At 52.8% G+C, this 68527-nt stretch overlaps 4 protein-coding genes across 4 annotated transcripts; 2 read left to right on the top strand and 2 right to left on the bottom strand.

The window, feature by feature from the left end:
• Positions 1 to 20021: 20021 nt before the first annotated feature.
• Positions 20022 to 23333, top strand: VPS37D (VPS37D subunit of ESCRT-I). The gene is made up of 4 exons (XM_049789560.1): positions 20022 to 20193; positions 21608 to 21779; positions 22055 to 22137; positions 22486 to 23333. The coding sequence occupies exons 1-4, from the start codon at positions 20056 to 20058 to the stop codon at positions 22849 to 22851; spliced, it is 759 nt and encodes a 252-aa protein (XP_049645517.1). The 5' UTR covers positions 20022 to 20055; the 3' UTR covers positions 22852 to 23333.
• Positions 23334 to 34566: 11233 nt separating this feature from the next.
• DNAJC30 (DnaJ heat shock protein family (Hsp40) member C30) lies at positions 34567 to 35708 on the bottom strand. Its single transcript, XM_049789565.1, has one exon. The coding sequence runs from the start codon at positions 35699 to 35701 to the stop codon at positions 35030 to 35032; it is 672 nt and encodes a 223-aa protein (XP_049645522.1). The 5' UTR covers positions 35702 to 35708; the 3' UTR covers positions 34567 to 35029.
• Positions 35298 to 48239, top strand: BUD23 (BUD23 rRNA methyltransferase and ribosome maturation factor). The gene is made up of 13 exons (XM_049789552.1): positions 35298 to 35416; positions 35672 to 35958; positions 36058 to 36095; positions 38632 to 38727; positions 38817 to 38899; positions 38975 to 39071; positions 42415 to 42511; positions 43672 to 43722; positions 44887 to 44972; positions 45127 to 45172; positions 45506 to 45576; positions 47768 to 47857; positions 47988 to 48239. The coding sequence occupies exons 2-13, from the start codon at positions 35914 to 35916 to the stop codon at positions 48040 to 48042; spliced, it is 855 nt and encodes a 284-aa protein (XP_049645509.1). The 5' UTR covers positions 35298 to 35416; positions 35672 to 35913; the 3' UTR covers positions 48043 to 48239.
• Positions 48240 to 48836: 597 nt separating this feature from the next.
• On the bottom strand, positions 48837 to 64382 carry STX1A (syntaxin 1A). Its single transcript, XM_049789550.1, has 10 exons — positions 64298 to 64382; positions 56300 to 56377; positions 55955 to 56054; positions 54170 to 54244; positions 53313 to 53386; positions 53112 to 53220; positions 52800 to 52873; positions 51885 to 52022; positions 50063 to 50173; positions 48837 to 49933 (listed from the first exon to the last, which is right to left on the bottom strand). Exons 1-10 carry the CDS (start codon positions 64325 to 64327, stop codon positions 49856 to 49858), a joined length of 867 nt encoding a protein of 288 aa, XP_049645507.1. The 5' UTR covers positions 64328 to 64382; the 3' UTR covers positions 48837 to 49855.
• Positions 64383 to 68527: the final 4145 nt, after the last annotated feature.

Raw genomic sequence — 68527 nt, 5'->3', positions numbered from 1 at the left:
CAGGTGTGATGGCATGGGAGAGGTTTGGTGTTCCCTGGGCTGCTGGCTGCTTGGTATCCCTCCTATTCCTGGTCCCTGTGTCCCTATTTCTGAGGACAGACAAGCTGTGTAATAGGGGCATCCTCTCTGATTCTTCTCTGAAATCCATAACCTTCCTTAGAGGTGGGGAGACTCACCCTCACTTCAGAGGGGGCACCAGAGGCCACAGGGGATAGTGACAAAGCTCCTAGTCTGGAGGGGCAGCTGCTAAGTCTAGGGAAATGGGGAAGGTGAAGGCTTACTGCCTTGGGCTTTTTTGGTGTGTGGGGGCTAGAAGAGATAAAGGGAAATGGGGGTGCTGGAAGGTCCCCACTTAGCAATCCCCTCCGTGGTGGGGTCACATGACCCCACATTCCAAAGGCAGTGTCCAGGGGCTCAGTTCCCTGAGGCACTCACAGGCCTTCCTGCCACCAGGTCCCTGCTGCCACCAGTCAGGTCATGGTCACCTTGTGTTCCTGAAGTCTCTGGGATTGCCCTCCTGTGAGCCCAGCACTCTGGGGGTGCATCCTCTCTGCCACCCCTACCCCATCATGGAACTCTAGTGCTCCCCACAGCCCCCTCTTAAAGGGGGCCAGAGTGACAATACAGGAAGCAATACCCTTGTCTTGCCTACAGTGAAGTCAGATTTGATCCCCAGCCCTTCATTACTGAAATACAGCAATAAATATGGGGCTACTTGACTCCCCACACCTCCTGGTTCTGTGAGGGGACCGTTCTTGCTCTCTGAACACCCACAATGGGCACCCAAGGACTTGGGGAGTGCTTGGAGACAAGGGCTGATGCTAAGGAGACTTGGGGTTAGTGTGGGGATGGTGAGCAGACCCCCTCAGCCATTGCTGGGGGAGGCAGAGTCACAGGTCGCTCTGTGGACACTGAAAGACAGGCTGGTTCCTGAGATTTGGTCTACTGTCATTGTTTTGTTTCTTGTTCTCAGTGGCTCCAGCTCACTCCACCGACCCCTATAGTGCTCTATCCTCAGGAGAAGTGCTTAGAAGTCTATCTTGGGCTTGGCTCTGGAGGGAGATCTGCTGCCTTTATCTTATACTTCAGTCCTTCAATCCCACCATCAGCTGGCCCTTGGATGGCTATGCACCCTTTCCTGAACCCCTCAGGAGGCTTAAGCCCCACAAAGACAATCATTCTCTGTGGCATTCAGAGCTATACCCTTTTATACAAGAGCCAGAAGCCATAAATGTGTCTTTCTCCAGGACGACTAAGTCCAGTTTACCCCACATCAACTATTACAACAATAACAACAACAACAACAACTACTACTACTACTCCTACTACTATCACCACCACCATTCTACTACTACTACAATTATTTTGGCTTTGGGGTCACACCTAGAGCTACTTAGGGCTTACTTCTGACCCTGCAATAAGGACTCACTCCTGGTAGTGCTGGGTGGGGGAAAACAGACCAGATGTGGTTCTAAAGATGGAACCTGAGTCAGCTGTGTGCAAAGCAAGCACCTTCACACTGCACAGTTTCCTCTCCTGTTCCGACCCAATGACTTTTGTCCAGAAAGGTCATCACACCCCAACCTTGCAGGGCCCTGAAAGCAGGATTCAACTTCCTCGTCCAGTTTTTTTTTTTTTTTTTTTTTTTAAGTTTTTGATCCATACCAGGTAGTGCTAAGTGCTTACTTCTGGCTCTTAGCTCAGGGATCATTCCTAGAGGTGCTCAGGGGGCCATATGGTATGCCAGAGATTGAACCCAGGTTGACCTCATGCAAGGCAAAATGCCTAACTCACTATGCTAGCTCTCCGGCACCCAGTTCAGCCTTTTGTCGAAGTAAAGTTGTTCCAGATGCCTGGTCCAGCAGAGATAGAACCTGTGTGCAGGGACCGCCACCTGTGACACAGTATCATCTTATACATCAGGGCCTAGACTCCTGCTGGCAGCCTGGCACATGCCAGGGACCCAGTCAGTGAGGGCATCTCTGGCCCCTGACCATGCAGCACATGGGAATGGCCAGCTCAGGCTCTAAGGTCCGTCTAGCCCCATCTTGTTGAGATTCCCTCTCATTATTGTCCTGAGAGGTGAGTGACCATCTGGCCATCCCAGTGTCCAGTCCTCACCGTCGGAATCTGCATTTTGGCTCATCTTTAGAAGTGTCGCCTCCAGACCGCCCAAGTTCCCCCACCATCCTGGGCCCTGCTCCGAAGGCAGTTGCGCTCTCCACTTTCTCCCACTAGGGGGCTCGTTGCTTGTAAGCACAAATCCCATCTCATCAGACCTCCTTCCTGGAATGAGTTTTTCTCTACTAAATTCATTGTCTTGGACTGTCTGTCTAGCTAGCTATTGCTTATCTATCTCTCTATCATCTCTCTAGAAACTATGTTCATATTACATATATACATAGATGCCAATTTATTGTGTGTAAATCCCAGTAAAATGTATTTTATTTTTGGAAAAGTTAAAAATAGACATTGGGGGCAGGAGTGATACTACAGCAGCAGGATATTTGCTTTGCACGCGGCCAATCTGGGTTCAAACCCTGGCATTCCATAGGGTCCCCTGAGCACTGCCAGGAATGACCCCTAAGTGCAGAGACAGTAGTAACCCCTGAGCACTGCACTGCCAGGTTGGCCCCCAAACAAACAAAAATTGACCTTGCATCCAAGTAGCCCTTTGAGTATTTCTGGGTGGCCCAAAGTCACCTTCCCAGAACCCACTAGAAAAAAATATTCAAAGCTTTTTTTATTTTTTTTATCATACCTGGTGATGCTCAGGGTTGTTGACTCCTGGATCTGCACACAGGGATCAGTCCTGGATGCCAGGATCAAACTCTGTTGCCACATATAAGACAAGTGCCCTATCCATTGTACAATCTTTTTTTTTTTTTTTTTTTTTTTGGTGTTTGGGCCACACCCAGCGGTGCTCAGGGGTTACTACTGGCTATCTGCTCAGAAATAGCCCTTGGCAGGCACCGGGCACCATATGGGACACCGGGATTCAAACCAACCACCTTAGGTCCGGGGTCAGCTGCTTGCAAAGCAAACGCTGCTGTGCTATCTCTCTGGCCCTGTACAATCCTTTCATCTCCAAGATTCAGAACTTTTCATGCCTGGGAGTAGTTGGGTCACTTTGGTGAGAAATGCAAATGGGTACTCGGTGCCCATTATTGGAGGTGCCCGGGACTGAATCCAGGACCTTGGACATGTCAGGTGCTCCTGCTGAACTGTATCCCAGGCACTCGGTGTTTCTTTCTGAAGTGATGGAAATGCTCAAGAATTATATTATCTAGGGCCGGGCGGTGGCGCTGGAGGTAAGGTGCCTGCCTTGCCTGCGCTAGCCTAGGACGGACCGCGGTTCGATCCCCCGGCGTCCCATATGGTCCCCCAAGAAGCCAGGAGCAACTTCTGAGCGCATAGCCAGGAGTAACCCCTGAGCGTCACAGGGTGTGGCCCAAAAAAAAAAAAAAAAGAATTATATTATCTGGGGCTGGAGAGATAGCACAGCGTTAGGGCGTTTGCTTTGCAAGTGACCGACCCAGGACCTATGATGGTTCGAATTCCGGCATCCCATATGGTCCCCCGTGCCTGCCAGGAGTGATTTCTAAGCACAGAGCCAGGAATAGCCCCTGAGCACTTCTGGGTGTGCCCCCCAAAATAATTATATTGTCAGAAAAAATAAAGATAAATTAAAAAAAATTACATTGTCAGGGCCAGAAGTTAGTGCAGCAACTGCCTTACTCATGGCCTGCCCTGTTTCAATCCCAGTATTGCATGTGGTCTCTGGAGCATAAAAATATATAGGCTAGGGGCCGAAGAGATAGCATGGAGGTAGGGTATTTGCCTTGAAAGCAGAAGGTCGGTGGTTCGAATCCCAGCATCCCATATGATCCCCCGAACTGGCCAGGAATGATTTCTGAGCGTAGAGCCAGGAGTAACTCCTGAGCGCTGCCGGGTTTGACCCAAAACCCAATATATAGGCATTGTGTGTATTATTCTATTTATGGTCTTCCTCTTGCAAGGAGAGTGTGTGTGTTTCTCGGACAAATGGTTCCTGGACAACAATTGTAAGATGAACCCAGAGACCATGTCTACACACAGACCTCCTGCCCTACAGAATCTTGTTAATGGATCTGGGATATTAGTTCACTTGTTTGATTTTTGTTTGGGGCGCCACACTCGGTGGTGGTAGAAACCTATCTCCAGCTTGCTCTAGGCTGGAAATTGCTCCTAGTAGATCTCAGGGTGCTAGAGATGGTACCATCGCTCCTTCCACCAATGGGAGCCAAAGTTCACACCCAGCCCTTTGTGGCATCGATCCAGCTCTGAGCCGGAGGTTTTTTTTTTTCTTTTTGGGCCACACCTGATGACGCTCAGGGGTTACTCCTGGCTATGTGCTCAGATATCGCTTTTGGCTTGGGAAACCATGTAGAACTTCAGGGATCAAACTGAGGTTCGTCCTAGGTCAGCTGCGTGCAAGGCAGGTGTCTTACTACTGCTTGCGCCACTGCTCTGACTTCTGAGCTGGGGATTTTATTTTAATTTTTTTTGGGGGGCCATACCTGATGGCACAACTGAGAAGACCCTCACCCCAATTTTGTTTTTGTTTTTGGACCACTCCTGGTGACGCTCAGGGGTTACTCCTGGCTATGCGCTTAGAAATCGCTCCTGGCTTGGGGGACTATATGGGACGCCAGGGGATCAAATCACGGTCCATCCTAGGCTATCTCAGGTAAGGTAGAAGCCTTACTGCTTGCATCACTGCTCCGCCTCCTCACCCTAATTTCTGACCCGTCCCCACTCTGGACCCTCAAATCCCTCTAACTCAGCTGTACCCAGATCCCTCAGATCCTCCTGCCTTCCCAGTCCAGCTTGGGGGAAACCCTTTGCCCCCAAGATCTTCTCCTTAACCAGGCAGATTCCTAGTCCTGTTCTGGTAGGTCCACAGTGAGCCTGAGTGAGAGTCCCCCCTTCATCATGGAGCGCCCCAATGTCTGTCAGTTGGTGAGGCTGAGATCCAGCCCCCCTGGTACTCACTTGGATTCCCTGTGATGTGTGTGTTGTGGGGGTCTCCCCTTGTCTTCCCTGAGATGCTCCTTGTCTCGTGCTCCAGGCGGCAGAGGGCTCTGTTCTCTGCTGGTGTGTGCCCTGAGCAGTGGTGTGGATGGGTGCTGCCCTCTCTGTGCCCTTTGCCCCTTGATCTGCCATCACCCTCCCTCCTCTGCACATGGGTAACAGCCGACTAGCCTGGCAGCTTATGGCACAGCCATGCCCAGACCCTGGGCCCAGCGCCTGCCAATCCTGTGCCAACTCACCTTTAACCCCCTCTCCCAAGCACCCCAATCACCCGATGGGCGGAGCCCAGGAAGAGGCTTCCCTGAACCCCTGGTAACCTTATCTGACCTCAGGCCATCTCATAACCTGCTACCAGCTTCATCCTTCATGTACTCAGTTTCCCCCATTTTTGGAGGATCTATTTCTTAGATTTTGGGCCATCAGAAATCACTGCTGGCAGGCTCAGGGGACCATATGGGATGCCAGGGATGGAACCCAGGTCTTCTGTGTACAAGACAAGCACCATACCTGCTGTATTTGCTAATCTCTTTGGCCCTCTTTTTTTTTTTTTTTTTTGGTTTTTGGGTCACACCCAGCAGCGCTCAGGGGTTATTCCTGACTCTGTACTCGGGAATTCCTATTGGCAGGCTATGGGGACCTTATGAGATGCTGCTGGGGATTGAGCCCAGGTTGGCCGTGTGCAAGGCAAACACCCCATCCACTTTGCTATCATTCCAGCCCCATCTTTTTTTTATTTTATTTTATTATTTTTTTTTTGTGGTTTTTGGGTCACACCCGGCAGTGCTCAGGGGTTATTTCTGGCTCCAGGCTCAGAAATTGCTCCTGGCAGGCACAGGGGACCATATGGGGCGCCGGGATTCGAACCGATGACCTCCTGCATGAAAGGCAAACGCCTTACCTCCATGCTACCTCTCCGGCCCTTTTTTTTTTATTTTTTAATTTGGCCACACCTGGCATATTCACAGCTAAATCCTGGCTTTGTGCTCAGAGGTCACTAGAGGGCTCAAGGGACCATATGGGAAGCCGAGGATTGAACCTGGGTCGGCCATATGCAAGGCAAGTACCTGCTGTCCTTTGTATGGTGCTGGCCATGTAAACTCCCTTCTATTGTGGCCTTCTACCTCCTGGCACTGCTGTCCCCATTCCTTGGTTCACTGCACCAACACTCACATGGACTAGGCTCTGGTGGCCCCATGGCTGACTGATCCTGGCAGTGTACACCCAAGCAGAGGTCACCCCAGATTCCTTCATCATCACCCCAATACTATGTGATGTTTTTAAGTCAGGGCAGCCTCCTCCACCCCCTTTTCAGCTCACTCTGGTCTCTTCAGCCTTGTTAGTGTGGGTACAAATAGCTCTGGGAGAGGAGAGGCTGGGTGTGTGCCTGTGGGTACATGTGCGCGTGCATGTATCTCCAAGCTCATGTGTGTTCACATGCATATATGTGTATAAACTTGCTGTCTTGGGAAACTATCCTGGCACTTTCTACTGCAGGACAATGACACATACCATGGCCCAGTCTCAGAGCATAAGCTTAAGCTCCTCACTTATGTTGTCTATGTGCTTGGAAACAACTGTGCTCTTATTTGTTTATTTATTTATTTGGTTTTTGGGTCACACCTGGCGTCGGTGGCTCTCAGGTTTTATTCCTGGTTCTGCCTCAGAAATCGCCCCTGGCAGGCTTGGTGGACCGTATGAGATGCCGAGGATTGAATCCGGTTTTGTCCTGGGTCAGCTGCTTGCAAGACAAATGCCCTAACCTCTGTACTATCGCTTGACCCTTATTTATTTATTTACTTATTTTTGTTGTTGCTTTTGGGGTCACACCCAGTGATGCTCAGGGGTTACTTCTGATTCTGTGTTTTGAAATTATTCCTGGCAGGGTCTGGGGACCATATGGAATGCAGGGAAGTGAACCTGGGTCAGCCCTGTGCAAAGCAAGAACCCTACCCACTGTGCTATTGCTCTGGCCCCTTATTTATGCATTTTTGTTTTGGGAATCACACTCTGTTCTATAGGGACTGCGATAGCTGGTGCTCAGGGGAGACCCCTAACAGTGTTGGGTGGAACTAGGCCTGTACTCCACATGTAAAGCCTGTGCTTGGACATTCGAACTCTCTCTTATTATTGTTTTATTTTGAGGGGTCACACCATTGGTGCTCAGAGTTTGCACTCCCAAAGGTGCTCAAGGGAACCTGTGATAACGGAGATAAAATCCCGGGGATCCACATGCAAAGTGTGCACCCCAACCCTTTGAACCACCTCTCCTGTCATGGAAATTGGGACTTTAAATGATCTGACATAGAAGGAAAACAGGGTCTGAATTATGTCATTTGTTTTTTCTTTTCTTTTCTATGGTGGGAAGGGCCATACTGGGCAGCTCTAAGGGATTACTCCTAGTAGTGCTCTGGGGTCTATATCCCCAGACTATATGCTGGGGATCAAATCTTGGTTGGAGATATGCAAGACAAGGCAAGGATCCTACTGGCTGCACTATTGCTCTGTACCCACAGTAATTACTTTGTTTTCAATGTTATAAGAAATCAATATTGAATAAAATAAATTGTTTAAGGACCTTCTGTATATAGCATTCCAATGGCTGAATTAAATTTAAACTTCGGGGCCGGTGAGGTGGCACTAGAGGTAAGGCAAGCGCTAGCCAAGGAAGGACTGCGGTTCAATCCCCTGGCATCCCATATGGTCCCCCCAAGCCAGGGGCAATTTCTGAGCGCTTAGCCAGGAGTAACCCCTGAGCATCAAACGGGTGTGGCCCGAAAAACCAAAAAAATTTTTTTTTAAATTTCAGTTAAACAATATATTTTTTGTATAATACCCAGCAGCATTCAGGGGTTACCCCTGGCTCTGTGCTTCGAAATCACTCTTGGCAGGCTCAGGGGACCATATAGGTTGCCAGGGATCGAACCTGGGTTGCTGCATGAAAGACAAATGCCTTATTCACTGTATTATTGCTCTGGCCCCAACAATGAATAAATTTTAGGTCTAAGTATATCTCATGCAGAATTTGGAGCAGACAAGAGTTACTAGTGGGCCCGGAGAGATAGCACAGCGGCGTTTGCCTTGCAAGCAGCTGATCCAGGATCAAAGGTGGTTGGTTCGAATCCCAGTGTCCCATACGGTCCCCCGTGCCTGCCAGGAGCTATTTCTGAGCAGACAGCTAGGAGTAACCCCTGAGCACTGCCGGGTGTGGCCCCAAAAAACAAAAACAAAAACAAAAACAAAAAAAGAGTTACTAGTAATTTTTTTTTTTGCCACATCTAGTGGCTACTCCTGGCTCTATGCTCAGAAATTGCTCCTAGCAGGCTCAGGGAACCATATGGGATGCCAGGGATCAAACCCTGCTCCATCCAGGGTCGTCTGCATGCAAGGCAAACACCCTACTGCTGTGCTATTACTCCAGTCCCCTCATAATTCTTCATTTGTTTTGTTTTGTTTTGTTTTGGGGGGTCACACCTGGCAGCACTCAGGGGTTACTCCTGATTCTATGCTCAGAAATCGCTCCTGGCAGGCTCAGGGGACCATATGGGATGCTGGGATTCCAACCACCCACCTTCTGTATGCAAGGCAAATGCCTTACCTCCATGCTATTTCTCCAGCCCCCTCATAATTCTTATATAAAATTCAAATGAAGGGCTGAAGTGACAGTAACAGATGATGCGGAGCTTACCTTGCATGCCCATCAGACTTGGGTCTGATCCCCAAGACCCCATATGGTGCTCTGAGCCAGCCAGGTCTGATCTCTGTCTCAGTGCAGAGCTAGAATTATTCCTGAGCACCGCTGGGTATGGCAAAAAAAAAAAAGAAAACAAAAAAACAAAGGGGCGTGTCCAGAGTAATAGCAGAGCAGGTAGGACGTTTGCCTTGCATGCAACGAACCTGGGTTCGATCCCTAGGATCCCATATGGTTCCCTGTTACTGACAGGAGTAATTTCTGAGTGCAGAGCCAGGAGAAACCCATGGTGCCACCAAATGTGGCCCCAAAATCAAACAAAAAATAACTGGAATAAAAAAATGGGGGGGCGGAGTGGTGGTGCAAGAGGTAAGGCGTTTGCCTTGCCAGCACTAGCCTAGAACGGACGCAGTTCGATCCCCTGGCATCCCATTTGGTCCCCCAGGCCATTTCTGAGCACATAGAGAGGAGTAACCCCTGAGCATCACTGGTGTGGCCCAAAAACCAAAAACCAAAAAACAGAAACAAAAAGAAACCGGAATCTAGCTGTGTGCAATGAAAGCTCCTGATTTACTAAACTGTCTTTTTCTTTTTTAAACTTTATTTACAAGTACAGCTATGCATTATACTCATGGGATCTGGCACCCTTGCTCTAGTAATCTGATTCATGAACGTGCCCTAACTTTAGCCACATGTTCGAGTAATTAGCTAATCGATATTTAGTTATTTATTGGACCCCACCTGGCAATGTGCAGGGCTTACTCCTGACTCTGCACTCAGCAATCACTCCTTGAGCAGAGCTCAAGGGACTCGATTAGACAGAGATTGAACCCAGTTGGCTGTATGAAACTCAAGTGCCTTGCCCACTGTACTATTTATCTGGCCCCTTGCTATGATTTTATTTCCCATTTTCCCTTCACTCTCTGGATGTTTCTGGTTGTGATGATCATAAATCATGCCATGTTTACTTCTGGTCTTGGATGGTCACACCCTTCTGGTAGCACTGCTGGCACACACCCAGCTATTGTGCGGCTGGGAATGGTTTGTGGCCCACCCAGCAGAGATGCCAACATTGTACACAACACTCAGCACTCAGAACATGGTAAGTAGAGTGGCACCAGGGATCAAACTTATGACCTCCCCTTAGTGGCCTCCCCTAAGGCACTCCACCATACCAGCCCCCAATAACACAACTTTTTCTTTTCTTTTTTTTTTTTTTTTGGTTTTTGGGCCACACCCGTTTGACGCTCAGGGGTTACTCCTGGCTATGTGCTCAGAAATCGCTTCTGGCTTGGGGGGACCATATGGGACGCCGGGGGATCGAACCACGGTCCTTCCTTGGCTAGCGCTTGCAAGGCAGACACCTTACCTCCAGTGCCACCTACCCGGCCCCACACAACTTTTTCTTTTTCTTTTTGGTTTTGGACCACACCTGGAGGTTGGGTGTGGATGATGGGGGGGAGGTTCATTCCTGTCATTGCTCAGGGGACTATATGCAGTGCCAGGGATCCAACTGGGATAGTTGAATGTAAGGCAAGTACCCTGCCCACTGTACTATCTCTCTGCCCCCAAGTTTTGGATTTCTTTTTTCAGTTTTTTGGGAGGTGTTTGGGTCACACCTGGTGATGTTCAGGGGTTACTCCTGGCTCTGTGCTCAGGAATTACTCCTGGCATTGTTCAGGTGCCCAAATGGGATAACAGGGAATCAATCTGGGGATGCTGATTGTAAGGCAAGTGCCCCAGACACTGCACTATCACTCTGTCCACTCCCCTCATGTCCAAGTAAATTTTGTATAATAAAAACAATCTTTTTTTTGGGGGGGGGCCACACCCGGCGATGCTCAGGGGTTACTTCTGGCTGTCTACTCAGAAATAGCTCCTGGCAGGCACGGGGGACCATATGGGACACCGGGATTTGAACCAACCACCTTTGGTCCTGGATCGGCTGCTTGCAAGGCAAACGCCGCTGTGCTATCTCTCCGGGCCCAATAAAAACAATCTTAAGTCACCATGTTCTCACCCAGCCAGCTCCATAGACTCACTCTTTTCTCAAAAGAGATGTAAACTGGGGTCGGAGCAGTGGCATAGGGCGTAAGGCTTCTGCCTTGCGCGCTAGCTTAGGACAGACCACAGTTCGATCCCTGGCATCCCATATGGTCCCCCAAGCCAGGAGTGATTTCTGAGCACAGGAGTAGCCCCTGAGCATCACCGGGTGTGGCCCAAAAACCAATATATATATTTTGAGCACAGGAGTAGCCCCTGAGCACCGCCGGGTGTGACCCCCAAAAAAAAAACAAAAAAAAAACAAAAAAAATTTTTTCTTTCTTCTTTCTTTTTATTATTCATTCATTCATTTATTTATTTATTTATTTATTTATTTATTTATTTATTTATTTATTTATTTATTTATTTATTTATTTATTTATTTATTTATTTTGGTTTTTGGGCCACACCCGGCGTTGCTCAGGGCTTACTCCTGGCTGTCTGCTCAAAAATAGCTCCTGGCAGGCACGGGGGGAACATATGGGACACCGGGATTCGAACCAACCACCTTTGGTCCTGGATCGGCTGCTTGCAAGGCAAACGCCGCTGTGCTATCTCTCCGGGCCCTTTATTTTTATTTTTAAGGCCTTATTCTACAAATTTTTGTTTTGATGAGGCCACAGTGACTGTGTTCATGACTCTAGGCTCTGTGCTTGGAGATCTCTCCAGGGGCCATATGGAGTGCCAGGGGCTGAGCCTGGTCAGCTGCCTGTAAGGCAAGTACCGTAACAAGGTAAGTATTTTTTCTTTTTTTCTTTTTTTCTTTTTTTGGATTTTGGGTCACACCCGACAGCGCTCAGGAGTTACTCGTGGCTCTATGCTCAGAAATCACTCCAGGCAGGCTCAGGGGACCATATGGGATGCTGGAATTTGAACCATTGACATTCTGCATGAAAGGCAAACACCTTACCTCCATGCTATCTCTCCGGCCCCAGTATTTTTTCTTTATTTTAGGGGGTTGGGTCACACCCAGTGGCACTCAGGAGTTACTCCTGGCTCTGCCCTTAGAAATCGCTCCTGGTGAGGGACCCGGAGAGATAGCACAGCGGTGTTTGCCTTGCAAGCAGCCGATCCAGGACCAAAGGTTGTTGGTTCGAATCCCGGTGTCCCATATGGTCCCCCGTGCCTGCCAGGAGCTATTACTGCCAGGAGCAGACAGCCAGGAGTAACCCCTGAGCACCGCTGGGTGTGGCCCAAAAAAAAAAATAGAAATCGCTCCTGGTGGGGCCGGAGAGATAGCATGGAGGTAAGGTGTTTGCCTTACATGCAGAAGGTTGATGGTTCAAATCCTGGCATCCCATATGGTCCCCCGAGCCTGCCAGGAGTGATTTCTCAGTGTAGTGCCAGGAGTAACCCCTGAGCACTGCCGGGTGTGACCCCCCAAAAAAAAATCGCTCCTGGCAGGATTGGGAGACCATATGAGATACTGGGGATCAAACCCAGGTCCATCCCAGGTTGATTGTGTGCAAGGTAAACAAATGCCCATGGCTGTGCTATTACTCTAGCCCCTCTATTATTATTTTTTTGTTTTGTTTTGGGGCCACTCCGGTGGCGCTCAGGGGTTACTCCTGGCTTTGTGTTCAGAAATAACTCCAGGGGGGCGGAGAAATAGCACAGCGGCAGGGCGTTTGCCTTGCACATGGCCTACCAGGGACAGACCTGGGTTTGATTCCCAGCATCCCATGTGGTTCTCTGAGCCTGCCAGTAGAGATTTTTGAACACAGAGCCAGGAGTAACTCCTGACCACCCCTGGATGTATCCTCAAAACAAAGAAAGAGGACCGGAGTGGTGGCACAAGTGGTAAGGTGTCTGCCTTGTGCACTAGCCTAGGGCGAACTATGGTTCCATCCCTGGCATCCCTTATGGTCCTCCAAGCCAGGAGCAATTTCTGAGTGCATAGCCAGGAGTAATATCGGAGCATCACTAGGTGTGACCCCCCACACAAAAAAAAAAAGTATAGAAAGGAAGAAAGGAAGGAAGGAAGGAAGGAAGGAAGGAAGGAAGGAAGGAAGGAAGGAAGGAAGGAAGGAAGGAAGGGAGGGAGGGAGGGAGGGAGGGAGGGAGGGAGGGAGGGAGGGAGGGAGGGAAGGAGGGAAGGAGTGAGGGAAGGAAGGAAGGAAGGAAGGAAGGGAGGGAAGGTAGGAAGGAAGGAAGGAAGGAAGGGAGGGAAGGTAGGAAGGAAGGTAGGAAGGAAGGAAAGAAGGAAGGAAGGAAGAAAGGAAGGAAGGAAGGAAGGAAGGAGGGAGGGAGGGAAGGAAGGAAGGAAGGAAGGAAGGAAGGAAGGAAGGAAGGAAGGAAGGAAGGAAGGAAGGAAGGAAGGAAGGAAGGAAGGAAAATCCCTTTTGACAGGCTCAGGGGAACATATGGAATGTCAGGAATTGAACCTGGGTCCGTCCTGGGTAGGCTGTGTGCAAGGCAAACAGCCTGCTGCTTTGCTATTGCTCTGGGCTCCCGTCTATTATTTTTTTAAATAACGCTGCTTTCACTTATTGGAAACACATGTATTACACTCAACTATGTCAACTATATAATGCATGTTATTTAAATAAAATAAAATAAAAAATTAAAATAATCTTCCTTCACTTAATTAAAAAAAGAAAAATCAGATGAGAAGTTTCCATGGGCTGGATTAGCAGGGAGTGTAGATGGAGGAATAAAGAGGGCCCCAATGGGACTGGAGGCACAAGGATGGATTCCCTGACTGAATTTGAGTCATGGATTCATATCATAGGTACTTAAGCTAAAACACATCAGATTGTAAGTTTGAAATATGTGAGATTTATTACCATCAATTATACAATTATATCTTAGTAATTTTTTTTAGCTTCTGGGTCACACCTTATGGTGGTCTTACTCTGTTTCTGCTGTAGCAGAAGTTACTCCTGGCTCTATGCTTATGAAGTACATTAGCCACCATACTATAGCTGTGGCCCCTTAATAAAACTCTTTTTGAGGGACCAGAGAGATAGCATGAAGGTAGGCCGTTTGCTTTACATCCAGAAGGACGGTGGTTCGAATCCTGGCATTCCATATGGTCCGCTGTGCCTGCCAGGGGCGATTTCTGAGTGCAGAGCCAGGAGTAACCCCTGAGCGCTGCCGGGTGTGACCCAAAAACCAAAAAAAAACCAAACAAACAAAAAAAAAAACACCTCTTTTGGTTTGTTTTTGTTTGTTTGTTTTGGGACCACACCCAGCAGCATTCAGGAGTTACTCCTGGCTCTGTGCTCAGAAATCACTCCTGGTAGACTTGGGGACCTTATGGGATTCTGGGGTCTGAACCCAGGTCAGCTGCATGCAAGGCAAATGCCCTACCCAATGTGCTATCACTATGGGCCCCAATAAAGCTAATTTTTAAAAAGCAGGTGAGGAGGGCCCGGAGAGATAGCACAGTGGCATTTGCCTTGCAAGCAGCCGATCCAGAACCAAAAGTGGTTGGTTCAAATCCCGGTGTCCCATATGGTCCCCCGTGCCTGCCAGGAGCTATTTCTGAGCAGACAGCCAGGAGTCAACACTGAGCACTGCCGGGTGTGGCCCAAAAACCAAAAAAAAAAAAAAAAAAAAAGCAGGTGAGGGGCTGAGAGATAGTACAGTAGGCAGGGTGCTTACCTTGCGTGCCACTCACCTGGTTTCAATCCTGACACCGTATAGGGTTCCGTGAGCTCCACCAGGAATGATGTCTGAGATCAGAGCCAGGAGTAATCCCTGAGCACAGAACCAGGAGTTAGCCCTGTACCCTGAGCTCTGTTGGGTGTGCCTCCTCCGAAAAAAAGGTCAACATACATTACTACATTTCTGATATAAAATAGATCTACATTTCTACATATATAGATCTACAGTTCTGATATAAAACCAAGATAGATAAGAACACATCTTGCTAAAATTTTGTGTGCTTGCTAGTTTTTGGTTTTGTTTGTTTGTTTGGTTTTGGTTTTTGGGTCACACCTGGCAGCGCTCAGGGGTTACTCCTGGCTCTACGCTCAGAAATCGCTCCTGGCAGGCTCGGGGGACCATATGGGATACGGGGATTTAAACCACTGTCCTTCTGCATGCAAGGCAAATGCCTTACCTCCATGCTATCTCTCCGACTCTATGCTTGCTAGTTTTATGGCTGCAGGATTCAAAAGTAGCTGAAAGGGAAAGGCGAGGAGGGGGAAGGGCTGGATGTGGGAGCCCCCTGTGCCATACCATCAGTTAGGAGTGACCTCTACTCCCCCCTTCCAGGAAACATGTCTTGAGTACAGCTGTGTGCCCCAAAAGGGAAACACAAAAGGAAGAAGAATCTCTTTTTGGGGGGGGGCACACCCGGCAGCATTCAGGGGTTACTCCTGGCTATCTGCTCAGAAATAGCTCCTGGCAGGCATGGGGACCATATGGGACACCGGGATTCGAACCAACCACCTTAGGTCCTGGATCGGCTGCTTGCAAGGCAAACACCGCTGTGCTATCTCTCCGGCCCCAAGGAAGAAGAATCTTAATGTTCCTCAGTGAGGCCAGGCAGAGAGCCTGACCGTTGAGGTGTCCCCTGGCTCCTGCCCAGGTCATTGATGCCTGCCAGGCTGTGCCAAGAATTGGTCGAGCTGGCTCTGGGCCTTGCACCCTGTTGCGTCCCCCTGTGGGGCAGCTTGGCTGAGTGTCTGGACATCCCCAAGGGTCGATGAGGCCCACGTGACCTCCCGAGCTGTCCACACCCTCTGCTGCCTGAAAGGTCCCTTGGCTGAAGGACACCGGCTCCTTCTCCACTTTCCTGGCAGAACTTTGGGTTTGTTTCCTGTTGATGATGATGGTGTTGAGCCAGGGAGAGGCTCTGAGCTGGAACCTGTGTGTCCGTCCATCTCTCTCCTCACTCCCTACCTCTCCTCCCTACCTCTCCTCCCTCCCTCCCTCCCTCCCTCCCTCCCTCCCTCCCTCCCTCCCTCCCTCCCTCCCTTCCTTCCTTCCTTCCTTCCTTCCTTCCTTCCTTCCTTCCTTCCTTCCTTCCTTCCTTCCTTCCTTCCTTCCTTCCCTCCCTTCCTCCCTCCCATATGGGATACCAGGGATTAAACCAGGGCAAACCCCCTACTGCCACACTATCATTCTGGCATCTCCAAGTTCACTTTCTTTGTTTTTTGTTTTTTTTTTGGTTTTTGTTTTTTGGTCACACCTGGCACGCTCAGGAGTTACTCCTGGCTCTATGCTCAGAAAAAGCTCCTGGCAGGCACGGGGGACCATATGGGATGCTGGGATTCGAACAATCGACCTTCTGCATGCAAGGCAAACACCTTACCTCCATGCTATCTCTCCGGCCCCCTAAGTTCACTTTCTATACTTTTTGTTTTGGTTTGGTTTTAGGCCACACCTAGTAATGGTTAGGGGTTACTTCTGGCTCTGTGCTCAGAAACTGCTCCTGGCTTGGGGGACCATATGGGATGCCAGGGGATCAAACTAAGGTCTGACCTGGATCTGCTGCATGCAAAGCAAACGCCCTACCGCTATGCTATCATTCCGGCCCACTTTCTTTTTGTTCTTATTTTTGTTTTTTCCAGCCCACTTTCTATACTTTCTAGTGCTGCTGACAGATGACTCAATTGCTGGCTGAGACCTGAACATATTCCTTACCATACACTTCGGGGTGGCTCATGTCCAAACGGGCTCAGAGGGTTGAAATCGAGGAATTGGCCAGGGCCTGCAGCCGCTGGAGTCTCTGGGGGTAAATTCATCTCTGCCTTTTCGGATTCCGATACTGCGGAATTCCCTGGCCTGTGGCTTCTTTGGTCTCAGAGCCAGCAGTGCAGCCCCACATTTCTCTTCTGCTTCCTCTTTGCACTTTCTCCATATTTGGACCCTCCTTCCTCCCTCTGAACCACCTTCCCAACCCACCACAAATGTTTTTTTTTAATTTATTTTTGTTTGTTTGTTTTGGGGCCACACCTGGTAGTGCTCAGGGGTTACTTCTGGCTCTGCTCAGAAATTACTCTTGGCAGGCTTGAGAAACGATATGGGATGCCGGCGATTGCACCCAGGTTGGCCACATGCAAGGCAAATGCCCTCCGTGCTGTGCTATTTATTGTTCAGGCCCAAAGCAAGTTCTTATTGAAACTTATTTAGAAAGTCGTAAGGAAGAAGCGAGTGTTAAAAAGAAAGCAAAGGCTTCTCTGGAGTGAAACTGCAAAGAAACAGAGGCCAGCAAGCGAGATACATGTTCTAGGGAGAATGAGAACACAGTCTCGAAGCTTTCTTGGGCTTCAGTATTTTCTCTTTCAATCTCAGAACTAGTAGGTAACCTTCAAAACCCAATTAAGCGTCATTTCCTCTGGGAAGGCCCCCTGTCCATAATACCCTGGTCCCAACTCAGTGCTTTCTTTTTGGTGGTGCTCAGGGGTTACTGAGCTCAGAAATCATTCCTGGCCAGCACAGGGAACCATATGGGATGCTGGGATTTGAACCAACGTCAGTCCTGGGTTGGCCGCTTGCAAGCCAAACACCCCACCGATGAGCTATCTCTCCAGCCCCAACTTAATGCTTTCTTAAGAGTGTGCTGACAGCGGTAGGGCATTTGCCTTGCAAGCAGTCAATCCAGGATGAATGGTGGTTTGAATCCAGGCATCCCATATGGTCCCCTGAGTCTGCCAGGAGTGATTTCTTAGCGCAGAACCAGGAATAGCCCCCTGAGCACTGCCACAAGTGACCCAAACAAAAACAAAAACAAGGGGCTGAAGAGATAGCATGGAAATAAGGCGTTTGCCTTTCATGTAGAAGGACGGTGGTTTGAATCCCAGCATCCCATATGGTCCCCTGTGGCTGCCAGGGGCGATTTCTGAGCATAGAACCAGAAGTAACCCCTGAGCAGTGCCAGGTGTGACCCAAAAACCCAAACCCAAACCCAAACAAAACAAAAACAAAAAAAGAAAGAAAGAAAGAAAAAGAGTGTGCTGAAAAGACTCCACCTCATTCATGGCTCTTTGGCTATAAATTAGCAATCGAAGGGGCCAGAGCAATAGCACAGCGGTAGGGCATTTGCTTTGCATGCTGCTGACGTAGGACTGACCCGGGTTTGATCCCTGACATCCCATTTGGTTCTCTGACCCTGCCAGGTGTGATTTCTGAGCAGAGCCCGGAGTAACACCTGAGTACCACCAGGTGTGGTCCAAAAACCAAAACAAAAATTTTAATTAAATAAAAAATAAACAAGCAACCACCTTTTCGAATGACTACAGCAATGGGCAGCCCAGAGGGAGGCTAGGGTGCACTGACACTCTCTGTTCTGTTCAGCCTGGTTTGGGGCCACACCCAGCAGTGCTCACAGTTTACTCCTGGCTATGTGCTCAGAAATCACTCCTAGCATGCTTTGGGACCCTATGGGATGCCAAGGAATTGAACCTGGGTCTGATGCATGCAAGGCAAACGACCTCCCTGTTGTGCTATTGCACTGTTTTGTCGTGGAGTTAGTTGATTAAGAAATGGGCTGCGGTCCCGGAGAGATAGCACAGCAGTGTTTGCCTTGCAAGCAGCCGATCCAGGACCAAAGGTGGTTGGTTCGAATCCCGGTGTCCCATATGGTCCCCCATGCCTGCCAGGAGCTATTTCTGAGCAGACAGCCAGGAGTAACCCCTGAGCAACGCTGGGTGTGGCCCCAACCCCCCCCAAATAAAAGAAATGGGCTGTGACATAAAGCTCATCACATAGAGTGATGAGTGCAGTTGGAGAGATGACTACACTGAAAACTATCATAACAATGTGAATGAATGAGGGAAGTAGAAAGCCTGCCTCGAGTACAGGTGTAGGGGGGTGGGGAGAAGGGAGACCTGGGAAATTGGTGGTGGGAATGTTGCACTGGTGAAGGGGGGTGTTCTTTACATGACTGTAATCATACAACTATAATCATGTTTGTAATCACGGTGTTTAAATAAAGATAATTATATATATATATATAAAAAAAAGAAATGGGCTGTGGGCCGGAGAGATGGCATGGAGATAGGGTATTTGCCTTGTATGCAGAAGGACAGTGATTTGAATCCTGGCATCCCATATGGTCCACCAGCCTGCCAGGAGTAACTTCTGAGCACAGAGCCAGGAGTAACCCCTGAGCGAGTCCGCTGGGCTTGGCCCAAAGCCTGAATAAATAAATGATTTTAAAAAAATTAGCCAACCAGTGGCCAGAGAGATAGCATGGAGGTAGGGTGTTTGCCCTGCATGCAGGAGGACAGTGATTTGAATCCTGGCATCCCATATGGTCCCCCGAAATCTGCCAGGAGCAATTTCTTTTTTTTCATTTTTCTTTTTTGGCCACAGCCGGTGATGCTCAGGGGTTACACAGGATGGTTCGAGGTTCGAATCCTGGCATCCCATACGGTCCCCCAGCCTTCCAGGAGTGACCTCTGAGCGCAAAGCGAGGAGTAACTCCTGAGCACTGCCGTGTGTGACCCAAAAATAAGGAAGGAAAGAAGGAAGGAAGGAAGGAAGGAAGGAAGGAAGGAAGGAAGGAAGGAAGGAAGGAAGGAAGGAGGGAGGGAGGGAGGGAGGGAGGGAGGGAGGAAGGAAGGAAGGAAGGAAGGAAGGAAGGAAGGAAGGAAGGAAGGAAGGAAGGAAGGAAGGAAGGAAGGAAGGAAAGAAGGGCGGACAAGAGACTGTGAGCCCAGGACTCCCCCAGGGTAGAGATACTCCCTCCTGGGGTCCCCCAGAAGGCCCAGAACAGACAGACAGACACCTCTATAGACACTCTGGGTCACAGCTGGGACTCAAGACCCCACCCAGTCTACCTGTCCTGGTCGGGACGGTGGCTTTGTCCTCATTATTTTCCCTGTAAACACAGCTCACCTCGGAGATCTGCGGATCACACTCCATAGTCCCCCTTCATCATCCCTATCACAGAGGGGTAAACTGAGGCCTGGGCATCACGCCGCCTGGCTTCTCCCAGTGAGGGCAGCCAAACCCAGGCGGGGAGAACCGAAGTAAGCCGGGGCTCGTGATCTCTGGCCGGGCCGGGAGCCGGGCGCGGTTGCTGCTGCAGCGGCGGCGTCGGCGTCGGGCCTCGAACCAGGGACGCTCCCGGGGTGCGGCCCACCCCGTCCCGGTCCCGGTCCCCGCCCCCAGCCCCGTGCGGGCCGCGGCCCCTTTAAGAGCGCGCGGGGCGCCCCCTGGCGGCGGCGGCGGGGCGCGGCGCGGCGGAGCCGGAGCCGGAGCCGGAGCCGGAGCTGGAGCCGGAGCGGCGCGGCGCGGAGCGGGCCGAGCGCGGGGCCGAGCCAGCAGCCGAGCTGGGGGCGCGGGCGGGCGGCATGTACCGGGCCCGGGCGGCGCGGGCGGGGCCGGAGCCCGGCAGCCCGGGGCGCTTTGGGATCCTCAGCACCGGGCAGCTCCGCGACCTGCTCCAGGACGAGCCCAAGCTGGACCGGATCGTGCGGCTCAGCAGGAAGGTAGTTGGGGGGCTCGGGGGGCCGGGCCGCGGCCTGCCGGACCCGCCGAGCCAGCCGCCAGCCAGCCAGCCAGCCAGCCGGCCAGCGAGGGCCTCGCGGGGCCGGGCCACGTCGCCCTGGGCCCCCTTGCGGAGCCGCCCCCTCCCCAGGGGCTTTCGGGGGACCCCGGGGCGGGCGTTTTGGGGTGCGGGGGGCGAGGGAGGAGCCCTGCACCCTCCGGGGATGGCCGCGAGGCGTGTCCTCTCCGGCGGATGCTCGGGGAGGTGTGTTCCGGGGGCCAGGGGGCGGCTGTGTTGTTGTGGGGGGCCCTGGCTGGCCAGAAAGAGGAGGCGCCTTCCCCGAGCTGGCAACTCGGGGCCTGGCATCTGGGGTGGGGGGGTAACCGCTGGATGGGGGGCATGGGCGTTCTGGGGGTGCCCTGGGGAGGGCCTTTGTGTCTGGGGGGGCTGTGCATGGGATTGGAGCCGAGGCCCCCGTTGGAGAAAGTTGTCTGTTCCACCGAGATAGGCCCAGGCCGGCCCCTGTGTGTGTGGGGGGCGGGTTAGGGGTGCAGAAAAGGGAAGTGTCTATTGGAAGGTGGGGGACAGGGGGGGACAGGTGCACACACACACACACACACACACACACGGGGGGGACAGGTGCACACACACACACACACAGGTGCACACACACACACAGGTACACACACACACACACACACACACACACACACACACACACACACACACACACACACACACACACACACACACACACACACACACACACACACACACACACACCCCAGGGGACAAATGGAGGGGAATGCATTCTCTGGAAGCGGAGGAAAAGAAAAGGCTTCCCCAACCCAGGATGAGCTCCGAGGGGGAGGCTGGCTGGGAGGAAACCCAGGAGGAAAAGGGGGTGTGTATTCCTGGGGGTGCAGGGATTCCACTGGAGGGCAGAGGAGCGGGTGTGGGAGGAATAGCAGGTGCCGGGGAAAAGGGGGGTGCTGGGGAAGGCAGTGCTGGGGAGAGTTGGGCCCCCCGAAACACCTGAGAAGAGAGAGAGAAAGACAAAGGCCTGGAAGGAGCGGACACAGCCTGAGCGTGGAAAATGGGACAGGAGGGCGGGGGACCCCTCGGGGACCTGAGCAGACATATTAATTGAAAAATTAAAAATTAACTAACATTGGTAGAGGCCTTCCGAGTTGGCCTCTGAAGTCTCAGGCTGCCCAGTAGGGTGGCGGGGTGGAAACACACTTGGCCTGCCCGGGAAACAGGCCTTCTGTGCCCACGGTGCCCTCCACCTGTTGGGTGGCCCCGTCCCTGCAGGTCCCAGGGCCTCCCAGCTTGGCAGGGCCTGGGGTGGACACCCCTAGTAGGACAGGAGTCCTGGGGGCAGCCCCACTGAGCCCCACCATCTCTGTCCACAGTTCCAGGGCCTGCAGCTGGAGCGGGAGAACTGCCTGGCCTCCAACTACGCCCTGGCCAAGGAGAACCTGGCGCTGCGGCCCCGCCTGGAGATGGGCCGGGCGGAGCTGGCCATCAAGTACCAAGAACTGCGCGAGGTGGCCGAGAGCTGCGCTGACAAGCTGCAACGACTGGGTAAGAGGGTGCAGCGGGTTCGGGCGCCTGCAAGGAGGCATGGAAGACAGGCTGCATGGGACCCCTGGATTGAGTGAGCAGAGCTAGGCTGGAGAGGCCAGCGGGGGTCTTGGGCAGTTGGAAAAGAGGCGACCAATTACCCCAGGACTTTGGGGCACTCTAGAAGGTGAAGGCCCTACACCTTTTTAGACAGTCGGGAATAGGGGTGTGAGGGAGGCTGCAGGAAGGGAGTACCCTGAGCTGAGCTGTGCCCCTGTCCCCTGTGACTCCCCCAGATGACAGCATGCAGCGCTGGAGCCCTCACTGTGCCCTGGGCTGGCTGCAGGCCGAGCTGGAAGAAGCTGAGCAGGAGGCAGAGGTGAGGGCAGGGGCCTGGGGAGCGGGAGGGACACCCCGATCTCTCAGTTACCCTCCTTCCTTCTTGCCCTGCTGTGAGCCCCTCTGCCAAGGGAGAGCCATCTCCTGCAGCCTGCTAGATCTAGGGGAGCTGGTTGGGTAGAGCGGGCAGCGGGGTGCTCTGGAAGGCAGAAGAACCAGCAGGAACGTGGCTCGGACAGACATCTGGTCGACTTCCAGGCGGTCATCGGGCCCAGGGTGGCCAGGATGAATCAGGAGTCCCAGCTAGCCACTGAGGGGTCAGGGTCTCGGGCTGGAGGGAAAGGGGTCTGGGGTGGGGGGCCCTCCCCACTGGTCCCTCCCCCTGCAGGAGCAGATGGAGCAGCTGCTGCTGGGGGAGCAGAGCCTGGAGGCCTTCCTGCCCGCCTTCCAGCGTGGCCGTGCCCTGGCACACATGCGGCGGACTCAGGCCGAGAAGCTGCAAGAGCTGCTGAGGCGCCGTGAGCGCTCGGGCCCGCCCGTGCCCCCCACCGCCGCCACTGACCCCCCAAAACCCTTACCCGCTGCAGCCGTCCTGCCCACCGGGGCTGCCCGGGGGCCACCGGCCGTACCCCGGAGCCTGCCCCCCTTGGACTCCCGCCCGGTGCCCCCGCTCAAGAGCTCCCCCGGGTGCCCTCTCGGCCCTGCACCGCTGCTGAGCCCCCGGCCCTCGCAGCCTGAACCTCCCCACCGGTAGGATCCAGGGTATGGCCCCCCCGGGGGGCCCAGACAAACTTTGATTTGGAGGGTCCTCCTCCCCCCCCACTGCCCGGGTGGGGGAGGGGCAGGCCCCTTCCCCTGGCCCTGGCGGCTGAGGCAGGAGGAGGGGGTCCTGCCTCTGTTTTCTCCCAGGGGGCCTGCCCGGGGCGGGTGCCCCCTGCCCTTCCACTGGGCTCGCACAATGCCAAGGCCTCAGGAGCGTGTACCCCACGCCTGAGTATACCTTTCCCCCCCAGCCCGGAGCCCGGTGGTCAGGGCCCAGTTGCGGGGGTACCCCAGCTCCCCACTCAGGCCGGGCTCTGCAGGCGAGAGGGGAACCCCCACCCCGGGAAAGACCACGCTGTATTTTTCTGTCCCGTCTCCTGAGAATGGAACCTTTTTGAGAGCAGGTCCTTGTCTTTGTATGTTCTGTCCCCAGCCCCGCCTCCCAGGGGCCGTCAATAAATGTGATGATGAGGATTTGGCTGCCTGCTTCCTTTCTGGGCCGAGCACTGCTGCCACCTCTTGCACGAAGCCTTCTCTGGTTTTCTTCATGCCCACTGAGTCGCTCCTGACTCGTCACTTCTGGCCGAAGCTCTGCACCAGCCTTGCATGGCCCCATCCTGTGCAGGCCCATCCTGGGCCCCAACCCTGTTGGCCTGACCTGGCTTGCCCCTGACTACCTTACCCTGCCCAGGGAAAGGAGCACATGGAGCAGAGCTGAGCACATCTGCCTTCACCTCAAGGAATAGGAGGCCTCAGGCTTCACCAATGTCTTCGGGACACATAGTGGGATGGCCTGAGCAGCTTGTGAAGTCAGACATGGGAAAGCTTGGCAGGAGGAACAAAGAGCCTGTGGGAAGGGGGCAGCCTGAGCACTCGGTTTTGTTTTGGGCTCAAACCTAGCGGTGCTCAGGGGTTACTCCTGGCTCTGCACTCAGAAATCACTCCTGGCAGGCTTGGAGGGAACATATGGGATGCCAGGGATCCAACCAGGTCTGTCCCGGGTTGGCCATGTGCAAGGCAAATGTCCTTTCAAGGTGCTATCGCTCCAGCCCCAGCCAGAGCACTTTGGAGCTAATGGGGCCTGTCAGGGAAGAGGGTGGACACAGGGATGGGAAGTCTGGTGCTTAAGTGTGCTATCAGGGGACAGAATGTACCACACGATGGACACTTCCCACATGGGTGTGTATGTATGTTTATATACTGTTTCCTACAAAGAGATGTGTTTGTGTGTACACTACTTCCCATACATGTATATGTGTGTAGACTACTTCCCACAGGGGTGTGTGTATGTTTACTACAGGAGTTTATGTTTGTGTATACTCTGTCCTTCAAGTGTCTGTGGACAGACACTATTTCCACAGTAGTGTGTGTACGCTCCTCTCAGGAATCCGTGTATGTAAACTATTCCCACAGTGTTGTGTGTGTGACTCCTCCCCCCATGTGTACCCACAGACATTCCAGCTGTGGCTGCCTCTTGAGGAAGAGGGTCCTCATCCTGAAAGAGGACAGACAGCAACCAGCATGATGGCAAACATTCGAGATTTGCAGGTGTTGGAGTGATTGACCCTCTGCCCTGGAGAGCCCCACCACCACCACCACACACAACTGCTGACTGATTTTCTGACTGACTTCCCCCTGGAAGATCCCCCACACTCAGGCAGTGTCTCCAAGTCTCCAACCCCTTCATCCTTTTCCTTGCTTCACTTTTAGTACTTGAGGTGTGTGTGTGTGTGTGTGTGTGTGTGTGTGTGTGTGTGTGTGTACTACTTCTCACAGGGGTGCCACAGGAGGCTGGGAATATCCCAGGATGTTAAGGGGCCGGAAGGCTGAGAAGGATCTGGAACCCTCCTGTTCTCTCAGACCAGCCTCTGCAGTCAGAGCTTCTCCCCAGACCTTCCCTTCCTGCTATATTAAGGGTTTATTCATTCTTGTTTTTGAGCCACACCTGGCTGTGCTCAGGGCTTACTCCTGGCTTCTCTTCTCTCTTCTGTTCTCTTTTCTTGTCTCCTCCCCTCTCCTCTCCTTTCTTCTCCTCCCCTCCTCTCCTCTCTTTTCCACTCATCTCCTCAGAGTCACCCCCTGATGGTGTTTAGGGAATCATATGGGGTGCCAGGAATTGAACCTAGTTAGGCTATGTTCAAGGCAAGTGCTCCCCATGCCGTACTATTGCTCTGGTCTTCATTCTAGGTTTTTATTTCTATTGGGAAGAACTTGCCAAGCAATGCTCAGGATCTGCAGGCCAATTCCAGTGCTGCTCAACCTGGCAGTTCAGGGCTTGGGCCCAAGAAGGGTGCTGCCCTGCTCCTGATGAGCCCTGACACTGACAGTACAAGCCAGATGGGATCTCTGTGACAAGCTTTTCCTGACCACAGGGACATCTCCACCCCCTCACCCCACCTCAAACTTTAAGATTTCTTTGTGTTTTGTTTATTTTTTGGGGTCACACCAGTGGTGCTCAGGACTTATTCTTGGCTCTGTGCTGAGGGATCATTCCTGGTGGATCACTCCTGATCATTGGGGGACTATATGAGATGCTGGGGATTGAATCTAGGGTGGTTCTGTTCTGTTCTCTTTGTATTTGTTTTGTTTTGTTTTGGGGCCACACCTAACAATGCTCAGGGATTACTCCTGGCTCTGCACTCAGCAATCACTCCTGGTAGGTTCTGGGGATCATATGGGGTGCCAGCTATTAACCCCAAGTGTTGTGTATGTAAATATTTTGGGGATTATTATGTTACTAACCCTACCCTGATCGGTGATTGTGCCCTACTCTAGGGTGTGACCTGGCATTCTGCTCCCACCCTAGGGTAGTACCTGATTCTGCTTCCACCATTGGGTGGTATCTGATCCCACCATTGGGTGGTACCTGATTCTGGGGGATAAAAACAAGGGTCTGTGGATGGCCAGGGTGGTTGGCTGGAACTGAGGCTGAGACTTTGGACTTCAGTCTTGTCCACCGAATAAAGCTAATATTTCCACAAGCCTGACTGTCTGAGAGCTGTTTATCCGCCGTTTCACCTCAGAACCGTCGGCTGGACAGGGTGGCAGACGTGTGCTCCGAGCTGGAGGGGAAAGATCTCATCCTCCATCCCTCCATCAGTCAACCTCTTCAGGGGCTGACTTGCAACACTCAAGTAGACTGCATGCAAGGTGAACTATCATTCACCCACTGCACTATTGTTACAGCCCCTTTCCTATTATTATTATTATTATTATTATTATTATTATTATTATTATTATTATTTTGGATGTGAAAAGGAAAATGGACAAAGGTAGAAAATGGTGGGGCATGCCTGAACCTTCCTCAGCTACCACAGGCTTGAAAACAGCCTCTGAGATGTCAGAGAATCAGGCCCTTCTGTTCAGCCCAGTCTGAAAAAAAAACCCTGAAGCAGGTGGTATAGACATCAGCAGACAGGGGAACCTTGTGTTGGGTGATGGGTAAAAGCTTAAATGGTTAATACAGTTCATTCCTCTCCCTGCTTGAAGCTACATAGAATGTTTTGGAATGTTTCTAGCAGCCAGGACTCTCTACCTGCCTTCTGGAGCCCTCTGGGACTGTTCTTGATGACTGTTTTCAGTTTTCATTGAGGATCTCAATCCTCAATGGCTTGAGTGTCACTATCCAGGAATCTAGAGGACTCATACCCCTGTGACAGACCATAAATACTTCAACAAAACTGAACCCAAAATCACTTAAGGGCCAGAGTGATAGCACAGTGGGGAGGGCATTTGCCTTGCCATAGCCCATCCAGGTTTGCTTCCTGGCATCCCATATGGTACCAGGAGCCTGTCAGGAGTAATTTCTAAGAGAAGAGCCAGGAGTAACCCCTGAGCACCTCTGGATGTGTCCTAAAAACAAACAATAAAGGACAAAAACAAAAATGAGGGACTGGAGAAAGAGCACAGTGGTAGGGCATTTGCCTTGCATATGGCTGACTGGGAGAGATCCAATTTGATTCCCGGCATTCCATATGATCACTGAGCCTGCCAGGAGTGGATTTCTGAGCCCAGAGCCCGGAATAACTTCTGAGTGCCACCCAGTGTGGCCCAAAAACCAATAAATAAATTAATAAAAGCAAAAAAAAAAAAAAAGGCTTAAATAGTTAAATCCCCACCCTTTTGTGGAACCCATTGGAAGTTTTTTACAGAGAACCTATTTGCAAATCAGTAGCTTCAGATCATATCCATTGCTTCCACCTAATTCTCATCGTGATGGGGCCTGGAGAGATAGCACAGCGGCGTTTGCCTTGCAAGCAGCCGATCCAGGACCAAAGGTGGTTGGTTTGAATCCCGGTGTCCCATATGGTCCCCCGTGCCTGCCAGGAGCTATTTCTGAGCAGACAGCCAGGAGTAACCTCTGAGCACCACCGGGTGTGGCCCAAAAACCAAAAACCAAGAAAAAAAAATTTCATCGTGATGATGATGATTATTTTGGCTTTTCGGCCACACTCAGTGGCGCTCAGGGGTTACTCCTGGCTCCGAGCTCAGGAGTCACTCCTGGTGGTCGTAGAGGGACCATATGATATACTGAAGATCAAATGCCCTACCCACTGTACTATCACTCTGGACCCAACTGTGATTATTATTGCTTGGGTAATATTACTCTGGTTTATGGGCCACACCCAGTGGTGCTCCAGGCTCACTTTTGGCAATGCTTAGGGGACCCTGCGTTTGTTTTTGAAATTTTTTCCTTCCTCCTACCCATTTTTGAAATTTTTAAAAATAAATGTTTGGGAGTCACACCAGTGGTGCTCGGAGGTTATTACTCCTGGCAGGCTCAGGGAACCATATAGGATTCTGGGGATTGAACCTGGGCAGACAAACGCCCCCCCCCCCCATTTCTTTTAAATATATCACTGCAAGATACAGTTATAATGCTGTTCATGATTTTCAGCTACACATCCTTCACCAATGCACATTTCCTGCCACCAATGCCCCCCAGTTTCCCTCTCACCTCTTCCTTGTTCTCTCTGCTGCCTGCCTTTGTGGCAGACATTTTTCTTCTTTCCTTCACTCTCTCTTCCTTGTACAGTGGATTGCAATATTGTTTTCTTTGTACATTGATTTGCAATATTGTTACTGAAGGAGTATTGTGCATATTGGCACTCAGTTCTTGTCCAGAGTGATCATTTCCAACTATCTTTTTTTTTTTTTTTTTTTTTGGTTTTTGGGCCACACCCGGTGGTGCTCAGAGGTTACTCCTGGCTGTCTGCTCAGAAATAGCTCCTGGCAGGCAGGGGGGACCATATAGGACACCGGGATTCGAACCAAACACCTTAGGTCCTGGATCGGCTGCTTGCAAGGCAAACGCCACTGTGCTATCTCTCCAGGCCTCCCAACTATCATTGTTATAGTGCAAGAACGATATAAAGAATTGAGCCTGGGCGTTGGAAGGTACTGTAACCCCTGTACTATCTCTAAAGACCAAGAAATATATATTTGGGGTCGGGCAGTGGCGCTAAAGGTAAGGTGCCTGCCTTACCTGCGCTAGCCTAGGAAGGACCGCGGTTCGATCCCCCGGCGTCCCATATGGTCCCCCAAGCCAGGAGCGACTTCTGAGCGCATAGCCAGGAATAACCCCTGAGCGTCACTGGGTGTGGCCCAAAAACCAAAAAAAAAAAAAAAAGAAATATACATTAAAAATAATTTTATTTAAAACATTATGATTTACAAAGTTATTCATAGTTGAGTTTTAGACAATGTTTCAGCACCAATCCAACCAGTGCCAAGCTCCTTTCACCAATGTTCCCAGAGTCTATACCATGCCACCACCCCCTGTCCCAGACTGTCATTATAACAAGCACCTTTTTAAGTTTGGTAGTTAGGGGCCGGAGAGATAGCATGGAGGTAGGGCATTTGCCTTGCTTGCAGAAGGGCTGTGGTTCGAGGCATCCCATATGATCCCCTGAGCCTGCCAGGGGCAATTTCTGAGCATAGAGCCAGGAGTAAAACCTGAGCGCTGCCGGGTATGACCCAAAAAACAACAACAAAAAAAAGTTTGGTTGTTAAAGTTGGGGTCTCATGATCTGTTATTGACTCAGTGGCTTGAATAGTTGTCCTTTTTTGTTTGTTTTGTCTTTTTGGGTCACACCGGCAGTGCTCAGGGGTTACTCCTGGCTCTATGCTCAGAAATCACTCCTGGCAGGCACAGGGGACCATATGGGACGCTGGGATTTGAACCACCGTCCTTCCTGGCTTGGGGGACCATATGGAATGCCAGGGGATCAAACCACGGTTTGTCCTAGGCTAGCGCACGCGCAAGGCAGACACCTTATGCCCTGCGCCATGGCTCCGACCCCAACACTCACTCATTTTTAAAAGAACTTTAAGAACCCTACCTGGGGAGCAGAGAGATAGAACAGTAGGGAGGGAATATGCTTTGATTGCAGCTGATCTGGGTCCAATCCCTCAATATCCCATATGGTTCCCTGAACACCGCCAGGAGTAATTCCTGAGTGCAGAGCCAGGAGTAACCCTTGTAAGTCAGGTATAGCCCAAAAACAAGGAAAAAAAAAAAAAAAAAGCACCTCATCTGCCATTGGTGGGAATGTCAACTGGTTCAACCTCTTTGAAAAACAAAATAGGCACATCTCAAAAAAATGAAGAATTGGGGCCAGAGAGATAGCACAGAGGTAGGGCATTTGCCTTGCACACAGCCGATTCAAGACAGATGGTGGTTCGAATCCCAGGATCCCATATGGTCCCGTGCCTGCCAGGAACAATTTCTGAGTGCAGAGCCAGGAGTAACCCTTGAATGCCGCCAGGTGTGAACCCCCTCTCCCCCAAAAAAAATGAATAAGAAGAGTTGAGGGACTGGAGTGACAGTACAGTGGCTATAGCTCTTGCCTTGTACACAGATGACCTAGATTAGATTTCCAATATCCCATATGGTCCTCTGAGCACTGCCAGGAGTGATCCCTGAACACAGAGCCAGTATCAGCCCTGAGTACTGCTGGGTATGACCCCCAAACCCAAACTCTTAAGAATGGAGGTTCCATACAACCCAGCAAGCAATTCTACTTCCTGGCATCTTCACCAAGATCCCCACACATTTGATAAAGATAATGGAACTCATATGTTCATTGCAGCATTATTCCCAAAAGCCCTGATCTAAAATGGCTCAAGATTCCAAAAACAGGGCTGGAGCAGTGGTGCAGGGCATAAGGCATCTGCCTTTTGTGCACTAGCCTAGGACGGATCACGGTTCAATCCCCTGGAGTCCCATATGATCCCCCTAGCCAGGAGCGATTTCTGAGCGCATAGCCAGTAGTAACCCCTGAGCATCACCGGCTGTGGCCAAAAAAAAAAAAAAAAGTCCAAGAACAGAGAGCTGGAAAATAACAGTACACACAGCGGAGCACTGTCTGGCTATAGAGAGATTGCAGCTTGCTAATTCGTGGGTGGATGCGGAATCATAATAAATCAGTCAGGAGAGAGACAGGGCATAGCGAGAGGGTTTTGCCTTGCATGTGGCCAACCTGGGCCTGATCCTCGCCATCCCCCATGTTCCTCAAACTTACCAGGAGTGATCCCTGAGCGCAGAGCTAGGAGTAACTCCTGGGCACCATCAGGTGAGGTGCCCCAAAAAAGACAAGGGCAGCACCTGCCTTCCAACAGTGGTAAGATGGGGTAAGAATTTCAAGGTCCTCACACACACACAGGGCCCCAGGCCCAATCCCTGATACCACTTGAGTACCACCATGTAGCCCTGGTGGCCTCAGGACCATGGATAGGGAAACTCCTATCCCTTCCGTGGTGGAATGTCTTGATCCATAGAGGCACTGACCACAAGGATTAAAAGGGGCTCTAGGAACAAGCCATAGCACAGTGGGGAAGGCACTTACCTTGCACATAGCCAACCTAGGTTCTATCCCTGGCATCTTGGTTCCCCGTACCTGTCCAGAGTGAACTCTGAGCAGAGTCAGAGGTCATCCTTTTGCACCACTGGGTATGGCGAAAGTAAAACCAAAGCCCAACAACAAAAAGGAGCTCTACCCCTGCTTTTAGGGTGCCCTGATTCAGGCCTTAGGCAGACCAACCCAGCTGCTCAGCAACAATGCTCTGAGGGCCCCCTTCAGAGCAAGGCTGCTGAGGTAAGCAAATGGGGAGGGGCCTTTGTCCTGTTCATGGAAAGTAGAGCCCCTTGTATAATGAAATCAAATGAGGAGCACCCCATTTCCCCAATATCTCTGTAGCCACTCTTCATGGGGTCTGGTGAACATTAGAAGCCCTAAATTCAGACCCCCAAGATCCCCCATCATTTCCCTAGTTGGTAACTTGGTAGTTTCTCCCAGATCTATGCTCAGGAGTTGCTCCTGATGGTGCTTGGGGGACCCTTTGTAGGGCCAGGGGTCAAACTAGGGTTGCAAAAAACCTTACTTGTTGTACTGTCTCTGGCCCTTAGCTGTGGCCTGAGTGTCACCAGAATAGGTGAGGGTGAGCTTGGAAGGCAGACAGGAATCCACCCTTAGCACTGGACCTGCAGAGTATCCTGCCACCCAGAGATCTGATAAAGGGTACAGAGGCACCTCTCTGGGTGTCCCCTCCCCATCAGGACTCTGTGACCTTGCTGTGTAGCCTGTCTCACTGGGCCAAGAACCTTCATGCAGAAGTTCGATGGTTTGAATCCCGGCACCCCATATGGTCCCCTGAGCCTGCCAGGAGCAATTTCTGAGCATAGAGCCAGGAGTAACCCCTGAGCGCTGCCAGGTGTGACCCCCCCCCAAAAAAAAGGAAGTAGCCTCTGAGCAGTGCTGGGTATAAACCCCAAAAGCAAAATCAAAGAGCCGCCTCATATCTCCCCTTCCCAAGAAGGGGTGGAGTCTTTCTCAGTTCAGTCTGGCCCTTAAAAATAAAAATAAATTGGAGGTAAGGTGGGTAGGGGCTTCCTTTAGGCCTTAGGTGGGGGACTCAGCACTAAAAGGTTCATCCAGAGTCTAGAGAGGTAACATAGTGGGCAGTATGCTTGCTTTGCACTTAGTAGGCCAGGGTGATTGCCAGCACTGTCTCTTCTTAGCACTGCCAGGAGTGAACCCTGAACCCAGAGCCAGAAGTAACCCTTGAATATTGCTGGGTGTGGTCCAAAGAAAAAACAACAAACAAATCTGATTAGAAGGTTCATCCAATTTCTTGGTTGTGCTGCTTTGTTCTAGGATCATACCTGGTGGTACTTGGGGGCTACTCTGAGACAGTGACTGGGGGACCACATGTATGGGGAAATGGGCTTCTCACAAAGCATGTGCCCAGCCTTGTTGAGCTATTTCCCCAGTCCGAAAGCTTAATAAACATATTTTCCTCTTACTTGAAGTTGTCTGTCATGTCCTACAATGTCTTTTTCTTTTTCTTTTCTTTTGGTTTTTGGGTCACACCCGGTGATGCTTAGTGGTTACTCCTGGCTCTAGAAATCACTCCTGCTGTGGGGGACCATATGGGACACCGTGGGATCGAACTGTGGTCCATCCTAGGCTAGAGTGTGCAAGACAGACAGATACCTTATGGCTTGTGCCACCACCCCACCCCATGTCCTATACTGTCTTAAGAAAGCAGTCCCCTCCACTTTTTTTGGGGGGGTCACACCCGGCGCCGCTCTGGGTTTACTCCTGGCTCTACGCTCAGAAATTTCCCCGGCAGGCTTGGGGACTATATGGAATGCCAGGATTCGAACCACCATCCTTCGGCATGCAAGGCAAACACCTTGCCTCCATGCTATCTCTCCGGCCCCTTCCCCTCCGCTTTCTTAAACTTTGGCTCCATCTCTAGGAAATGTTTGCCACTGAGTCAACTTGTTATATTTCTGACAAGTAGCTCATGAGAAAGATTCCAGCTAGAGATGAGAACTTGGGCCCAACACAGGTCTTAATACTTTCACTGTCTTATCTGTTAATTAGTCTGTGGTTCAGGGTCTCTGAACATTTCGACTCCCTGTACTTTCACTGCACTTCTGTGGAGGAATTTCAACACGACACTGCTCTGTCCCGTCTTTCAAATTATCTTACATGTCCTTTTCAAAAATACACACCTCCAGGCTTATCCAGGCTTCCCAAGCCAAGTAGGACTGACCCTTGTGTTCTCACTGCTGAGGGCATAGTTCAACACACTGAATACAAGCTACAAACTGTAACTATGTGCAACTCATTCTGACTTTTTTTGGGGGCTCACACCCGGCAGTGCTCAGGGGTTACTCCTGGCTCTATGCTCAGAAATCACTCCTGGCAGGCTCAGGGGACCATATGGTATGCTGGGATTTGAACCACCAACCTTGTGCATGCAAGGCAAATGCCTTACCTCCATGCTATCTATCTCTCTGGCCTCCTCATTCTGATTTATACTAGGAATTAATACACATACAAAAAAAAAAAAGAGAGAGAGAGAGCTGGGACAGAGAAATAATACAGTGGGTAAGGCTGTTGCATTGTATGTGCCTGACCCAGGTTTGATCCCTGGCATCCCATGTAGTCCCTCCTGCATCACCAGGAGTAAATTCTGAGTACAGAATCAAGAGTAAGCCCTGATCACTGGCTCTGCCTACCCCTCAAAAACACAAACACAAATAAACCCAAAAATGAATGCAGGAATTGGGATTAATATACCATAGGTTTCTGGTTTTGTTTGACCTTCAATTTGGCCTCTCACCCCAGTGGTACATCTCTGGCAAGAATTTTCCTTGGTTCATTTGCTCCTCAGTCCTAGTGCATCACCCATTCTCTGTCTCCTAGCCAGCCTGTGTCTGCCCACTCACAGAGGCTCAGGGTACAACTCTGGTCTTCCTGACCACCTGCTTAACTTCTTAGCATGACTCAAAACACTGAAAAACAGGCTCAGAGATCTGAGTAAGGGAAGGAGCAGAATTTCCACTGTGCTCCCAACTTTCCACACTCCCACTGCTACCTCCAAATTCCCAACAGCTATAGTAGGGATAGGAAGCAGGTGCTTCAGAACTTGGCTTGGAGGACTGCAATGAGCACTTCAAAGGGGGAGGGTTTGCCTGTGGGTCATTCACAAGCCTCTAATGGCTGGTTGCTGCCATTCTTGTCAGCCTCATGACAGTTTAAAATTTTACCTGGGTGTCACTCCTGGCAGTGCCCAGCGGCTATACCTGGGTTGGTGCCAGGCTGCTCTGGGAGTGGTTGGTGAGCCTTGCAGTTCAGGGATCCCACGGAACCCTACTTCCTGTTCAGAAGGCAGCTAACTGCTAGGGCTTAGTCTTTGATTGGAATCAGAGCTGAACCCGATTAAAAATAGTAATTAACAATTAAGACTAATAAAAGGGAAACAGACCCCCAAGCACTTATCTGAGGTCGCCTCTTAGAAAATGTGAGTGTGGGCCCGGAGAGCTAGCACAGTGGTGTTTGCCTTGCAAGCAGCCGATCCAGGACCTAATGTGGTTGGTTCAAATCCCGGTGTCCCATATGGTCCCCCGTGCCTGCCAGGAGCTATTTCTGAGCAGACAGCCAGGAGTAACCCCTGAGTACCGCCGGGTGTGGCCCAAAAAATCAAAAAAAAAAAAAAAAAAAAAGGAAAAGAAAATGTGAGTGGCAGACTATTCCATGACCTGTGCAATCCCCACAGAGCGGTGGGGGAATCACTCAGGCTGACCACAGACAGCCACAGGCTCTGCATAGAAGCCCCCTGACTCAGCTTGGGGGAGGGGGAATCCCCAATAGGGCCTGGGGGCACTCACAGAAACACAATGTCCGCACATCCTGGGTTTTGGTATCATTATTATTTCTGGCAGCAAACAAATTGGTCACATTGCACGTTATTTTGAGGTTACCCAGGTAGGCCTGTCCTAGCCGCAGAAACAGGGCTGGGGGCTAGAAGCGCCCGAATCTTGCCCAGAACCTGGCCAATACGCAGGAGCTAAGGGTCCAGAAATCCACACCATCAGGAAGGCAACTTCTGGCAGCAGATGCCCCGCGGGGGAGCCTGAAACCCCTTCTTCCTCCACAGGCTTCAGGGGGGGTGGGGATGGGGCCTTTTTTTTTCCGAGGGTCTCTTCGGGGGGCTTGGAGGGGGTATCCGTCTGACCTGGCAGCTGGGGTCGGAGAAGTGAGTGCAATGCCATATGTTCCAGACCCCAGGAGAGGTAGATGCTGGAGAGAGGGGAGGAGAGGAGAGGGCCACGGGTTCTAGGCCAACGGGGGATGGGTGGGAACTCCAAGACGCCCTTAGATGCGGAAGCCGAGGAGGAGGAAGAGGGAGAGCAGGAGGCACAGAAACGCCGCGTCCCGGGTCTCGCTCCAGCCGAAGCCCTTCTGGGCCCGCTCCTCCTGCCGCTTCCTCAGGGCCTCCTTTCGGGCCCGCAGGCGCCGCTCGCGCTCCAGCTGCTCCCCGTAGTGCGCCTGGTAGAAAGCGTCGAAGTTGAACATGGGGCGTCCGCCCGGCGCGGCCGACTGCACCCCGGGGGCGCGATCGGCGGCGCGTGGGGCGCGGGGTGCGGAGGCCTCAGGGGCGGCGGGTGCCGGGGAAGGCCGCACGCCGGCGCCTCGCAAGTCCTCGTCGCTGAGGAGGCCGCGATCGTACTTGCGGCGCAGGCTGACGCTGCCCAGCACCAGGTAGGCCTGCGAGATGCGCGTGAAGCGCTCGGCCGCCTCGGCGCTGCCCGCGTTGCGGTCCGGGTGGTAGAGGAAGCTCTGCCGGTAGTACGCGGCCTTGATCTGGGCCTGCGTGGCGGTGGCGGGGACGCCGAGCAGGTCGTACAGCGCCGTGCGCGACGACGGGGCATTGCTCCGGGCGTAAGTCCGCGCTTCGGGGCTCCGGGTCCATGCCGGGGTCAGCGAAACCCCACAAACCGGCCACAACCTCCATAGGAGCAGCCGCGACCGCCTGGTGGCCGCCATCTTGGGGTCACCCGGAGGTGACGGCAGAACGGACCAATCAGAGGCGCGACGGGGGTGGCGTACGTCAGCGCTGTAGCCAATGGGATGGGAGAGGAGGCGGGAGCTAGAGCGGAGCATGCGCATTCCGACAACGCGTGTACGGGCACGGATATTATTAGAGGAGGGGTCGGAGCACACGCCGGTGCTGGGCTAGCGGCTGAGGTTGGGGGAAGATGTCAGGCCGCGGGCGCCCCGAGCTCGGCGGGCCGCCGGAGTTGGTAAGCCCTTCTCTCTCTCTCTTTTTTTTCCGTTTTGCCCACTTGAGCGACTTTGCATCCTTATTTCTTTCCTTTTTTTCTCTTTCTCTTCCCCCACAGTTCTATGACCAGAATGAAGCACAGAAATACATGCGCAAGTGAGTGCAAGGCGCTGGGCCTGGGGTACTCACTCGGGAATGGGCCTGGAAGGTGGGATGGGAAGGGGTCTGTCTGGTTTGGTTTTTTTTTTTTTTATTTTCTTTTTTGGGGGGGCACATTCGATGTTACCCAGGCGTTACTCCTAGCTCTTGCTACTCAAGAATCACTCCTGACGGTGCTTCCCCTAGGAGTGTGCTTCTAGGGTGCTGGGGTTATTCACTCAGGGAATCTTATAGGGTGCTGGGGGATCGAATCCGGGTTGACTGAGTGCTAGGCAAGCCCCTTCCCCGCTGGACTATCGCTGGGATTGGTCAATTCTTGCTCCAGAGTTTCCTGAAAGCCAAGTAGGATAAGTGAGCAACCCAATTCCGTGCACCCCGATAATAGGAGAGTGGAACTAACAGTGACAGTGAGCGTCTCTGCTTCTTCGAGGGGCCCATTCCATTCCGAGGGGAGGAGGAGATTGGGTGCCTGCCTGGTATGGGGACAGTGCTGCTGGGGGTTATGGAAGGCTGCTTCCGGCAGACCCCCAGATTTACATCATTGCAAACCTTTTTGCCCACTCTTGGTACCTGAATTACATCAGGGTTGTCTGGAGTTACCGAGGCCCAGCCGCAGAGGAAGACAAGAGCCAGGTGGTCCCTCTCCTGCTTTTTCCCAGAGCTCTGGAGAAATTGCCCCAGAGAACTCTACCTGCTGTTTAATTTAGCATCCAAGAGAAGAGGGGGAGCAGGAATCTGTCCTTTTGCAGCAGATTCAAACCGTTGGAGTGCATTGCCTGGCATTTTGAAAAAATCATGCGAATAGGCTTTGATTTGGGAGAATCTGCTTCTGTGTCTGATAAACTGTAACTCATAACCTGTAGCCAGAAGTCCCTCAGGGAAACAAGTTGTTTGATTTTCTGTAGTAGGAAGGAAATAGGAAATTCTAGTTGCTTCTAGAAGTGTGGAAATGTTAACTTTGTTTCTTATCTTTCTGGGCATCTGGTGATGCTCAGGGCTTACTCCTGGCTCTGTGCTCAGGAATCACAGGGGGGCGTGCCAGCAATTAAACTTGACTTGGCTGCTTGCAAGGCAAGTACCCTACCAGCTGTACTCTCTCTGGCCCTGGAAATGTTATTTTGAACTTATTGGCCTGGTGTTTTGAGTTAACTATTGCACTATAATTTTGAAGTTGTTGTTTTTTGTATGTTTTTTTTTTGTTTTGTTTTGTTTTGTTTTGTTTTTGGGCACACTCGTTTGACGCTCAGGGGTTACTCCTGGCTATGCGCTCAGAAGTTGCTCCTGGCTTGGGGGACCATATGGGACACCGGGGGATCGAACCGCGGTCCGTCCTAGGCTAGCACTGGCAAGGCAGACACCTTACCTCTAGCGTCACCGCCCGGCCCCTAAGTTTTTTTTTTGTTTTTTTTTTTTAGCTGTAGCCTTGTGTTATATTCATCCTTCATGGATTACACAGCTGTAGGCTTTATCCATTTGTGTGGTTTATCTGTAAAAGACTATTCATCCAGTGGACCAGATAGAACATTTGCCTTGCATGAATTCCACCAGGTTCAATCCCTGATATCCCATATGGTTCCCCAAACCTGCCAGGAGTGATTTCTGAACAATGAGCCAAGAGTTTACTCCTGAGCTCGAAAACAAACAAATAGCAACTGAGTGCAGCCAGGCATGGCCACAAAACAAAACAAAAAAGCTTAACTCCAGTGACTAATTTCTGGGAAAAATATTTTGCATAATGCAAAATCAAAAGCTAATAAAATACCCATTGGGGAGGCTGGAATGGTAGGGCATTTGCCTTGCATGCAGCTGACCCAGGATGGACCTCAGTTCTATCCCCAGCGTCCCATATGGTCCTCCAAGCCAGGAGCCATTTCTTAGCACATAGCCAGGCGTAACCCCTGAGCGTTACTAGGTGTGGCCTCCCCAAAACAAAACAAAATAAATAAAATATCCTTTGGTTGGTCAAATGAATAAGTGATCTGGGTCCAGGAATGTTCCATGGCAGAGCACTTTCTTTTTTTTTTTTTTTTTTTTTTTTTTTTTTGGTTTTTGGGCCACACCCTGTGACGCTCAGGGGTTACTCCTGGCTATGCGCTCAGAAGTTGCTCCTGGCTTCTTGGGGGACCATATGGGACGCCGGGGGATCGAACCGAGGTCCGTCCTAGGCTAGCGCAGGCAAGGCAGGCACCTTACCTCCAGCGCCACCGCCCGGCCCCGGCAGAGCACTTTCTATGGGAGTTTTTGAGTTCAGTTCCAGGACTGTCCCCTCCATTTTCTATTGCTTAGTGATCAGTTCCTGAGCTTTATAACTGGCATCATTTTTATTTGGCACAGCAAAATAGTGTCACTGTCTTCATGAACCTGGATTATTGGGCTCAATTGTTGAGGGTTTGTTGGGTGTGTTTGTTGAGGGGGAAAGAGGACTTCAAGATGATTGTCCCTTGGTCTCTTTTGCTCTGGGTGTGTGCTTTGGTTTGTGACATCTGGGGACAGTTTGCATTCGTGCTTTTACTACTGTGTTTTTGCCTTCCAGCTCACGCATGATCGATATCCAGACCAGTATGGCTGGGAGAGCTTTGGAGCTCCTTTGCCTGCCCGAGGACCAACCCTGTTACCTCCTGGATGTGGGGTGAGATTGCAGGGCCCCATGGGGGTTGCCTGTGCAGCAGAGGGTCTATGCTAGTCGGCTCCGTGTGAGTTTCTGGTGTGATATTGCAGGTGTGGCACTGGGCTGAGCGGAGATCATCTCACAGAGGAAGGACACTACTGGGTCGGCGTCGACATCAGCTCGGCCATGCTCGGTAAGTCAGGTCTTAGGCCTCTGAGGGTGCAGCAGGGAAGTGCCGGGTCCCTCGCCTTGACTTGCTTCCATACAGATGCAGCTTTGGACAGAGAAGTCGAGGGAGACGTATTTCTGGGGGACATGGGCCAGGGCCTCCCCTTCAGACCTGGTACCTTTGATGGCTGCATCAGGTAAGAGTTTGCACTTCTGGGTCTCTTAGGTCACCATTGTCCAAACATAAAGCATGGTTATGTGGCGATCATACAGGATACTTAATTATATCTTAAGGAGACTTAATTATATCTCAAGAGTTTTAGGTATAACAGGGTCAGAGCAAGCCTCCTAACTACGTGGGTTCTTTAATTTTTTCTTTTGTATTTTGAATTTTGAAGTGACATGATGCCCTACCCTGTTGAGTGGCTCTGTAGTTTTGCATGGAATAACTGGGATTTCTTTTCTTCATTTTTTTTTTTTTTTTTAGGGAGGGGAGGCCACACCCAGCAGCACTCAGGGGTTACTCTTGGCTCTGCGCTCAGAAATTACATCTGGCAGGCTCCAGGGACCATAGGGATTGAGCCCGGGTTGGCCATGTGCAAGGCAAAAAATCCTCTCCGCTGTGCTGTCGTTCTGGCCCCAGTAGCTGGTCTTCTGAGCCACTAGTAGTCCGTTGGTCCCAGCATCCATCTGGAGGGTTCTGCTGCCATCTCGTTATGTTGCCTTTTCGCAGCATCTCTTAATAGAACAGGGTCCAGATTGCTCCAATTTTTTCACTGATTGAGGAGTCTATTCTGGGTTGTTGGGGCCAAATTTTGAGTGTTTATTTTGATAACATTTTAGAACATTGAAAACAGAGAAATCTGGGGAGATGAAATATTCGGGGATGGTGCTTGCTTTGTATACGGCCAACCTGAGTTCAATCCCCAGCACCCTAAGTGTTTCCTAAGCCCTGCCACGCATGATCCCTGAGCACTCAAAGCCAGAAGTAAGCCCTGAACACTCTGGGTATGGCCAAAAATTTAAAAAAAAATTCTTTTATATCTTTCCAGTTTAAACTTGATGGAGAAAGTTACTGAAGAGTGGTGGGGTTGTCTCTGTGGGTGGGTATTTGAGGATTGAAGCCACTTTCAACTTTGGTGCTTTGGGTTATTCCTGGGATTGAAACTTAGTTGGCCGTATGCAAGGCTACATCCTACTTACTGTACTGCACTCCTGCTCTGGAAGTCTGGCTTCCCCCACCCCCCTTTATCCCTATGTGGTACTGCCGAGGGGTCACACATGATTGTGGTGATTGCTAGATGCTGTAGCATGCGTGGAACTACACACTATTGCCAGGAATCATGGCTGTGTCAGGAATTCTGAGCTGTGTGGATGGGTAGAGGCATGAGCGAGGGTCATACTTGGGCCTTGAGACAGGTGATCCTCCACCGAGCACATCTTCCAATTCTGGGTCTAGTTTGGAACAGGATGATTTAGGGGAAGAAAAGAGGTCAATAAGGCTGTCAGGGTGGATAGTGAGACCTGGGGAAGTGGATACCTACGGCAGGATTAAGCATTGGGACGAGGGAGGAATGTTTGGGCCTAGTAGAGATTGGGTGTGCCTAAAAGGACATACAGCTGCTTGAGGTTGGAAATGAGGATTATGCATTCAAGGGAAGACTCATTCCTAGCAGGATCGGGGGATATTTTCGGATGCTAGGATTGAGTTTTTGTCAGTTGCATGCAAGGCAAGCTTCCTCCCCTCCATATAATTGATAATTGTGCTAGTTTTAGAAGAGGGGCTCATGGAGGAGCTGAGATTGATGAGAGTGGCAGGCAGTGATCTGGGAGTAAGGAGAGTGAATGACTTTAAAGGACTGAGAAGTGGGGCCGGGCGGTGGCGCTAAAGGCTTGCCTGCGCTAGCCTCGGACGGACCACGGTTCGATCCCCTGGCGTCCCATATGGTCCCCCAAGCCAGGAGTGACTTCTGAGCGCATAGCCAGGAGTAACCCCTGAGCGTCACCGCGTGTGGCCCAAAAACCAAAAAAAAAAAAAAAAAAAAAAAAGGACTGAGAAGTGTCACCCGGCAGCAGGAAGAGAATCCACATAGGACTCAGAGATGGGCTGAGTAATGGAGGCTGAAAGTGCTCGGAGGAGCGAAGTAGCACAATGTGGACTTGAAAGTATTCGGACATGGGCCCGGAGAGATAGCACAGCGGCGTTTGCCTTGCAAACGGCCGATCCAGGACCAAAGGTGGTTGGTTCAAATCCCGGTGTCCCATATGGTCCCCCGTGCCTGCCAGGAGCTATTTCTGAGCAGACAGCCAGGAGTAACCCCTGAGCAATGCTGGGTGTGACCCAAAAAAAAAAAAAAAAAAAAGAAAGTATTCGGACATGAGTTCGATCCTCAGGTCTCCCCCATGCTCAATGCAGTCCCATCAGCTCCATGTTCTGCTGCGCCCCCCCCCCCCCATGTAGTACAGGGAATTTTGGCTGCAGTGTGCAGCCAGGTATGTGCTCCACAAAACAGATGCAAATGTTGCAGCTAAAAAATAATGTGAAAAGTGGGCCAGAACCATGAGTGTAGTAGGTAAAGCCTTTACCTCGTATGTGACTGACCTGGGTTTATAATCCCTGGCACCCCATATGGTCCCCTGAGTAGCCAGGAGTGATCCCTGAACCAGAACCAAAAGTAAGCCCCCCCCCAAAAAAAAAAAAAATAAGGTAAACCCAAAGTACTTATGGGTGTGGTCCCCAAACAATAAAAACAAAAATCGTGTACAAGAGCTTTCTGCAAAAAGTGTAGCCTGAAGCAGGCATTGCAACTGTGAAGTCAGCTGAGAGTGAGGCCCTCAGTGAGTGAGCACTGAAATTTGAGAGCAAAGCCCTGTGAGAAGTGTGGCCATGTGTATAAGCACCATAGTCTGATGCATGGACACAACCAGGCTTTTGTGGTACACGGTTATTACAGCTATGGCCACAGAGGAAGCTTATCATTAAAGTTGGGACCAAGGGCCAGAGTCATCGTACAGTGGGGAGGGTGTTTTCCTTGCATGCAGCCAATCTGGATCCAATTCCCAGCACCGTCTAGAGTCCTTCAAACCATGCCAGGAGTTAAGCTCATTGGATGTGCACCAAGACACATTGGGTGTCACCCAAGACAAAAACAAAACAAGTTGGAGACAAGAGAGATAGTACAGAGGATAAGATGTTTGCCTCACATGTGACTGATTGGATTTTGGCCCCTGGCACCACCAGGAGTGAGTGCCAAGTACAGTTGGGTGTGGGACCTCCCCTTCCAGTTTTTTGGTTGATTTTTATGGGAATTAATTTCTGGGGACTGGTACTACAGAAGTTGGTTTATGGCCACACAGAGACACTATTGGGTTCTGTCTTGTAAATTAGTGTCACAGAGAGGCCCCTGCAATGAGAGTAAAGGTGTTGTGTCTGGGGAGGCCCCATGCTATCCCATTGACTGAAGCTGTGTCACTTATGCAGTGGGATGGCTTAAGGGAACAGTGTGGGGGCCCCTCTGACTTCAACCCTTGCCCCCTTAGCATCTCCGCCGTGCAGTGGTTGTGCACTGCCAACCGGAAGTCAGAAAACCCCGTCAAGCGCCTGTCCTGCTTTTTCTCTTCTCTGTATTCGGTCCTGGTGAGTGTAAGAACTTCATCTCATGTGACGTCAAGAGGCCATTCTGTGGGGCTGAGTGGGGTGTGGGGAACCCTCCTGTGACTCATTTTTTTCAATTCTCAACTTGGACAGGAAGTTTGGTGGGCAGCACTTGGTAAGGTCAAAGGAACTCTTTGTGAGCCTCCTTACCATCCAGCTAACCATCCCCTCATCCTATGTGCTGTTCTCTCTGTGGCTGCCATTTTTCTTGACTTGCATTAGATAGTTGGGACTCAGGTTCTTTGGAAAGTGAGTTTGGTGGCCTGGAGCGGTGGTGTACCTCGATAGGAGCCTCTTTTTTTTTCTTCCAGTTTTATGGCCACACTTCATGGTGATTGGGAGTTATTTCTGGCTCTGTGCTTAGAAATCACTCCTGGCAGATTCAGGGGCCATATGGGATGCTGGGGAACAAACCAGGAAGGCCATGTGCAAGGCAAACACCCTACCTGCTGTGCTATTGCTTGGGTCCACGAAAGGTGTTTTGCATGCCCTTGATCTGTTTGATTCCTGGCATCCCAGGTAGTCCCCTAAGTCTGCTGAGCCAAGTGCTGAGCACAGCTGGGGTGTGAGGGATTCACTGCTTGGAAGCAGCCATTGTCTTATGTTTGTTAGTTCTACTTGCACCCCACTTTGCCTCCGCTTTCCTGAGGCGTCTTCTTTCTACTGACTAAGGCTGGTCTGATGCCTCACAGGGTTTCCCTCCTGCTCATGGGGTGTGGAAGGCCTGAGAACTTTAGTGTTTTGATTTCTCCCTGAGAAATAGTCCTGTCTTGCTTTCTGCTCAGATGAACTTGAGAGCGGTCTTTCTTGAACCAACAGGACACTCAGAAATCTGCTACTGAGCATTACTGATTCCTTGTTTATTTGGGGGTTTTTGAGGGAAGTAGGCATCCCATACATGGCTTGGTGCAGGGGATCAAATCCAGGACTGCAGAGACATGCCCCAGCCCCCCCCAACCCCCACGCCTTCCGCCCTTACCCCACATCCATTTCGACTCAATGGTCAAGACTGAAGGTGAACCCCGAGGGTGAGAGTTTTGGGATTTACATCTTACCTACCCTAAGAAAATCCCACACATTTGCGTTTTCAGGGATCCTGGGGAAACGGTTAGTGAGGTGCAGCCTACTCCATGTCTTTGCAGGCGCGTGGAGCCCGAGCTGTCCTGCAGCTGTACCCGGAGAACTCAGAGCAGGTAAGCACCTTGCTTCTGGAGGTGCAGGTAAAGGAGGGTGGCCTAGCAGGGGTAATAATACAATGGGAAGGGTACTTGTCACTCACATGGCTGATCCAGTTTTAATCCCCAATGTCTCAGATGGTCCCCCAAACACCATTAGAAGTGATTTTTGAGTGCAGAGCCAGGAGTGATCCAAGAGTACTGCCAGGTGTGGACCAAAAGTGCCCCCAGGTCCCCCAAAATATGCTCCTCTCAGGGAGTAATAAGAATCTGGGACCGGGGCCGGAGAGATTGCACAGTGGTAAGGCGTTTGCCTTGCATGCAGAAGGATGGTGGTTCGAATCCCGGCATCCCACATGGTCCCCCAAGCTTGCTGGGGGCGATTTCTAAGAATCTGGGACTGGAGTGATAGCACAGCAGGGAGGGCTTTTGCCTTGAACGTGGCCAACCCAGATTTGATCCCTGGCATCCATCCTATAAGGTCCCCTGTGCCTGCCAGGAGTGATTCTTGAGAACAGCCAGAAGTAACCCATAACCCCTGAGCACTGCTTGGTGTGGCCCAACCACCAAAAAGAAAAAAAATCTGCATTGTCAGGGGCATAGGAGGGAGAAGCCGTCCCCATGGTCCTTGTTGGTATTTTTCTTTCATTTTTATTTTTGTTTTTTGGGCCACACCTGTTTGACGCTCATGGGTTATTCCTGGCTATGTGCTCAGAAATCGCCCCTGGTTTGGGAAGACCATATAAACACCAGGGGATTGAACCGGTCTGTCCTAGGCTATCGCTTGCAAGGCAGACACCTTACCTCTAGTACCACCTCTCCGGCTCCCCTGTTGGTATTTTTGTATTTGAGGGTTTGGGGATCTTGGCCCAGCTTGGGCAGGGGGAGACCTTCAAACTATGACTGGTTAGATCGATAAAGTGATGGAACATCAAGGACCTGAAGCACCAGAAATGACTGGAGTGTTTGGTGTGGGGGAGGCCACACTCAGCCCTGCACTGTTCTGAGTCCTACCGATGGCTAGGGACATCTTCCTGGGAGTCCCTGGGCAAGGGAGTCTTCCTGCACTTTTCTAGTCTGGCTTCAGACTCCTCTAGTCAGGCCTATCCTTGGGTCAGAGCTGGTTTCCCAGGGGATTGAGGGGAGCTGCCTTCTCCCCACCAACCCCTCATGTTCTTTCAGCTGGAACTGATCACAGCACAGGCCACCCGAGCTGGCTTCACGGGTGGCGTGGTGGTAGACTACCCCAACAGCGCCAGAGCCAAGAAGTAAGTCCCCTCAGGGCAGGGGGGGAGGGAGGACAGAGGCTGAGGTCTTGCCCACAGGCTTCTCTCTTGTTTTGGGGTGGGGACACAGTGCTAAGGTTCAACCTCATGCCAGGCTGCTGCTGACCCAGGTCCCCCTTCTGCCCTCCCTCCTCAGGTTCTACCTCTGTCTCTTTTCCGGACCTTCAACCTTTCTGCCACAGGTGAGGGACCCCCAAAGTGGCAGTGTGTGTAGGATTCCTTTCTGGGATGGATGTCTTTGTGCTGCCCCAGCCGTTTGGGGTGGACCAGAGGGCTTGAGATCCCAAGGGGTTGGAGGAGAGCTCCAAGAACAATATGTAGGGCCTGAGCGATAGCACAGCTGGGAGGGTGTTTGACCTGGGTTCAATCTCTGGCATCCCATATGGTCCCTTGAGCCCTCCAGGAGTGATTCCTGAGTGCAGAATCAGGAGTAATCTCTACTACTCACGGCTGAGTGTGGCTCAACCCTCCCCCACAAAAGAAAACCCCAAACTAAAAGTGCTGGGTTCCTACAGGGACTGAGTGACACCAAGGATGAGGCAATGACTGAGGCTACACCCACAGAATCTTCTTTTGTGACCAGCAGGTAAGTGGTGCCCAAACGGCACAAGCCGCCCTCTTCTGCTGCCCCTTTTCAGGAGAATAATTGCTCCCTGCTCCTTAAAAAAGTGCTTTAGCTGGGGCTTCGTGGGGTGACACCTGGCAGTGAGAGGCAGAAACTGTGAAGCTCCAGCCTGCTGAACTCTTAGCAGCCCCGGAAGTGAGTCCCTAAGAGGACACCTGCAGATGCAATTGGGTACTGCCTATGCCCTTCCTCCAGAGGTTGTTGTTACCCACTTAGGGCCAAACTGGCAGAAGCAAAGTGGGGACAGCAAGAACAATTGTCGCAAAGTTTTTTTCCCTCCACGTAGCAGATTTAATGGTACCCGTGACACAGGTGGATAGCCTGGAGCCCACCAGCACCCTAGAAGTGTGCCTGTCCTTGGCTGGGTCAGCCATGCAACCTGTGTGGGAGCAGCCATGCAACCTGTCCCTTTCTCTGCAATGTCTCTTGGCTCCTTCCCTCACTGTTCACTGTTCCCTGGTCACTCTTGTTCACATAGCTCTGAGCCTCTCTTTGTTCCATGCACTGTTGCACTATGGACCTGGGTGGCATTCAGCTCTTTTTAGTGGGTTTCAGCCTTGCCCTTTGGTTCTCAGCTCAGCCTTGAGTCTCTTTCTGTTCCTCTGGCAAGGCAAGATACTTGATACCTCTGAAAGTGCTCCTTCTTGAAGATTCTTTTTTGTTTGTTTTTTTGAGCCACACCCATTTGATGCTCAGGGGTTACTCCTGGCTAAGAGCTCAGAAATTGCCTCTGGCTTGGGGGACCATATGGGACGCCGGGGGATCAAACCATGGTCCTTCCTTGGCTAGCGCTTGCAAGGCAGACACCTTATGTCTAGCGCCACCTCACCGGCCCCTTCTTGAAGATTCTTTGAGGGGCCGGCGAGATAGTAGTGATAGGGCATTTGCCTTGCACACAGCTGATTTGAACAGACGGTGATTTGAACCCCGGCATCCCATATGGTCCCCATGTTTGCCAGGAGCGACTTCTGAGTGAAGAGCCAGAAGTAACCCGAGGGCCGCCAGGTGTGACCCCCCCCCCAAAAAAAAAAAAAAAAACTTTATCCCTGACCTCCCTCCATCGCAGCCTTCCTGGCTGCTGCTTCTTGGGTATCTCCTAGCCCAGCGTGGCTCTTCTCCCAGCTGCCTACCTTGAACCCCGAATCTCAATACTACCCTTCACTCTGGTTCATAGTCGTGGTCTCCATCTTCCTTCTAAGCTCCGTACTGCCCTGAGGGGTCTTTTCTTTTTTTGGTTTTTTTGGTTTTTGGGTCACACCTGGCAGTGCTCAGGGGTTATCCTGGCTCTATGCTCAGAAATCGCTCCTGGCAGGCTTGGGGGACCATATGGGATGCCGGGATTCGAACCACCGTCCTTCTGCATCTATGGCAAATGCCTTACCGCTATGCTATCTCTCCGTCCCTGCCCTGAGGGGTCTTGACAGTTAACACAGCTCTTGGTTTTCACCCTTTCCTCCAATCCTCTTGGTTTTACCCACTTTCTCAGTTCTGTGCCATTCTCCAGGCTGGTACCTGCCACTCCACCCTTGCTCTTGCCCCCTGCCCTCTGTATTAGAAAGTTGCTTCTCTGGGTTCCCCGAGCTGTGGGTCTCCTTGGCCTTTCCAGCTTATTCTATGGCAGCAGCAGGACTTGACTTCCCTGTGGAAAGGTCGGTGTGTCCTGCCTTCCCTTTGGTCAGCCTTTCCCTTCTCTGCACAGTCACCTGAGTCACAGGTGTGTTTCTTGGTTCCCTGTAACTATTGGGGAACCTGGGTCAGAAAGCAGCCTCCTGCTAGTGGAAACAGTTGGGGTGCCCTCTGCCAGGCAATGACGTGTCTTGGATCCCCAGGAGCCTCTCCTCGGGCCTTTGTCCCATGATGCTGAAGATGCATTTCTTTCCTCAGCCACACCTAGAGTCACAGAAACTCATGGGCATGTGTTGTGGTCTTTGAGGGGACAAAAGGCATCAAGTGGCCCCCTATGGCCACCTGTTAGGACAGGTGCCTGGAAGTGGCTCAGCCCTTGCCTCTGCCCCCCAGTTGAGTAGGCTGCCCTCCACCACCCTCCTCAGCCATGACTTTGGTCCAGTTGGGACTGTCCCAGGAATGTCCTGGAGCGTGTCTGTGCACTTGTCCCACAGGCAGTTCGGGGCTCTGAGCCTTGTCCCCACAGGGTCCCTTTCCGGATGACACGGCGCCAAGCAGTGAGGAACTCTCGCCAGTGGGTGCTGCAGAAGAAGGCACGGCGTAGGCGACAGGGCAAGTGAGTACCTGTTGGGCACGATGGGAGTGTTGGGAGCTGGTCACGGGTGCATCCTTGTATTTGAAGGGGCCTTGGGGGGTCTTGGTTCCTTGGCCTGAGACAGTCTGTTGCTGCCCCTTCTTTGCCACAGGGAAGTCAGACCTGACACACAGTACACTGGCCGCAAACGCAGGCCTCACTTCTGAGCAGCCCAGCCAGCTCCTTGAAGGTGTGAGCTGGTCCCTTCTGAGACGTCTCCAGGTCCAAGTCACTCCCTCGCCGACTGATCCAATACAAGTTTCCAAGTTCTATGAATATTTTTTCCATAAATGTTTTGAGAAAAAAATAGTTCTGAGAGCACTTTTATTTTGTTCTAAAAGCAATAAAACACTTGGTGGTTGAACTCTGGCTATGGCATGTTTTTGCTCTGGGCCTGAGTGCTCCCAGGTCGGACTAAATTTTTTTTTTTTTTTTTTTTTTTTTTTTGGTTTTTGGGTCACACCCTGCAGCGCTCAGGGGTTATTCCTGGCTCCATGCTCAGAAATTGCTCCTGGCAGGCACAGGGGACCATATGGGACACGGGGATTTGAACTGATGACCTTCTGCATGAAAGGCAAACGCCTTACCTCCATGCTATCTCTCCGGCCCCTGGTCGGACTAAATTTAAATGGTTAAACAATCCTTCCTGGGAGACTGAGGGATAATCTTGGGGCCACTCCAGAACTGCTCAGGAGTGAAGAGTGCTAAGTTGGAACCCAGGCCCTTGTGCACACAGCTTCCCCTTGGTGGCCTCAATTAGGGCCTGTTATTTCACAGGATGTGGGAGAGACTGCTGGGACCATGCGCCCGGGGCTTTCCCAGCCCAGCACCCCAGCAGCTCTCTCCCATGCAGGGGCCAGGGGCAGGCATTTAAGGCTACAGAGGCGCTGGGGCTCAGGGCTGAGAAACATGAGGCTGACTACTGAGTCCCTTTCTCTTAAGACATTTCCAGCCAGCCGAAGCCAGGTACAGATACAAATGTTTATTCTACATAAAAATGTCACAAAATGGGCAGCTGGTTGTCCCGAGACCTTTGGTGAGGGGTGGGGGAGGGAGAGAAGTCGCTTTCAAGAAGGCAGCACGGACAGAGGTCACAGTCACTGGCAGGAGCAAAGCAGGGGGGGAAGGTGGGGCCCCGCGGCCCCTCTGCATGCACCCGCATGCATGCTCCCTGCCGGACAGCGGGGCACACTGGTGCGGGAGCCCCAAGATGATGGCTGCCGAATACTGCATCCCAGACACCTGACATCCACGTGGCACATTGGATGGGGGACAGCAGGGGCAGAACAAGGTCGCAGGCCACAGTGACGGTGTCCCCAGCACAACCGTCCTGAACATGCAACACAATGGCTTAAGGGCCCGATGGGCTTGCCTGGGAGGTGTGTGGGCCCGGGCTGCTAGTGGCTCCCCCTGGGCTCCACCACCTAGCTTCTTGGGGGTGCTGGCAGTCACCAGTTTCCTCCAGGCTACCTGGGACCCACTGGGCTGCAGGAATGTGGGAAGGGGGGGTGCAGGCAGCCCAGACAAGCAGGCTCTGCCATCGGCAGGGGAGGAGCCTCCCTGGCAGTGCTGGGCTGATAGAGGCTGTGCTGGGCTGACTCAGGGCCACCCCTGCCCCCAACCTGAAAAGCAGCACCATGTGGCCAGCTGGTCCCCACCCCTCGGGGGGCTCAGCTTAGGGGGACAGCTGGAGAGGACAGGCAGACAGGGCGGGTCAGGAGGAGGCAGGGAGCAGCAGGCTGACCCCCATGTGAGGCCTGTGACCTGGGGTGGCCCCGCCTGGGAAAGGGGCCCTCCGAGCTGTCCTTTGCTGTCCCCCCTTGCCTCTTCTGTACAGACATACACACAGTCACAAAGATCATGCACACGACGGCTTGGGCAGGGCCCAGGGGCAGGGCGGGCGGGCGGGCGGGCAGGGGCGGTGGCAGCAGCCAGACCCGCTTCATGGCGGACCATCAGATGATTGGCAGGTGGCAGGGCCTATCCAAAGATGCCGCCGAAGGTGGAAGCGATGACTATGCCCAGGACCACGCAGCAGATGATGATCATGATCTTCTTCTGCACAGGGATAGGAAGGACCCTCTGTATTAGTCTGGATGGAACACCAGAGGCTTGGGAGTTTGGGGGACTGGGGAGATCAATACGTTTGCACCGGGCAGAGAAGAGGGACAGATTTGGGATACGCACCCGGCGAGCCTTGCTCTGGTACTTGACGGCCTTCTTGGTGTCTGACACGGCCCGCTCCACGTAGTCCACCGAGTGCTCCACATTGTACTCAATCCTATCAATCATCTCCCCCTGCAGGCCGGGGGGCACCAGAGCTCCAGAAGGCTGCCTCTCTCAGGGTAGGACTTCTGGAAAGCACCCTAAGTTGCAGAGAAGAGAGGGTGAGGGCGGGTTCGAGCTTCTCCCCTGCGCCCTCCAGGCAGGCCAGTACCTTCAGATCCCCCAGAGATGCCCATTCTGGGAGGAGAGGGGCTAAATGTAGATGGGAAAGCAGGGTAGCAGCAGCTAATCACAGGGACCTAGGGTGTGCTCACTCCATCTTCCCAAGTCTGAGGGTTCCAGTAACCTCCATTTTTACCTGGAACCCTGCAGCTCCCAGATGACTGCCTGAGGTCACTCAAGCCCAACTGCAATCTTCCCTCCTGGTCCTCAAATGAGCCTGGCCTAGCTGATATCTCTGCCCTACCTGACCTACAGTTGCTGGGAGGGTTTGACTACCTCCTCAGAGATCCTTCCTAAACACCTAATCTAACATAGCTGCCAGGCCCTCGGCCTAGCTATGTTGGCATTACTCTTGAGCTTGTTAGAAATATATATCCAGGGCCCGGAGAAATAGCACAGCGGCGTTTGCCTTGCAAGCAGCCAATCCAGGACCTGAGGTTGGTTCAAATCCTGGTGTCCCATATGGTCCCATGCCTGCCAGGAGCTATTTCTGAGCAGATAGCCAGGAGTAACCTCTGAGCACCGCCAGGTGTGACCCAAAAATCAAAAAATAAATAAATATATATCCAGGGGCCAGAGCATTAGCACAGTAAGTAGGGCATATGCCTTGCATGCAGCAGACCCAGGTTCAATCCTGGCATCCCATATAGTCCCCTGAGCCTGTCAGGAGTGATTTCTGAGCAGAGCCAGGAGTAACCCCTGAGCACTGCAGGGTGTGGACCCCCCAAACAAAAACAAAACAAAATCAAAAAAGTCCAGGGGCCAAGAGGGTACAGGGAGGGTGCTTGCCTTGAATACAGCTGATCCAATCCCTACTCCCTCCATTTGGTCCCAAGCTCTGCCTACAATGAGCTCTGCCAGGAGCAAGCCCAGAGCAGCTCTGTATATGTCCCTTCACCCCAAAAAAAGCAGAAAAGGAAACATAAGTTTAGAGCTGGGGAGAGAGCTCCAGGGTTTTATATGCAGGAGGCCTGAGTTTGCTCCCCAATACTGCATAGAGTCTATAGGGAGTGATCCCTGAGCACAATGCTGGGAGTAGCCTGTGAACACTGCCAGATGTGATTTAAAAAAAAAAAAAAAAGACTGCAAATTCAGTAGTTACCTGCCCATCTGGGAATGGTGGCTGGGGAACTGAGGAGCCCTTTCATGAAATCTGGGGTCACTTTCAAAGTCTGAGAAGCCTACACTGCTGCCTCACTCCCGGCACAAGGGAGAATATCATCGAATATTCTGTCCTTCCCCCACACAGCCCTTTCACCAAACGACATGGGTTCCGGGGAGCAGGACCTCATCTGCCCTGGCCACATCTGTGCCTTCCTTGGGTCCAAAGCACCCACAAGACAAACTGCTGTGACTGAGACAGGGTGAGCTGGGCATGGAAAGCAGCAGGCATGCATGACCATGCAGAGGAGAGATTGGGACGGTTTTGAAAGGGAGACTGGTTACCTGGAGACTCAGGCCCTCCGGGCAGGGCAGCATGTTGGGTAGAAATGGGAGGGGTTAGTGGGGGGCTGGGAATGCTGTGGGGGTGGGGGCAGGACAGGTGCTGTCCCGCACGCACCTGGCTTTCCACCAGCATGGCCATGTCCATGAACATGTCATGCAGCTCTCGAATGCTCGTCTCCAGCTTGATGATCTCACTGTGCCGTGTCTCAATCTCGCTCAGGGCCTGCTTCGAGATGCTGGAGTCCATGATGATCTGGAGAATGGGACAGGGCTCTGTGCTGGGACCCCGGGTCCCCAGAACAGAAGCAAGCCAAGGCAGCTGGGATGGGCTTTGACCTTGGTAGAATGGTCCAGTAGCAGGCCCTGAGCCCTCCCCCACTTTCTACAAACTCCACTTGCTGTATCTCTGAATTTCTCAGGGATGCAATTTCTTACCCATCTGATGGGCATATTAACATGCCTTTCCTAGGCTTGAGACTGCTTAACACCCCTCTACAGAAGCCAAGGGACTACCCAAGGACCCAGGCCTGGGCCAGCCTTTGTCCACACCCTACTGTGTAATGGCCACCTCCTTTAAGAAGCCCTCTACTCCTCAGGGCAGTCCAATTGAGGAATGAAAGTGTCCCTAGGGGGCCGGAGAGATAGCATGGAGGTAAGGCATTTGCCTTGCATGCAGAAGTACAGTGGTTTGAATCCCGGCATCTCATATGGTCCCCTGAGCCTGCCAGGAGTGATTTCTGAGCGTAGAGCCAGGAGTAACCCCTGAGCGCTGCCGGGTGTGATACTTCCCCCCCAAAAAAAGAAAAGAAAAAGAAAAAGAAAGTGTCCCTGCCCAGTGGTAATGGCAGGACAGCAAGGGGTCAGGAGGCAGAAGTCTGTCTCCTTTTGCCACTAGCTTTTATGACTTCAGCGTGCATGGGGCTCTCTCTCCCTGGGACTCAGCCTTCTCCGAAACCCACCTCCCAGGAAGACATCCAAATACAGCACCTATCTGGGGGCTCCCAGTGGAAGGGGCAGCGTCCACTCTCACCCCAGAGGCAAAGATGGCTGGGTTCCCACTCTCCAACATATCCTCCAGCTCCTCACTGGTCGTGGTCCTGCCAGCTGCGGGCAGAGAGCGCACTGAGCCTGGATCCTTGCCAAGAGGGGCGGCAAGAGGGGGCCCTTCCTTCCTTGGTCCCATCCCACTTCATCAGCCCCACCCACCCTAATTTTGGCCCTACTCCCTGAATGACAGATCTCCAGTGAGGTCCCATCCCACCCAAATCCTGTCCAACACAACCTTGGCCTCGCCCTGTCCACCCACCCATGACCCCACCCCTTGACCCTGCTCCTCGGTTACTGATTTCCAGCTGCCTCTGGATGCGGCCCTTGCAGCGCTCTCGGTAGTCGGACTGTGTGGCGTTGTACTCGGACATGACCTCCACAAACTTCCGGGACAGCGTGGAGTGCTGCAGGACCGGGTTGGGGGTCGTAATGTGGGTGTCAGGCCAGGACCATGGCTCCCCACGCCCAGTGTCCAGCACCCACCCTGCCTGCCCACCTGTGTCTTGCGGATCCTCAGGTCGGCAGATGAGCGGTTCAAACCTTCCTCCTGCTCAATGCTCTGCTCTATGCCTGCGGGAACCAGAGGCGGCCGCTGCCCAGGGCTGCTGCCCGGCTCACCACTACCCCCTATTACCATACCCAGGACCCATGTGAGACCTCAGATGCCGAGGTCACCAGAGCAGAGAAAGGGGCGCTCTTCTGGGGTGTAAGTTTGTGCATAAGGCAGACACACGACACTGCGGAGATGCTGACATAATGTGCAGGCATGGATGGTGGCACCTGGCTAGGGGTCGTGACCAGAGAGGGGGAAGACTAGGAAGCCAGCTTCTGGGCACAAAATCCCCTAGCTAGCATTTGTGGGATGTGCACACCTGTGCTCCAGGGGTCATTCTGGTGGGCCCACTTTAGCCCTCTTTAGTAGAGGAGGGGGGGACAAGGTGGTACCCCAACCAGAGCTCCATGAAGCCTCAGGCAGCTCTCCAAGGCCCTGTATGCAGCAGCGCATGTGGGCCAATCTGAGTAAATATTGTGCCACTGCGCATCTACTGACACCCTCCTCAAGACAGCAAACGCCCATGGATCTGCTCAGAACTGGGAAAACTCCATAGGCTTCCTGGAGGAAGAAGCAGGTCTGCCACCCAGACTCACTCTTTTTTTGTTTTTGTTTTTTTTTGGGTGGGGGTCGCACTGACAGCTCTCAGTTTACTCCTGGCTCTGTGCTCAGAAGTTGCTCCTGGCAGGCTTGGGGGACCATATGGGATGCTGGGACTTGAATCAGGGTCCATCCTGTATTGGTCACATACAAGGCAAATGCCTTACCACTGTGCTATCGCTCCAGCCCTCCAGACTCACTCTTTAACTTGGAGCGAACTTTGTTTGCAGTTTTCTTTATGTCGGCCATCAGCTCCTCCAGCTCCTCCTTTGTCTCTGGGGTGGGGGACAGAGAGGAGACACCTTGGGCTTCCCCTCTCCATGGGCTAAGGCGCTCAGCTTCCTGTATGCTCCCCAGAAAGGAAACGGAGTCCCCAATTCCAGAGAGCAGAGCCCCCAATTCTAGGAAGCAGAGCCGCCTTCCTCGAGGTCCCTCCACCCCTTGCCGCTAACAGATGGGTCTAAATTTAAGGCAGAGATAATTGTGGAGCAGCTGGCGATGCTGGAGTTGGCACTGGGGAGCATTTACTTGATACTTGCCTGAGTGGAAGTGGGGATGTGGGCTCATCTAGCATCACCTGAGGGTGGCAGAGGGGAGCCCCCGGCCAGCAGGGGGGTGCTGACTGCAGCCAGATGCCAGATGCCCTCCTTGGGGCCTCATTCAATGGGGTGGGGGAATAGATCTTGTTCTACTGGAAGATGCTATTCACTGGCTACCCAGGGAGTGCAGGAGGGCAGGAGGTATTTGACCTGGGCGAGGGCTAATGGAGAAGAGATTCAAAGGGCTGGTGCCACTAGGACCCAGTGCCCCCAAGAGCTGGCAGGTAATGTGGATCCTCCAGCCCTTGTTCCAATTGGACAAAAGTCCTCAGAGGCTGGGAGCTGCCCTGGCTAGTGCGCCCTTCTTTGCAGAGGGGTTGGCTGTTTCCCTTTGGGGTGTGTCTATGTCTATAGTTCTAGCCATGCCCCAACCTCAGGGTAGCCTTAGGCTGCCACACCCCAAGAACTGAGCTCCGGACTTCTGCACGCCTCCAGCTCCTGGGGGTCCAGGTAAAGGAAGGACACTGGAGGGACCAGCCAGAAGCCCCCTCCATGAACATACCTTCCAAGAGGCATATGCCCAAGGCAGGGGATGGGGTGGGGGGCTCACCGCGGAGGAGGGTGCCTCATTCCACCGAACAAAGGAAAAACTTGGTTCCCAGCTGCTCTGACGTCTTCAGCCTCTTTTCTCAGACCCAAAATAGCCCAGCCCGGATGGCGGCCCCCAGAAGAGACAGGAGGGAGCCTTGGCCCGGGGAGCCCACTCGCTGCTGCCAGCTTTGCCTGACTCTGTGCCCACTGCTCTGTCGTCGCCCAGCACCCAGCCCATAGCTGTGACCGCAGGCCGGCCTTCCCACCCTGGCTGAGCTCTGAACTCCATTCTGAACTGGTCACCACTGGCAGAGGGTTAGCTGGGAGTAGCACGGGGTGCCTTGGCTGGGAGCATGGACTGACACTCTCTCTCTCTCCCCCTCCCGCCCCCCCCGCATAGGGCAGGTGGGTCCTTGGCGACTTCCTGGTGGCCGGTGCCAGGGCTGTCCAGCTCCCTCCGGAAGTATTGCCTGCTTGGCTGCTCTGCCCTCCCACTGCTCTGAGTCCTCACAGCTGCCATCTGCTTTCCTGGGAGTGGGAGAGGCTGGGCCTAACAACACCCAAGCAATCCCTTCTTCCCGCTCCAGGGACTCCTGGGCGTGGCTATCACCAACCACGCCTTCCTGGGAGCATGACCACTAAATAACCACGCCCAATCGGTGGTGGACTCCACCCACATCCCAGAGCCCCAAGCAGTGAGATGGGGCCAAGCCTTGCTCCTAATTTTGGGGTCACACTCGGCTGTGCTGAGGGCTGGCTCTGTGTTCAGGGATTGTTGTCTGAATCCAGGTCAGTCTTATTTCTCAAGGTTTCCCACAGAGGCACCCCCGAAGGAAGCCCTGGCTGGTCACTCACTCTCATCTGGGTTGGGGGAAGCCAGGATGGCGCTGTGCTTCCGCTTCACCTCCTCCACATTCTCCGAGATGGAGTCGATGAAGCCCCGGATCTCTTCCACCTGTGCACCGAGGTCAGGGAGGTCAGCAGGGAGACTCCATGGGCCCCCACGGGGTGGGGTATTTGGAGATGGGTTCAGTGGTAGGAATGGTGGGAGGGAGCACAACTCCCAAGACAGACTTGGTACCCTTCAGCTTTGGGCTCTGCATCCTCAAAGGGCTTATGCAAAGCCAAGGTGGGGCTCAGGGCAGGATCCCCCCCCTCCCCAGTCTGCAAGGGCGGGTGTTGGGTCACTGTGGCTCCCACCTGCTCGAAGAACTCATCCATAAAGCGGTCCCTGTCCACGGTGACAGTGACATCGTCGTCATCATCGCTGTCCTTGGCCTGCATGGGGGTGGGGGCATGTGTGAGCAGGTCAAGGGGGACCCCAGACCCTGTGCCCCACATCCACAGAGCGGAGCGGCTCTGCTCCCAGACACAGAGGTGCTCTGGGGATGCTGCAGGACAGGTCAGGTGACATTACACACAGTCCCCTCCAGACCAGAGACTGGAGTCTAGCCAGCACCTCTATATCTGGGGTCTGCCCTAAATTTTAGGGAGCAGCCTGTAGCTGAGATTGATTTCAGTCCTAGCCAGAGCACCAGGGCCCCAAGGCAGGGCCCATGAACCCATGCACCCTGGCTGGGCCCCGAAGGTAGGTTCACATATCATATAGCCTTAAGCTCAGAGCTGTCTTAGGTCTCACCTTAGGTGCTACTCTGAGCAGGGAGAAGGGTGGGGACACCCCTCTACCCCTGGGATGCCCACCTGACTCTTCCAAGTATATCTGAACTCTTCCAGATATATCTGAAGAAGGCAGGGATGGGAGAGGCTCACAATAGGCAGAGAGAAGACAAGGGGTGGTGTCAAAAAATCCAGCAGGCTGTCCCCCACTCACACCCTGATCCACTGGGGAAGAAATCTGGGCCCAGTTGAGGCTACCTGTCTCCTGACCCCCACTCTGGGGTATTTGCAAAGCTGAGAAAGAGAACAGTGGGGCTGCAGGGGGTGTGAGAAGGGGTAGCAAAGTGTGTTCCGGAAGGGCTGGGGGGGGGCTTCTGGGGTCACACTGTTCCATTGAGGGGCCCAGGAAGAGACGGGACTTGTGGGTCTGCTGGATGGAGGCGGCTAGGAGATCACACCTCCTCCCCCAGCAGCTAAAATAAAAGCGGCTCCCACAAGTGCCTGAGGCAGCTGCCAGGGGGTCCCCTCCCCCCTGAGCCCACCCAGCCTTGGAGTCTCTGGGAGCCATCTGGGAGCCATTTCTACAGGGAGCCCCTTGGGGCACAGAGCTGAACCCTGTGGAGGGGCAGCCATGAGTTCCTGTCCCAGTGCTGCCCGCTCTGCTCTCCAGGAGAAGGAAATTCCAGGTTCCTTCCAGAAGAGGCCACTAACAGAATTAGCCAGGCTTTAGGGGTGCAGAAAGTGCTTCTCCATCAGAAGTCCCTGCACCAACTGGGCCTCCACAGCAACCGCCTCCCACCCCCACCCCCATGTCCAGCAGAGGCTGGACAATCCTTCTGGGGGGGAGAAATGGCTCAAGTCTAGCTCAAAGGGAATGGAGACTGGGTGGGGGTGTCCCCCCTGGGATGTACCATTAAATTCACCCCAGAGACAATGTGAGGTTCAGGGCATGATTTCACAGCCTTGGTCAAACCAGCTGTAGCTCCAAGGAAAATTTTTTTCTGTTTCTGCTTGGAGGCCACACTTGGTTCATGATCAGAGATTACTGGCTCTTGAGTCAGGGGTTACTCCTGGCAGTGCTCAGGGGACTCTATGGAATGCCGGGGATCAAATGTGGGTCAAATTCATGCAAGACCAGAGCCTTGTCTGCTATACTATAGTTCCAGCTTCACTAAGGAAGATCTTTTTATCTGGGGCCTCAATCAGCAGTGCTCGAAGATCACTTCTAGTCTTTGGGGAACCATGAGGGATGTTGGGATTGAACCTGAGTTTGCTGCATGCAAAGAAAATACTCTACCTACTGTACTATTGCTCCGGCCTTACTAAAGCAAATCTTTTTTTTTTTTTTTTTTTTTTTTTGGTTTTTGGGCCACACCCGGTGACGCTCAGGGGCTACTCCTGGCTATATGCGCTCAGAAGTCGCTCCTGGCTTGGGGGACCATATGGGACGCCGGGGGATCGAACCGCGGTCCGTCTCCTAGGCTAGCGCAGGTAAGGCAGGCACCTTACCTCCAGCGCCACCGCCCGGCCCCACTAAAGCAAATCTTGAAGAGGTCCCTCCCTTCCACTACTTCTTCCTGGGGGGTGAATTACATGGTACCTCTTGTCCAGCTAAGCATCCATAATCATCTCCCTTTTCCTGAAATCCACCTGCTTACCACCACACTCCACTATTTCTATGCACTTCCAGCACCCCGGAATACTGATTCCAACAGAGCCGACAATCACAGCACCCTCTGATGCTACCTCCTTCTAGAACCTTCTCCAAGTCACTCCCACACTCTTTGCAACTGAGGCCCCCCCAAACACTATTCCTATTTTCCCCCAGAGTCACAGCCATACACTCTACAGCATCTAAGAATCCCTTGGCTTCCACTTCTAGCTTCTGCGTGCATGCTTCCGGCAACGGGGAGCTCACCCCTTCTCCTAAACACAATTGCAGTGCTTAGAAAATCTTTCCCTTTGTGGTTTATCCCAGGGCCCTAAATGACAGCCCCTCACTTACATCTGTTTTGCTTAGCTTCTACCATGTCTCAAGGCACAAGATTCACATGGAGGTTGTCTGAGTAGACTCGTCTCCTCCATCTTTCTAAGTGGTATCTCTGTTAATATAGCCAGAAATCACCTAGGCGACCAGTCACAGCACTTCCTACTGGAGGGGTTGGCAGGTGGGCTCCACATCCTACAGGATGGGCCCTGCCTCTGTTCCATGATTTCAGTCCCAGCAATACTGAGAACATGCCTGCCTGCTGCTATAAGTGGCCTTGGAGTTGAGGCAGAGAGAAACCGGCTAAACTCAAGGGTCGCTGAGTTGATCCTAGGAGTGAGTTCCAGAGGTGCTGCCCAGAATCAGACAGGCACTCTGCCAGCTAGCCAAGACCAGGTGCTACCCTTTGATTCTTCGGTCCTCCTCTAAATGCCCTGCTCCACAATGTCAGAAACAGGAAGCAACCACATGTTCCTCTTCTTTTTCCTCTCAAATTCAGCCTGAAAGTCTTGGGGTCAGAACAAGAGGGCAGTGGGGAGGGTGCTTGCCTTGCATGCAGCTGACCTGGTTCAAGACCCAGCATTCCATAAGGACCTCCAAATTCTGCCATGAATAATCCCTGAGTATAGGAGTCAATCCAAACATCACTGGGTGTTGTTCCCAAAAAGCAAAAACCCAAACAAAATAAATTCTAGGGACCAGAAGATAAATATAGGACTTTCCTTGCATGAGGCTGGCCTGGTTTCAATCCCTGGCATCCTATATGGTACCCCGAGTCCCACCAGGAGTGATCCCTGAATGCAGAGCCAGGAATAAGTCCTGAGCACTGCCAGATGTGGCCCAAATCTCCATTCTATTTATCCTTTCCCCCAGAAAAGACCCCAACAACCAATTTCTAAAAGAAATCGGAAGGAAGGGATGGGTGAGGGTGTTAGGACTGTAATAGCATTTTTGTTTTATTTTGTTTTTTTGAGCCACACCTAGTGGCACTCAGTGGTTACTCCTGGCTCTGTGCTCAGAAATTACTCCTGGTGGTGCTTGGGGGACCATATGGGATGCCAGGGATCGAACCCAGGTTGGCCACATGCAAGGAAAAAGCCCTCCCCACTGTGCTATCGCTCTGGCCCCTCTAGGGCTGTTCTTATTTCTTCTTCTTTTCTTTCTCCTTTTTCATTTTTTGTTTTCTTTTGGTTATTTTGGGCCATATCCAGCAATGCTCAAGGCTTACTCCTGACAGTGCTCAGGGAACTCTACAGGATCAACTGTGGGCAAGGCAAGTCCCTTCCGCATTTCTATCTCTCTGGCCTTTTATTTTATTCTTGATTTTGGGTCACACCCGACAGTGCTCACTCAGGACTCAAGTCCGGGCAGGCTCAGAGGACCATCTGGGTGCCGAGGATTGAACATAGGTCAACCACATGCAAGGCAAGAACCCAACCTCCTCTGCCCCTACCCCCACTTATATTGGGGGTTTGGGTCACACTGAAGGTTCTTGGGGCTTACTCCCAGCTCATGTGCTCAGGAGTTATTCCTGGTGCTCAGGGGACTATAAGGGATGCTGGACATTGAACTTGTGTTGGCTGCATGCAAGGCAAATACCCTCCCCACTGTACTATTTCTTTTTTTTTCTTTTTGGATTTTTTTTGTTTTTGTTTTTGTTTTTTGTTTTTGTTTTTGGGTCACACCCGGCGGTGCTCAGGGGTTCCTCCTGGCTGTCTACTCAGAAATAGCTCCTGGCAGGCACGGGGGACCATATGGGACACCGGGATTCAAACCAATCACCTTTGGTCCTGGATCCGCTGCTTGCAAGGCAAACACCGCTGTGCTATCTCTCCGGGCCCTCTTTTTGGATTTTTTTGGGTCACACCCGGCAGCGCTCAGGGGTTACTCCTGGCTCTACATTCAGATATCGCTCCTGGCAGGCTTGGGGGGCCATATGGGATGCTGAGATTTGAACCACCATCCTTCTGCATGCAAGGCAAATGCCTTACCTCCATGCTATCTCTCTGGCCCCATTTTTTTATTTCTTTATTTTAGAAATGAAGTGAGAAGAGTAGGGGGGTGAGAGAATGGCTTGCTGCCTTCTTCACTTGGAACCCTCATCCAAGGACAGTAGACCAGGGGCCTTCCTGAGCTTTACTGGGAGTTTGGGGTCACACCTGGCAGTGTTCAGGAGGGTCTGCTCCAGCAGAGAACTCAGGGGGTTGGTCCCTATGGTGCTCATGGGACCATATGCAGTTCTGGAGATCAAATCAAAGTCAGGCCACAAGCAGAGCCAGCATATCTCTCTCTCCCTCCCTCCCTCTTTCTCTCTCTCCCCCCCCCTCTCTCTCTCTCCCTCTCTCTCTTTCTCTCTCTCCCCCTTCTTCCCTCCCTCCATCCATCCGTCTGTCTGTATGTCTCTCATGCTGTGATTTTCAGCCTGAGATACACAAGACCAACACTGGTGCCAACAGCTGGGCTGAGCCAGAGAGGGAAAGTGGGGAGGGCATTTGCCTTGCAGGTGGCTGAGCTGGGTTCAATCTCCAGTATACTAGATGGTCCCCCAAACACCACTAGTAGTGTGATTCTTTTTTTGTTTGTTTGTGTTTGTTTTTGTTTTTGGGTCACACCCAGCGGTGCTCAGGGGTTACTCCTGGCTGTCTGCTCAAAAATAGCTCCTTGCTGGCACAGGGGACCATGTGGGACACCGGGATTCGAACCAACCACCTTTGGTCCTGGATCAGCTGCTTGCAAGGCAAATGCAGCTGTGCTATCTCTCCGGGCCCAGGAGTGTGATTCTTAAGTGCAGAGCCAGAAGTAACCCCTGAGCATCACCGGGTATAGCTTCACCCCTCCCAAATTAAAACCACTGATTAAGGCCTGAACCTGCCTGGTAGGGTCCCCAAACCCTTCCCCATGATGAGGACACAAGAGGGATTGGGGTGAAATCACAGCGGGTAAAGCTTGCACATGGTCGACCTGGGTTTCATTCCCAGCACCCCACAGGGTCCCTGAGCCCTGTCAAGACTGAGCCTTGAGCAAAGAGCAGAAGAAATCCTTGAGCATTGTTGGGTCTGTCTCAAATAAAAAAAAAAAAACAAAAAAAAAAACAAAACAAGAAGAGAGTTGGAGTTTGGGGAAAAGAGATGATGAGAGAAAGGGGAGATGGGGAGTAAAGAGGGTAGGCTTCCCAGCCAAATCTGGCTGCTCAGAGAGCAGGACCTTGAGTCCCAATGTTCCCCACCCTCGGGCTGGGCCCTACATCCCACCCCCTTTGCAGCTGTGCCCCCTCTCTCTGCCAGGGCCAGGCTGTCCCCAAGGCTCCCACATCTGTGCCATCTGTCACCAGCCCCAGAGCCCAGGACCCCCATTCACTCTATTGTGGGCCCAGGGAGGAGTGACAGCTCCAAAGGGCTTAGGGAAGGAGGCCTGGGAATTGGCATGTTCGGGGCCAGGGGTGGAATCACTCAGAACCTGGTCTCTGGCTGGTAGGACTCAGACGGGTGGGTCTCTGCCAGCAGAGGCCCTGTGGATGCCTCCTTGGTTTGCAGACGGAGCGGGAGGTGGCAGGGCTGGGCCGGCCTGCAGAGCCAGGAAAGCCGCCAGCTCCTTCCCAAGTGTGACTTTTATAAATAAGCTCCCTCGCTTCGCTTCCAAATGTGCGAGAGTGGGGGGCCGCGGGGGAGGGGCTGTGTCGGCCCATGCAGCACCTTTGTGCCCAGCCAGGATGGTCTCTCTGATGCTGGGGCTCCAGATCCCAAACTCCTGACTCTGGGAGGTCAAGGTCTTCCCCGACCAGACACTCCCCGCCACACTTTTGCACCCTGAGAAACTGGGTTAGAGATTTTCCCAGCTTCACTTCATAGTGAAGACAGATGGGGGACCGGCAGCATCCCACATGAGCCGGTCACCCCACGTGAACTGGCCACCCCACCCCACCTGGCTCCTACACTGACCGACTAAGGGCCCCCTAAGGGCTGAGCAAGCAGGAGGCTGGCTGAGTCTTACAGTCCACGTGACCCCTGTAGAGAGTGGGGTTTTTTTTTTGGGGGGGGAGGAGGCAGAGGGGTTCAAGCTCTCTTGGGAGGTCTGCCAAGCCCCTCCGGGCCGGGATCTATTTTCAGGGCACAGGTAAACCCATATCTACCAGCCCCAATACCAGCCACTGCTGCTATATCTGCTTCTACTTTGCAGACACCCCCACCCCACAACCTCCGCACCCCACGCCCAAACATCACGCACTGCGGGCTGCAATCAGATCAGATCTGTCAGGAAACAGTGTAAGCACAGACTGGGGAGTTTAGATACCCGAGTCCCCAGGATTATTCCTTTGAAGCTTCCTGGGGTTTGCCTCTGGGCTTGGCCCTCAGCCAGCAGAAGGCAGGAGTGCTAAGTCCCCCCCAAATGACAGAGGTGGGGAGCTGGGGAGCAGGTGGCAACATAGAGGGCTAGGGGCAGAGGACAGACTACCGAAAACTTTCCCTAAGAGGCCACCCAGCTCTCTGGCTCCAAGCCAGGCAGTAGAAGGGGGTCCTGGGGGACCAACCGGGCTAGCATCCCTTATAAACGTGCACTGAAGCTTGGCCAGCCCAGAGCTGCAATAAAGCTCGTCCTGGCTTGCTACTGGGGTGTTCCAGCTTCCCACCTAAGTGTCATTCAAACATCCCCCAGCCCCGGGCCCAGCCTTCCCCAGGCTGAAGGGCCCAGTTTCTTCCCTGCAGAAGAGCAGGTCGCGAGCGGCAGGGCGATTCCGGGGGGCTCTGCCAGCCCCAAGGGTGAATGAGCTCTGACTCAGAAGGCTCTGTGCATCCTCCCCGCTCCCCCAAACCCCGCCCAGGAACCACACCCCAGGGGCCTCGGCGGAGACACAGGTGGAAAAATAGGTCGGATTCGGCCCGGGCTGCTGGGGTAGGTCTGCAAACGCAACTGGAAGCGGGGCTGGGTCCGGGTCCGAGCCCTTCTAGACCCGATGGCACCATGGCCCAAATAGGCACCGGGCGGGGAGCCACAGGTGAGGCCAGCCACAGGTGCCGGGGTGCCCGGGAGACAGTCCCCCCAACAACGAGAGCGCGGCCCCACCCGGGTGCAGGGTTTCCCCGCAGCGCGCCCCGCACCGGGCTCCGATCTATGGCCCTTCCCGCTGGGCCCGAGCCCGCGCACCCCGGGGGTCAACGTAGGGGCGCGGGGGGCCCAGTCGGGACGAGCGATCGATCCATTCACTCTGCTCCCCGGGGCCGGGGCATTGCATAGCATTGCAATCCATTGCATTGCATTGCATGGGTCAGGTTCGGGTCCCGGCTACCCGCCTCCGATCGCACCCCCAGAGCCCCCTCCCCAAATCGAAGGGGCATCAAAAAGTTTATCCGGGACCCCCCCGGCTCCAAGCGGCACCAGCCCGCGGGGCCAAGGGGGCGGCCACGCCACGGACCCCGCCACCCCGAGAGGGTCGGAGGGGCGGGACCGAGGGTCGAGATGGGGGGGGGGATCTCGAATCACCCCGCGGAATCCCGCCAGGCCCGGGACATCGAGCAGCCGTCTGGGGTGCAGCCGGAGCGGGCAGGGCGCCGGGGCGCGCGGGGCGCGGGCGCAGGGCGCGCGGGGCCCGGACTCACCGTGCGGAGCTCCTGGGTTCGGTCCTTCATGCTCCTGGGAGTGGCTGCGAGAGGCGCCGGCTGCAGCCGAGTGAGCCCCGCATGCGCGGAGGCCGCCCCGCGACTGCGCAACGCCCGCCCGGCCCCGCCCCGGCCCCCGGGACCCCGGCCCGGCCCCCCGCCACGCCCCGCCCCGCGCCCGCCCGGCCCATCCCCCGGTGGTCCAGTACCCGCGCTAGGGTCGGGCACCCCCGACTTCCCCGTTCCTACTTCTTTGGGGGGGGGCCTCCTGTTGCGTCCTCCAGTCTGAGGAAACTCAGCACTACCTGGGATTTATTGGGGATCCTCTCTCCCCCACTTCTCGGCCTCCCTCTTTCTGGACCCTGAATCTTCACCCCCCAGAGTTTGAGGGAGGATCCCTCCCCCAAACTTGAAGGTGAATTTTCTTGCCCTGGAACATCTAGCAAACTAAAACACACACCCCCAAAAATATACAGAAAATAAAGGGTGCAAGGAAGAAGCACCTGCAGCTAGCTAGCTGCGGGATCTGCGTGTCCAGCCTCTCCCTAATACCCACCCCCGCACCCAGGATCTGCCCCTTTCCCAAGAGTAGCAGCCCTTTCCCTCAATAGGATGCAGGGACCCCTCTATTTGTGGGGAGCTAGATCCAAGCCACCACCCCAGGTCCCAGCCCCAGGCTTGGGATTTTGAGCTACTTGTAGAGGCTGGAACAGAAAGTGGGAGGACCAGTTTCCTCCCTCCTGAGAGGACAATAGGTGTGGGGGGACATTAGGTGTGGGAACAGCAGGTAGGGGGACAGCAGCTGTGGGGGACATCAGATGTGGGGACATCAGGTGTAAGGGGGACAGCTGGTGTAGGGGACAGCAGGTATAAGGGGAACAGCTGGTGTGGGGGACAGCAGGTTTAAGGGAACAGCAGGTGTGGGGGACAGTAGGTGTGGTGGACAGCAGGTCTAGGGAACATCAGGTGTAAGGGGAACAGCAGGTATGGGGGACATCAGGTGTTGGGGATATCAGCTGTAAGGGGGACAGCAGGTGTGGGGGTAAACAGGTATAAGGGGGACAGCAGCTATAGGGACATCAGGACAGCTGCCCTTCTGGTGTCCCTGCCAGCATCCACTCCCCTCCATCCTGGCCCAGACCTTCTTCAAATGCTCCAGACCTTAATCCAAATGCTCCCCACTCTCTTTTCTGGCACTCCTCTGGCCCTGCTTCCTTGCCCGAGTGTCCAGGCTGGCATGACTCCCAGACCTGGCACAGGTTGGCAGTTGGCAGGAGGCCGCAGACGCGGGAAGTTGACATACTCCATCCCTGAGGACTTGGCCCATGAGGAGCTCAGAAGTGGCAGAGAGACAGATCCCATTCACCCGAGATCCTTCACGGTACATTTCCTGGAGACCTGCCCTGGGTGTCCCCATTCTACACTTAAGATGCTCAGAGTCTCTTGGGAATGACAGACCTACCAGGTCAGAGCAGGTTTGCAGTGATGTGGAGGGGCCGGCTGCAGCTGGGCAGAATGTAGGGGCAGGGAGCACTTTGAGAACCCCAGGATCCTGAATAGGGGGTGGAGAGGGACACCATGAGCAAAGCAACCTAGTATCTTCTGTGGGGAGCAGATGCTTCCAGCAGAGCAAAGGCCTGTGGGGGTGCCTGGGGAGGCTGTGGCAGGGAAGGTGGCATTTGGGTAAATGATAGACAGAGGAGGGGAGGGGAGCCCTGGGAGGACAGGAGACCAGAGTGGGGAGGCAGTGCTGCAGGAGTCACCTCAAGTGGGCTGGAAGCCCGTCAGAATTTCCAAGAGTGTGGGGCTTTAAGGATGATTTTTCGGGGTACAAAGCGAGGCCCATTGAAGAGTGTCCTTCAGGAAATGACCGTGACTATGGCTGTTGCTGTCGGGGAGTGTCATATAGCAGATATCTTTAATTTGCTTGATTATTATATGGGGGTTCCCAAGTATTGCTCAGTGGCCACTCCTGGTGATTCTTGTCCTACTGTGCTGGACGGACAGGTCAGCATTAGGGATCACAGTGCTGGTGGCTATAGGGCCCCCTAATGGTACTCCAGTGGTGGACATGCAATGCCAGGGATTGAACCCAGAATCTTGTGCACACGGGAGCATATTCTACTGTAAGTCACCTCCCTGGCCTTATTTGAATAAGTAAGTAAGTACTTATTTACTTAGTCCACAGTGCTGGGATCAAATTAAGGGGTTCACACATACAAAGCTGAGTCAACTCCCAGGCCCTGAATACATTTTTTTTGTTGTTTTTTTGAGTCACACCTGGCAGAACTAGGGTTATTCCTGGCTCTGCACTCAGAAATTGCTCCTGGCAGGCATGGGGGACCATATGGGATGCCGAGATTTGAACTACTGTCCGTCCTGGATCAACTGCATGCAAGGCAAATGCCTACCACTGTGCTATCTCTCCAGCTCCATTAATAAATTTTTTAGGTATTCACCTCCAGCGATGCACAGGGGTTTCTCCTGGCTCTGTGCTCAGGAATCACTCCTGGCAGGCTCAGGGGACCTAATGGGATGCCAGATATTGAACTCCCGTGCAAAGTAAATGCTCTCTCCATTGTGCTATCATTCCAACCTCTGGAGCTCAGGATTTTGATCTGTAACTCTGGAGAAATGGGGGCTGCCATTTGCAATGGAGGGGGGTGTGCAAGAGACAAAGGAGGGAGAAGTGGGGGCTGGTCAGTCTGAAATTGGGATTTGGATGATTAACACTGAGTTGTTTGTTTGACATCTGGGGAAAGGAAGAGATCATTGTCTGAATCTGAGATACAGGGCCGTGGAGTAGGCTGGAGGTGGTCAGTGCTAAAGGTTCTGAAGTGAGGGGGAACCCACCTGGGTCTCAGGGAAGGCCCCTGGAGGTCTCAGGGAAGGCGGGAGGGCGAGCTGAGCATTGCCAGGAGACAGACATGGTCCTCCTGCAGGACTGGAGGGAGAGCAGAGGCATGAAGAAGCTGGTTTCGTGGCCGAAGAGATAGGACAGCAGGGAAGGTACTGACTTTGCACCTGATTGGTCCTATGATCCCCCCAGCACTGTCAGGAGTGAGCCCGAGCACTGCCAGGTGTGGGCACTCCCTCTGCATTTGATTCATCAGTAAAGCCTCCTTCAGTGATAGGAAGAGGTTTTCGGTTAAGTGAACACCACCTGCCCGGTGGATTCACTGTAGTGAGTTGGGGCACATCCAGGGGGCAGAAGAGTTCATGTAAGGAATGTAAAGCTCTGAGGGCGGGGCCTCAACATCCAGTAGACACAGGAAGATGGTCAGTGAGTCCATGCTAACTCGTGGGCTTTGCTTAGGGTGGGGGGAGATGAGATTCAAGGCCACAATCCAAGGAATAAGTGTGTGTGTGTGTTTTGGGGTCACACCTGGCACTGCTCAGGGCTTATTCCTGGCCTGTGCTTAGAGATCACTCCTGGCAGGGCTCAGAGGACCAGAGTGGCAGGAATTGGAACTAAAGTGATAGCACAGTGGGTAGGACTTTTGTCTTATATATAGTTGATCTGGGTTCAACTTCCAGCATCCCATATGGTCCTCCAACCTTAGCAGAGTCAGGAGGAACCCCTGAGCATTACAAATAGCTCCCTTCCCCCCCCCCCAATAAAAAATAGTGTCAGGGATTGAACCTGAGTCAGCTGAGAGAAAGCAAACTTTCTATCCACTGTATTATCTTTCTGTCCCTGTGGGGTGTGTGTGTGTGTGGGGGGGGGGCTGGGACCGAGAGAGAAGACAGACAGGTGGTTAAGGCACTTACGTTGCAAGTCAACCCTGGTTCAATCTTCAGCCCCACATATGGTGCCCTGAGCACTACCCCAGCCCCCAATATAAAGGAAGGCAGGAACAAGGGCTGAAGCTGGAGTGGAAAGTTCCCCATACATTCAGTGGAGGGTTGGGCCGAGGGAGCCAAGTCTGGCAGAGGCTGAGAGCATGGTTCCTAGGGCCCCAGAGCTCAGGGGCCACCCGTAGAATTGGCTGGCCTGGAGAAGTGGGGGTATGGGAGGTGCACCCCCTTAGTTCCCCTTGTTTCTGATGGTCATAGCCTCTACCTCTTCTCCAGATCCCTCCAGCTGCTGCTTCCTCCCTGCAGACATCGCCTTTCCCCAATACTGAGCTCTGGGATCCTTCAGGGGTACCAGGATCCCCTGTTTATCAGGAGGTAGCATTCTGCTCCTGGGTTCATGTCAGGTATCTGCCCCTTCTCAGAGGGGTCACA

Source organism: Suncus etruscus, chromosome 15, assembly GCF_024139225.1.
Source record: "Suncus etruscus isolate mSunEtr1 chromosome 15, mSunEtr1.pri.cur, whole genome shotgun sequence".
NCBI lineage: Eukaryota > Metazoa > Chordata > Mammalia > Eulipotyphla > Soricidae > Suncus > Suncus etruscus.
Note: the sequence above shows the minus strand (reverse complement) of the source record. Positions and strands in the feature narration are given on the sequence as shown.

Bases quoted from the DNA above. Each gene is read 5' to 3' on its own strand.
- BUD23 (XM_049789552.1), top strand. From the start codon at position 35,914: ATGTCAGGCCGCGGGCGCCCCGAGCTCGGCGGGCCGCCGGAGTTG. The intron at 39,072-42,414 runs GTAAGAGTTTGC...TTGCCCCCTTAG, and splicing joins ACCTTTGATGGCTGCATCAG to CATCTCCGCCGTGCAGTGGT. The intron at 44,973-45,126 runs GTAAGTCCCCTC...CTCCCTCCTCAG, and splicing joins AACAGCGCCAGAGCCAAGAA to GTTCTACCTCTGTCTCTTTT.
- STX1A (XM_049789550.1), bottom strand. From the start codon at position 64,327: ATGAAGGACCGAACCCAGGAGCTCCGCACG. The intron at 56,378-64,297 runs GTGAGTCCGGGC...ACCCCCATGCAG, and splicing joins GAACCCAGGAGCTCCGCACG to GCCAAGGACAGCGATGATGA. The intron at 53,387-54,169 runs GTGAGTCTGGAG...TGGTTCCCGCAG, and splicing joins AGTTCGCTCCAAGTTAAAGA to GCATAGAGCAGAGCATTGAG.
- DNAJC30 (XM_049789565.1), bottom strand. From the start codon at position 35,701: ATGGCGGCCACCAGGCGGTCGCGGCTGCTCCTATGGAGGTTGTGGCCG.
- VPS37D (XM_049789560.1), top strand. From the start codon at position 20,056: ATGTACCGGGCCCGGGCGGCGCGGGCGGGGCCGGAGCCCGGCAGCCCG. The intron at 20,194-21,607 runs GTAGTTGGGGGG...CTCTGTCCACAG, and splicing joins TCGTGCGGCTCAGCAGGAAG to TTCCAGGGCCTGCAGCTGGA. The intron at 22,138-22,485 runs GTGAGGGCAGGG...CTCCCCCTGCAG, and splicing joins AAGCTGAGCAGGAGGCAGAG to GAGCAGATGGAGCAGCTGCT.